Raw genomic sequence first — 72,089 nt, 5'->3', positions numbered from 1 at the left:
GTTCGCCAGTATGCGAACGGGTACGCATACTTTCGTACGTGACCAACTCAGTTTAATTCTCGGACTTGAACTTTTCTGCCGGTACGCGTACGAGTATGTATACTAAGTTCCCGGATTTCAACTATCAAACCAGTACGCATACGGGTATGCATACTATGGTTCCCGGACTTTGAATAACTTGCAAAAGTTATCATACAAGTACGCATATTGTGCTATATCCAATCAATGGTTAATCGTTCTAAACTCCACCTTAATTATTGAAACATTCTTGGAAGACGGGAATAGCTGTCTCACACAAACCATTAGCTTCAAAGCAATTTTCAAGTGATCAATAAATCAATATGAACATTCCAAGTTTACATCAAATGACTGTCTCACACAAATCATGTAAGATGTTACCAAGTGATTTTCACATGATCATCGTTTGACTTTCGTCAAGAATAAAGATGAACTTGGTTAAAGCGAAATCTTACCAATACATATTTCGAAAAATATGTAAGCGAGTTAAACTCAGCTCGAAATATCAAATGTTTATATTGTAAAGTCTATATAGCTATATGACTTTTGTCTCAATAGGAGATAGAATAGAAATAGACTTATGAGTGATAGATGAGTTCAAGTCTCCACATACGTTTTGTTGATGAAGTTCCACAAGCTCCCCTTAGTAGTTTTTCGTCTTCAATTGATGAACGTCGTGAAGTCTAATGCTCAACTACACATTCTATCCTATTCCGAGACATAACTATAAGTAGACTAGAAATCAAGACTTATAGTTTTTGCAACTAAACTTGACAAACAAGCTTGAGATAACAACACTTGCGAGTTCGACCGAGCAGTGCTCTAACAATCTCCCCCTTTGTGAGTTTTAGTAACAAAACTATCAATACATATGGATTACAAAATAAATAAACTTTGTAGCTTCTTATCCAAATGCTTGATTTCCTTGGTTCTTCAACATTACTAAAAATCTTCGTCACTTCCAAGTACTACAGTGATTCTAAACGTGTTCAATTCAGCACCATAGTTGTTGAAGATCTGTAGCCATAACGATAAGAAAACAATTGTTCTCAATTATTGTTATACAGTGTCATAGTATTATTACACAACATCAAATTCCAATTGTATCACAACTTTGAAAATAATACTACGGTGATATGTATCACTCCCCCTTAGTCAATACTTCATCTCACAATGAAAACCACTCCCCTTACATAATGATCCGTAAACCATATGTATTTTTAGTGTGAATTACACATTAATACTCCCCCTTTTTATCAATATAAATTGGCAAAGGTACGAAAACTAGTGGGATCATAATGAAATTATCATAGAGATACTTCATGTCTAAAAGAGAACATATCAACTTTGTTTCGATGATTTCACATAGTCGAAACTTAGTGTATTCATCAAGGAGTTTATAAAGATACAAGAAAACTCCTACAATATTCCACAACTGCACTCCCCACAAAGATTTGGCAATTAAGCACAAGTTCAATTAAGAACTCTCCCCCATAAAATGTCATTCCCGAAAGAACAACAAGAGCGACCTTACTTTCACAAGAAAAAAAAGATTTATTTGGACATTAACAAATCACATGAAACATGAATTTGTATCCATAAAACTCAATTAAATTAACCACAAGAGAACCTATGATTAATTTAATCGGAAATTGTCAACATAAGAGAACTTACGGAGCCATACAGTACTTTCACATAGAAGTGGATCAGGGAAAGATCAATACTGCAGAATATTCAAAGATTCATTCTATTTGTCATTAATATTTGCATAATGATATCATAGACTTAATCTTTGCAATCAAAAGTTCATCCTATCTTCCATCAATATTTGCATAATGACATAATAGGGTTAACTTTTGACATATATGGGACAATCATAGTTCACGGACGCAAACACACATATCCCATAACAATTTTTGCAATATATAAAACCAAAACAAATTAATACTTCAAAATCATCTTCCACATAAACTTTAGAATTTAAATAAATAAATCTAAAAACATTGCAAGATGAAAATCGTTGGCAAGAGCAATGTGTAATCACAATATAGGCTATTCCAAACCCTAGTTATCCTTCTTAAAATACAAGAATAAATTCTCATAAGAAGTTTCCTAGACATTGTAGAGCTTTCTCAGTGCATCTACTGAGAATTCCTTCTCATTATTGAAGAACTCATTGATTATGGGATCATTTAAATCCTCCGCATCTTCAGAAATATCAGCTAACTCACTAAGTTCTCTTTTTAGTTCACACAAGGTGTTCTTTGTCAGAGATAATATTTGTTCATAGTGAGCTATCCTTTCCAAAGAGAACATGATTTGAGATTTAAATCATTTCTTTTGCTAATGAAATCTTTCACCATAGCCCTAAAGTTATTATTATCTAGACAAATAGACAAAGAGAAGTTAGAGGAAGAACCTTTTTCGTCATTTGCATATTTCTCCTTTTTCTTTCTTGAGGATAGGATCCCTTCACAAAGATACACATTAACTGCTTATATTGCATCCCTTTTTGTGGTTCCTCTAGTTACAGGAGCCATGAAATTGTATCTTTCAAAGAGAAAGGAGTGAAGGGCATTTTGATCACAAATGAATATAAATAACATATCGTATAAGTAAACCCTACAAAAAAACTTTGACAAAGTCTTCATGGTTCACGATCCATTATCTATTTTTGATAAGAAAATATTCAATTGCAAGTCTTAACTTAAATAATCTTAAACTGCCAAGATAAGAAATTAACAACAATACAAGACTTGAGAAACCTTGATGCAATCCTCGTATTCTCAAATTAATAATGAGGATGCAAACATTACTATAGTTAAATAACAATGGAGTGAGCAGAATGCTCACATCTTGCGTCACCTGGTGACTTATCAAGGTTAGTTGCATAAACAACTTTCTTACCTCGTCTGACTCTGGTTCTCTTAGACTTCTTCTTGTCGTCAGGAGTTCCCTGTTGATTGCCCAAAACCAGATTCATCCTTTGCATGTCAATTCTGAAGTTTGGAAATTCGTTTGTTGTTCCTCTCGAATTTCCAACACTTACTCTGAACATCACTTGTATTTCCACAAAACATACACTTCATAGATGAATTTTCGTTTTGCAGATTTGGCTCCTGTTTATCACAACTTTTAATATCCACAATTCCAGAACCGGTCGGAACAAAGGAATTATTTGTGCTCACAGTCTTGATTTTGAAATCTAAACCATTTGTGTTTCCAAAAGACTTTTGACCGAATAACATTGCTGAAATCTTGTCAGATCTTCCAGATAACCTTTGCAGGTCACACTAGAGTATTAATCTCTTTTTCTTTTAAAGATAGGGTTCTGGCGAATTCGTCATTAAGACAGTCAATCTCAAGATTTTTCACCTGGAGTGATGATTCAAGTTTCTTCAAACTCATTTTTAGTTGAAGATTTTCTTGGTTAATTTCTTCATTTTTATCCAAGAATTTTAAAATCTCAGTGTCAGACTCGCATTCTGAATCAGAATTTGAGTTAGAGGAAGTTTCTGCTATGAAAGCTGAAATTTCCGTACAAACTTTGGAAGTATGTGGATTGACCAACTGAAATGATTTTCTTTGTATTGAATCATCTGAATCATTAAAGAGAGAAAGATGTCCCTCAGATCTTTTGATTCTTCTCACAATTTCCTTGATCTTTTGTAAAATCAATGACCTATAAAAATCAATATGATTTGAACAACATTCATCAGCCCAAGAAAAGCAAGGAGAACTACTTGAGTTGGTCACAACATTGAACGCGGATGTTCTGACTGTGTTCTGATCATGATCAAGAACTCTCAACTTTCCAATGAGTGAGTTTCTGGAAAGTGTTTCAAGGTTATTTCCTTCAACGGTGGCATATTTCTTAGAGTTGTATTTTGCTGGCAACGATCTGAGAATTTCCATCACAGTGTAATTTTCAGGAATAGTCTTACCCAATGCAAAAGATGCATTAACAATTTCAGACACTTTGTGATTAAACTCCTCAAAAGAATCTTCATCAGCCATACGAAGGTTTTCCCAATCAGAACTTAGGTTTTGAATCCTAGCTTCTTTATCAAAGGAATTTCATTCGAATACAATTTCTAAGATATCCCAGGCTTCTTTAGGCTTAGTGCATGTCGTCACATGGTGCTGAAGATCTGGGGTAATGGCATGTAACAGAGCATTTAAACAATCAGAATTTTCCTTCGCAACAAGAATCTCGTCAGGTTCATATCAACCAATATACTTTGGAACAGTTACATCTCCTTCTGTAACAACCGTAGGATCATGGCCATTAACAACACGAACCCATGTTTGAAAATCACGAGCTTGTACAAAAGCACGCACATCAATTTTCCACCATGAGTAATTCGATCCATCGAAGACCGGTGGTACGTTTCTAGAGATAACACTTCTGTCCATAGAGTCAGATTGCTACAAACACAGACTTATGAGGGCTTAAACGTGTTTACCTTCTCTGATACCAATTGAAAAACCGTGGGTCTAACAACCACACCCAATATTTCGTTTAGGCAATCTGTATGGACTAACTCCAATATATTTCCAAGAGAATCAACTGGACAGTCAGACTCAATCAAGGAAAATACATCCAAGAGTTATATCTCAATTTTTCAAATCAATCTGCAATCGAACAGATAGATATCTGTGAGCCGGATTAATATGAGAAATAACTTGGATGGTACCAAAGACCAATATCCAAGTGTCAATCAATTTATATCAACAACCAAAGATTGGATTATCTAATTGATTGAACTACGCACAACCTGTGATATTTCAATTATATAAAAATATAATGCGGAAAAGAAATAACACAGACACCAGAAATTTTGTTAACGAGGAAACCGCAAATGCAGAAAACCTCAGGACATAGTCCAGATTTGAACACCACATTGTATTAAGCCGCTACAGAATCTAGCCTACTACAAGTTAACTTCAGACTGGAATGTAGTTGAGCCCTAATCCCCTAACCAATCTCACACTAATTAAGGTACAATCGCGTTCCTTACGCCTCTTGAACCACGTCGAATTCTGCGCACTTGATTCCCTTAGCTGATCTCACTCACAACTAAGAGTTGCTACGACCCAAAGTCGAAGACTTGATAAACAAATCTGTCTCACATAGAAAAGTCTATTGAATAGATAAATTTGTCTCCCAAAGAAATACCTACGATTTTTTGTTCCGTCTTTTGATAAATCAAGGTGCACATGAACCAATTTATAAACCAGACTTATATTCCCGAAGAACAACCTAGTAATATCAATTACCTCACAATAATATTAATCTTATGGAACCGAAACAAGATATTTTGGAATCAGAAACGATGAGACAAAGATGTTTGTGACTAATTTTTATCTTACCTATCAGAGACTAAATCTCGAGAAAATCTTAGAAAAGATAGTACTCAACACGATATAACAAAGTAAGATCAGAACACGCAACTACAGAGAAAATAGTTGGGTCTTTCTTCAGAATCCCAATGAAGTCTTTAAGTCGTTAACCTATAATGGTTTTAGGAAAAACCTAGGTTAAAGGAGAATCGACTCTAGTCGCAACTAGTATCACACATGAGGTGTGGGGATTAGGTTTCCCAGTTCCTAGAGTTCTCCATTATATAGTATTCAAATCAGGGTTTGCAATCAATGCTACCTTGGTAACAAAGCATTCAATATTCACCGTTAGATGAAACCTGATTAGAGTCAACCTAATATCTTTCAATCGTTAGATTGAACTTATATTGTTATACACAAATTAATTGTGACTTCATTTAGATATGAGTAACCATACCCAGACGTGTGCACATAACTCAACAATAGTTAACCGAAGTTATCACTTTCATATCAACCTTATTCATATTAAACACCACTAGTTCAAATGACTCAAAATGAAACTAGTTATGGAGTTGTTCAATTGTTTATATTCTCACAGAAGTATACAAGTCACAATTGAAGGAAAATCGATTTTGATTCACTTGAATCAATTCATGAACATTATAGCCACGGTTAGCAAAAGATTGCATTCCTTAATATACAAACGTATTTGCTCATGAACAAACATATTTTAGAACTTAACCCACTCAAGTATGCAAACGGGTACACATACTTAGAGTTTCGGACTTGGTATGGTTTCGCCAGTATGCGAACGGGTACGCATACTGCGTAAGTGACCAAACTCAGTTGAATTCCCGGACTTGAACTTTTCTGCCGGTACGCATACGGGTATGCATACTAAGTTCCCGGACTTCAACTATCAAACCAGTACCATACGGGTATGCATACTATGGTTCCCGGACTTTGAATAACTTGCAACAGTTATCATGCAAGTGCGCATATTATGCTATATCCAATCAATAGTTAATCGTTCTAAACTCCTTCTTAATCATTGAAACATTCTTGGAAGACGGGAATAGCTGTCTCACACAAACTATCATCTTCAAAGCAATTTTCAAGTGATCAATAGATCAATACGAAATATTTCGAGTCTACATCAAATGATTGTCTCACACAAATCATGTAAGATGTTACCAGGCAATTTTCACATGATCATCTTTTGACTTTCATCAAGAATAAAGATGAACTTGGTTAAAGCGAAATCTTACCAACACATATTTCGATAAATATGTAAGCGAGTTAAACTCAGCTCGAAATATCAAATGTGTATAAAGTAAAATCTACATAGCTACGACTTTTGTCTCAATAAGTCTAATGCTCAACTACACATTCTCCACATACCTTTTGTTGATCAAGTTCCACAAGCTCCCTAAGTAGTTCTTCGTCTTCAATCGATGAACACCGTGAAGTCTAATGCTCAACTAAATATTTTATCCTAATCTGAGACATAGCTATAAGTAGACTAGAAATCAAGACTTATAACTTTGGCAAATAAACTTGAGATAGCAACGCTTGCGAGTTCGACCGAGCAGTGCTCTAACAAAGATATTTCCCACTAATTAACTAGTAATATAACGGTAGTAAGAGATCGTTTCCACAGAGAGCTGTGTAATTGATAGGTTATTTGATCAGAAAAATAAAGTAAATAACAAAGGGGGGTTTGGTTGTAAGATAAATAAAAAGACAATAAAGAAGAAAAGAGACTATTAAGGAATCCTTCGTTGTTATCAAGCGTTAATAGGATTAGAATACTTATTTATATTCTGTTAGAATCATTCATCACCAACCGTAGAATAACAGCTAGCTCGGTGCTATCCCCAAAACTCCTTGTACCACAGATACGGAAGCTCTCCAATATCAGATTCTATTCAACTGAACCACCAAGTAGTATCTTACTCAAGGTGTAATCCAATCAAACGCTTTAGGCTTTGTGAATTAGGTTAATCCCAGTAGTTAAACTCTTAGCTCAAGGTTTACTTGTTGGTGCTGTTTTCGCACACTATTCCTCCATAGAATCCCTCTATAAGGTCTCGCTTTTTCTACTTGTGTAGAGAGTTATTCGATGATTACTTATCTCCTAACTTCTACTAGCAATAGAACGATCAATAGATCAATCTAGCGTGCACTCCAAATCAATATAAGAATCACTCATAAACCCTAGATGTGGTAAAAAAAATGATGATGATAAAAACTCTCAATAGATTTGTATTAATAATAAAACCTCATGCTTAGAACATTGAATTCATCCTTAATCAACAAAGGATTTAGCTACTCATATTACAAAGAAGATGAATAATGGTGGTTTCCCCCTTTACCCTAGGTTTTGATGTTGAATAAACCCTAACTTGTGATATGAGATATGATGATATTATCTTTGGAATGCCTAATACCTTTTTATAGGTTTACATTGTTTGTCCTTCAAGTATCTTCGGTGGTTAAGGAACCCGACCCGAAATTACGAATGAAAGACCCTAACCGTGAATTTTGGCCTTCACAAGTATGCATACCCGATCTCATACTTAATATTGTAATAAAATCTAGGGAAATAAGTATGCATACCCGTTTGTATACTGAAAATCCGTTTGCGTACCCGTTTGTATACTTTTCCTGTCTTCGGTATTCGATAAAAAGCTTGTTTTGGCCATAACTTCTTCGTCCGAACTCGGAATGACCTCATTCTTTTTGCATTCTTTTTATCTTTCAATTCTATTCAACGGAAACGTTAACAGAATTATTTTTGCATTCTTTTTATTTGAGCCACGACTTTTGTGACAATAACATTTATCCCTGGAAAGGTTCTTATATTATAGTGAATGATCTTACGAATTCAACGAGCCAAGAATCACTCAATTCTGAGTTATAACGATGAAGTTATGACTGATTTATTAAAAGAACAGTTATAAGTGTTGCGGTAACTGTTGCAATTCGTTAGTAGGAAACCATCCACGAACTGTTGATAACGGTTCACGGACTTGAGCGCAAATACGTGACCAGAGGCCTTTTTTAGTCAAGTTTTCGATGTTTCCTTATATAGGCAAGATGGCTATTACTCCAAACATATTTGATTACCATATTAAAGTGTTTGTGATATTTTAGATTTCCTTCCTAAGTTAAATTATGATTTATTCACATAAATACAATATATGCTAAAGTAATTATTCGTTTAATTATTTATGTAAAATATATTGTAATTTAGGAAAGACTCCCAAAATTAGGAGAGTCTTGAGAAAGGAAACTTGCTTAGGATTCAAGATACATTTGCTTAGCTTTCAAGCTAACCTGTTCACTATAAATAAAGGGTTCGTGAATGCTAAACCTTTTTTTATCCCCTTTGGAAAATTGGTGTAAGCTTTATAAGGTTGTTTTCTTCTGTTTTTCGTGAACAAGAGTGAGATAATTAAGTCTTTGCTTTGGGGATCGCACAGCTGAGTTAGTAATAATTTTCGTGATAGTTACACAACTTGTAATCTAAGTTTTTCACCTCTTGTCTATTCTAAGGTCTTCTCTTCTGATATAAGACCATTCAAGAGTTGTTGATCAAAAACCTTAAGTTCTGATAGATTTCAGTTCTCGATCATATATCGACACTAGTTGGTCAGAATCCGAGCGTAAAAATGCATCCAAATCGTCCTCCTCTTTGTCCTCTTCCACAACATGTTCTACAACTCTAGCTTTTTTAACTCTTACACTGCCACCTTGAATTGGAGTCTTTTTACCTCCACCACGTCCACCTTGAGAACTTGTTCCAGCACGACCACCTTTTTCACCTCTACCACATACACCTTTTTTGCTTCCACCTCCACCTCGACCGCCTCAACCACCTTTTCCTTTCTTTGATTGAACATGCTCATTGGAGGGAGTATCCGATTCGTCGCTAGAAGAAGGAGACATATCCCTCTTACTTCTCCTTGGTCGGTCCTCTTTATAAGCATAGAGACCTCCTTTCTCATGGATTATTATGCTTTAACTGGATTCTGAAGTAATCTTTGTTCAGGGACCGTTAAATTCTCACCCGAATTAATGCTACGGGTCATGTCCTCGACCACCCAATTAACTTGTTCCATCTATTTTTTCATATCAAATACACAAACTGTAATTATTCATAGATAATAAAAAAAAATAAACATATACAAACATAAGTAGTGGTATATATACCACCATCTCCCTCGAATCACTTTCTTCATTCCTTGATGTCCTTGATTTTGAAATCTCAAGTGTTTATTTGCTTCCGGATCCAAATTTCCATATAAGGATGAGACCACTCTTGATATCATTCCATGTAATTCTCATACGCAACTGAAGTTCCATGAGAAGCTTCAATCGCTATTCTACTCATTTGGTTTACTTCTTCGGAACAAGCATTCCAATGGTCGATCGACGGTGATAGGTGAATTTGACATCTTTGTCCTTAAATTGGGAGTTGCCTATGCTAGTTTAAAACGAGAGTCTTCGGGTACTATTTTCTGAACAATACCAATTTGGCGAAGCGTTTTACGAGGATCTAAAATGACGAACCCAGTTGAATGAAGCAAAGGTCCTACGTAGGTCGTCACATCATAAAATACTCTATCACCAACTTCATCTTCTCCATCCTCATCAAGTTTCAAACAAGGATCAAAAACAACATCATCGATTGTCAAAGCATCCAATATTTTCCTCATGTCGACCATTTCCATCTCTTTAGCCTTGTGTTGGGTCCCTCGAAAGGGGTATCTTCCTCCTGTAGATTTCTATAGATCCCAATTTTTATCCCGAGAAGGCCTCAAGAATTTAAAATGGTCGTAAACCCATGCCCACTGGAAAGCAAAAAATATATAAATAAGATAGCAGACAAAATATATAAGTTTTCCAAATAATTTGTTATTTGGAAATAAAAAGAAACCTGGATAAGAACAACACATCTTGTAATTTGTGTTATGTTCCACCTAGAAGCTTTGCAAATATTTTCCATCACACTACTAAGGAGGGTGGTCCCCCGCGATTACCTAGGTACCTCATTTGTTTCTGGATCGAAACTAAGAGTTTTCAACCACTGCAAAATAACAAGCATTTACCTTATTTCCTAAGAAATCGGGAAAAAATATGGTTCCAAGAGAGTGCAACAAGTAATCTATATATGTATGTCTAGCTCTTGCTCTGTTCATCACCACCTGTCCACTACAAGTCTTGGGGCCATAATCCTCAAACTTCTCCCTCAGACGAACCATGTTAATCTTTCTTGTCATATTAACTGTTTCAGGATGTTCACCCGATACACTGAACTTTCTTATAACTCTAGGCACGGCTCCGCCACCTATCTCAAACTCTTCTTCCACTTCAAGTTTGTCCCATCAAAGACAGTCTTTTTCCAATAGAAAAAGATCTTCAAAAGTGAAAAACTGGGGGTATAACAACCACACCCAATATTTCGTTTAGGCAATCTGTATGGACTAACTCCGATATATTTCCAAGAGAATCAACTAGACAGTCAGACTCAATCAAGGAAAATACATCCAAGAGTTATATCTCAATTTATCAAATCAATCTGCAATCGAACAGACAAAAATCTGTGATCCGGATTAATATGAGAAATTAACTTGGATGGTACCAAAGACCAATATCCAAGCGTCAATCAATTTCAATAAACAACCAAAGGTTGGATTCACCAATTGATTGAACTACGCACAACATGTGATATTTCAATTATATAAAAATATAATGGGGAAAAGAAATAACACAGACACCAGATTTGAACACCACACTGTATTAAGCCGCTACAGACTCTAGCCTACTACAAGTTAACTTCGGACTGGAATGTAGTTGAGCCCTAAATAATCTCACACTGATTAAGGTACAGTCGCGTTCCTTACGCCTCTTGAATTATGCCGGATTCTGCGCACTTGATTCCCTTAGCTGATCTCACCCACAACTAAGAGTTGCTATGACCCAAAGTCGAAGACTTGATAAATAAATGTGTCTCACACAGAAAAGTCTATGGAATAGTGTCTCTCACGGAAATACCTACGAGTTTTTGTTCCGTCTTTTGATAAATCAAGGTGAACAGGAACCAATTGATACACGTTATATTCTTGAAGAAAAGCCTAGTAATATCAACCACCTCACAATAATCTTAACCGTATGGTAGCGAAACAAGATATTGTGGAATCACAAACGATGAGACGAAGATGTTTGTGACTACTTTTGATCTTACCTATCGGAGATTAAATCTCGAGCAAATCTTAGAGAAGATAGTACCCAATACGATAGAACAAAGTAAGACCAGAACGCGCAAGTACAAAGAAAATAGTTGGGTCTGGCTTCAGAATCCCAATGAAGTCTTTAAGTCGTTAACCTATAATGGTTTTAGGAAAAACTTAGGTTAAAGGAGAATCGACTCTAGTCGCAACTAGTATCACACAAGAGGTGTGGGGATTAGGTTTCCCAGTTGCTAGAGTTCTTCCTTATATAATCTTCAAATCAGGGTTTGCAATCAATGCTACCTTGGTAACAAAGCATTCAATATTCAACATTAGATGAAAACCTGATTAGATTCAAGCTAATATCTTTCAACCGTTAGATCGACCTTAGCTTGTTATACACCAATGAAATGTGACTTCATTTACATATGGGTAACTGTACCTAAACGTGTACACATAGTTGGCTCAACAATAGTTAACCGAAGTGAGCCATATAAACACTTTCATATCAACCTTGTTCATCTTAATCACAACTAGTTCAAATGACTCAAATGAAACTAGTTCTAGAGTTGTTGAATTGTTTATATTCTCATAGAAGTATACAAGACACAATTGAAGAAAAATCGATTTTGATTCACCTGAATAAATTCATGAACATTATAGTCATGGTTTGCAAAAGATTGCATTCCTTATTATATAAATGTATTTGTTCATGAACAAACCGATTTTAGAACTTAACCCATTCAAGTATGCAAACGGTATGCATACCTAAGTAGCCGTACTTGGTCTGGGTTCGCCAGTATGCGAACGGGTACGCATACTATCGCACATGACCAAACTCAGTTGAATTCCAGGACTTGAACTTACGCATACGGGTATGCACTACTAAGTTCTCAGACTTCAACTATCAAACCAGTACGCATACGGGTATGCATACTATGGTTCCCGGACTTGGAATAACTTGCAACAGTTAGCATACAAGTACGCATATTGTGTTATATCTAATCAATGGTCAATCATTTTAAACTCCATGTTAATCATTGAAACATTCTTGGAAGACGGGAATAGCTGTCTCACACAAACTATTAGCTTCAAAGCAATTTTCAAGTGATCAATAGATCAATACGAAACATTCCGAGTCTACATCAGATGACTGTCTCACACAAATCATGTAAGATGTTACCAGGCGATTTTCACATGATCATCTTTTGACTTTCGTCAAGAATAAAGATGAACTTGGCTAAAGCGAAAGCTTACCGACACATATTTCGAGAAATATGTAAGCGAGTTAAACTCAGCTCTAAATATCAAATGTATATAATGTAAAGTATATATAGCTATACGACTTTTGTCTCAATAGGAGATAGAATAGAAATAGACTTCTGAGTGATAGATGAGTTCAAGTCTCCACATACCTTTTGTTGATGAAGTTCCACAAGCTCCCCTTAGTATTTCTTCGTCTACAATCGATGAACGCCGTGAAGTCTAAAGCTCAACTACACATTCTATCTTAATCCGAGACATAGCTGTAAGTAGACTATAAATCAAAACTTATAGTTTTGGCAACTAAACTTGACAAACAAGCTTGAGATAACAACGCTTGCGAGTTCGACCGAGCAGTGCTATAACAAAAAGGAATAGAATAGTTGAAACCCTCAAACACCACTTTTCCTTCCAAAGCTAGATCGATAATTTGCTTTGCATCATCCTGAGTCATACTCATCTCGCTGAACGAGAGTAGAAAAGTCATGATTTCGGGCCAAAATCTTTCTCTAAAACCACATAGGTCTTCTGCAAAGCCTCGATTCCAGACCATATCCCTGAAGCTTTTACCAAAGTTACCACATATGGATGCTCTTTATTCAACGGCCAAAACTTTCCTTGTTGGTGCTTTAGTTTAGGGACCGCTTTATCGAAAAACTACAAAGAATACAAAATTTTGGTTGTTCAAATAAATATCCATAATAAAATGAAAACAACATATATTAAATTTGATTTATTACCTTTGCGGCATAGACCCTAGCAGCCCATGATGACGGGTAACCAAACAAGACGGATCTATCTTTTGGCTCACCCCAAGGTCTCCCGTTCTTCTTAAGAGGTAAAAACTCTATAACATCAATGATTTGTGTTGCCGAGTATTTTGGTGGATACTTCTTCTTCTCAATCACGCCTTTATCCTTATCATTTGCAGCACCAACAACACTTGTTTCGGCCAAGTTTCCTTCTACAATCTCTAAATTTGGTTGTTCAACAACTACATTTGCACTTCCTCCACAAGTAGAAACTCCACATTCATTTCCTCCATCACAGGCAATACCACCTTCACTTCCTCCACCCATGACAACTCCACCTTCATTTCCTCCATCAGAGGCAACACCACCTTCATTTTCTTCACCTTTACTTCCTCCACCCATGAAAACTCCACCTTCATTCCCTCCACCTTCACTTCCTCCACCCATGACAACTCCACCTTCATTTCCTCCATCAGTGCCAACACCACCTTCACTTCCTCCATCAGTGGAAACACCACTTGCATTTCTTGCATTTGCACCCAATGGTTTTGTTTGACGAGGTTGCGGAGTCGGGACATTACAAGGCGTTACTTCTTGTGTTCTTATCTTCCTCCTTTCATTTTCTATGTTCAAAGACAAACAAGACCAAAAAAACAAAACCAAATGAGTAAATACGGTTGGTATATCTAATCATAACCAAGTCGTGACACAAAACAAGGCTAGGAAAAATTGACAGTCCCAGACGTAACCAAATTTACGGATGAGATATTTAATAATCGACCAAGACGTAAAACAAATAATGGCTAGGAAACATAGTTTGGGGCTTGGTTACCAAACTACGGATATGAATAACCTATCCGTCAATACTACCGCATGATTGATTTTCAACACAATAGAAGATACGGCTAGGAATAACCTAGTTATTAAATATACAGATGGGACTTTGAGTTATCGACCAAGCCGTAACATACGAAACGGCTAGGAAAATATATTTACGGTTAGGAACTAAAGTTGCGGATTGGAAAAACCTAGACGTATACGCTATCGCTGAATTAAATTTTGAACACAGAAGAAGTTAGGCTAGGAATAACCTAACCGTAAACAAATTATTGCGGTTAGGGTTCAGCAGTTCTCGTCTGCATCACCTGTATTACGGCTGGGAGTTGTTAGTGATCCCAACCGTAAGCCTTATATACGGCTAGGAAAATAAGAACTCCTAGCAGTAAACTGTTACTGAAACTGTTTTTCAGACCTAATTTTTTCAAAATCAACTCAATAATCATTCAAACGCTTAACTAAAGAGTGGGTTTTTCAATTCATACCTTACTGCAGTCATATCAGGAGTTTTGGCGGCTGGTTCATCTCCTTCAATCACTTGTTGATTTACAGTTTCATCTTTATTTGATGAAGTTGATTTCTCTGGTTCAAGAGGAGGTGGATTTGACGCGATTTCCATGGTTTTTCCTTTCTCTTCATGATTTTATACAATGGATTTAATCGATGATGAAATTTTTTTATCGACGATTAATCGTCCTACAAAAAAAAAGAGAAAAAGAGAATAAGGAGAGGAAGTGAGGAAACGGTTTTGATGTTGATTTCTTTTTTTTTTAGTAACATTAGTTAGTTAATGGAAGGCAAAGAAGAATAAGTTAAATACATGGACGGCGTTTTTGAACTTTTACATAGATTAGATCCCCTCATATCCACGGTTTGGTTTTGATTATCATTTTAAGCCTCCAAAAACTCGGTCCCCCACCCCCACACCCAATAATACGATTCTTAACAAAACCCAAACTTTTTTATGATCACATTTATCGTTTTTACACAATTACGTCCGTTATTAACTTATAAACATGTAATCAAGGTTTGAAAAACGGGTCACATCTCAGGTCTCGGTCACTGGGCATGACCGTTATACCACGCTTTGTCGGGTGTGAACACGTTTCGGACAAAAAACATGTTATTTAGAAAAAAACGCGTATTTTATATGTTATTTTAAAATAACGGGCGTTATAATAGTTAAATAGAAAATAAAAAAGAATTATGATCTGAAATTCCTACCTAACCGTTATGACGTACGTGAAAACAGTTATAACGGGTTTAATAACGCTGTTACGACATTTTTTATATATTGATATTTTATTTTTTTATTTTCAAAAATTTAATTGTAACTTTTTAATTTTTAATTTAAAAAATAAAATATTGCAAAAAATATTTTTAAATTCTTTTTTCTATAAAAACGGTTATAACTGGCATGAAAACGGAAAGGATGGTCTAAAAAACTTGCTTTAAAATGTTATTTAGAAGCAAAAAACGTAATATTCAATTTTAGAAAAACAGTTATAACGTGTGTGAAAACGGAAAAACAGTCCTAAAAAACTGTCGTTATTTCCTATTTATCGGCTTTATATAGACACGAGATTCGTGAATCCTCACGGCCACTGTATATGGATACGACGGTTAATTATAACGGTCGTTTTTTCAGAAAAAATGGGAGTTTTTCAAACCTTGCATGTAATACCTTTTTAACAAAACAAAAATAAAGTTCATTTTTGCCAATACTCTAAATCTAAAAGCATCATTCGCGTGCATAAAATAAATGATTAAGATCTTAGTATAACATCGTTCGCAGCAGTCAACAAAATATTGCTCATCATTTCTCCGTTTGTATCGAGAAAAGAGGAAGAAGAAGCTGGTCGGTCTAACTGCAGGTTTTCTCTGATGTCTTTCAGATTCCTTGATCACAATGCAAGGAATTCCATCACAAAACCCTAATTCTAACTCTACACTGAATCCTCAAAATCAATTTCAAATGCCAACTATTTATCCCCATTATTACCCTCCTCCTCATCAAGACCCACTTACTCAAATCCCTAATCCTAATTATACAATCCCCTCTTCATCATCATCGCAATTACCAGTATATGCATCTTGTATACAACCACCTGGAGTTGAATCATCTAATTTTATAAATACATATCAACTTCCACCTCCTTCACGTTCTTGTTATGAAGCTGCTCAAGCTGCTGCTGCTGCAGCTTATCAACAACAAATCCAGGAGTGGCAAGCAGCTCATCTTCATCACAACCCACATGCTGCTGCTGTTTCCCTGACTACGACTGCGGTAGAAATTTATCTATCTATTTTTATTTTTTGGAAATTTGAGCTCTTTTTTTGCATTAAGTTGTATTTAGCTAAAATGTACTAATTTGGGTGCAAAATAGGTGAATCTAGTTATATGATAGTTTTTAGAATTGAAGATTTTATGTTTAGGGTATGTACTTGATTAGTAAATGGACCGTGTTTTCTCTGGATTTCCTTTACCAGTGATTGTTGTGGTAGTTCTTCCATTTTTGTTCATTATGATGTTTATGGATTGAGCCAGTTTTGGGGTGTGTCCGTTCAAGGAGATGGTTTTCTTCGTTTTCTCCCTTGTACCACTCAATGGCCAATTGTTGCTTATGCAAATTTCGTACAACAATCATTTTTTCTTATTCATTCTCGTGCTTAATTACATATTGAAATTGAAATGTGTCTATTCAGATTTAGTATAAGGTTATTGTCATGGGGAGAAGTGTCCCAAAAATTTCAAAGGCTTCTAGTCTCCCTGCTTTTCCTGTGGTAAGAGCATATAAGTGGTTTCGGAGAATATAGCATGTCCGAAGGGTTGACCTATGAAATAACCAGCTTCACCTTGTCTTGCATAAACTTGGTTGTGTGTTGATAGATATTTAATTTTATCCACATTTCCACCACAAGAATTTCACACCTAAATCTTCTCTTTGGGTGCTTGCTCTCCTTTTTTTTAGCTTGTTTGAACTGCAATAATCGCGTGACTATTAGCTACCTGAATCCTAGAACAGGAGAGATTTTCCATCTAAGTCCAAGCATAGAAATGTGGTAGTTTCTCCATCACTATAATAATCTGGTCAGTCAGAGAATCCCAGAACTCCAACTGCCTTCATTTAGAAAATGATTGAAAAAGAAGTTATTCTAATGAAAGTACTGTTTTTGATAGGGCATGACTATGATAAGGCCACGTTAATCCTTCTGTAGAGAAATGGCGTATGAATGTAGGATCACTATGGTAAACCTGTGCCATTCTCATAAAAATCCTAGTGAAGGTAGAGTTTCACTATAGTAAAACCGTGTTATTCTCATACAAAATGACTGAAGCGTATATGCTGTGGGTGGACGTTCTCAGCCTATGAAACTCTACCCCTGGTTCCTTTCCTTCTGTTATTAATCCTACTCTGCCATTATTTATGACAAGTAATGTGGCGAGTCTGGTGACTGAGAGCAGTTGTTGGATTTTCTCATGTTCTTTATATTATATGCTGTAAAAAAAACATATTATCAACATAGCTTTAGTATTTGTTTTGTTATTCACGATTATTTTTCACTTTAAATGTTGTTCTTGCTCCTGCAACAAGTCCCACATCAATGAACAAGTGGTAAATATATGAACTGTATCTTAATGCCTTAAAGTTTTAGGTAGGACTTGTTTATATATTTCTCAAGATCAAATTCATTACGATATTCCTTGCAGGCTACATCGATGGGTACATCAGTGCCAGCAGTTGCTCCAACTCTTAACACGTCCGCTCAATGGACCTACCCGGCGGTTCAACCTTGTGTGAACAGTACTGCTCTTAACAAGGGGTTAAAGAAAAACAAGAAAACCAAGGTCGTACAATCTGCATACTGTGAAGTCTGCAAGATTGATTGTACCAGCAGGGATACACTTGCAAATCACAGATCAGGAAAGAAACACAAGAAAAACCTGGAGAAAATCAAAGAAGCTAAGCGAATTGCAGTTCAACCTCCTCAGGTTATCGTCCCCCCTCCAATCGTACCTTCACCAACACCTCTTCATGTTATTGTCCCCCCTCCAATCGTTCCTTCACCAGCACCTCCTCCTCCAAATGTGGTTACAGCTCCTGTTGTTGGTCCACAAGGGAAGTCATCAAAAAAGAAGAAAGCAGCATTGTCATCAAAAGAGAGCTTGGACACTAAGAGAAGGAAGCTTTTGGAAGGCGGTACAGCAGTTGAAGCTGTTAGGATTTGCAAGGTATGCGATGTTATATGTAATAGTCAAACTGTTTTCCATTATCATCTTGCTGGGCAGAAACATGCTACCATGGTTAAGAAACTTACAGCAGCAGGAACAATTGTAACTTAAAGTCGGATCAATAATATTTATCTTGTTATGTTTATCTTCTTATGTAGTGGTGTATTTTCTGTCCATAATGTCATTTCAGTGTAAAACTTTCTGGTGATATCATTGAAACAGAAACTGAAGATTCGAACTATGATTTTGGGCATACCAAAATCTTCCAAAGCATATTGAATGAAGATAACAAAGGTTGTGAAATAGCAAAATCAGATAACCCCTTAACCCATTTTTTAATGGCAAATATGCCCTTTACGTATTAGTGTTAATAATCTTGATTAGTGATTAAATATTTTGTTTAGTGATTAAAATAATTTTCAGAATTATAAGAGTTATTTAGATGAAAATTTGAGGAAAAGAAAATCAAAGTTTTGGTTTGGTTAAGAAGGAGAGAAAGAGAAGGAGAAAGTGAGAAAATTCTAATTCTTGATTCAATGGAGGATGAGGAGAGTCATCATTCATCTAAAAAACCTAGGAAAATACATATCAATTACAACAATGATCCAGAAATTGCTGATTTCTTAGATTATGAGAATGATTTTACACAAACTCAAACACAAGCTCAAACTCAAACACAAACTCAAGATGATGATTTTTATGAGCCAAATCCAGATGATGAAGACATTGATGACGAACCCAATGCTTCTAATACACAGGTACACTTATATCCTATACTTAATCTCACTTCTATAGCTCTCAATTATCAAAAGTTAGGTTTTTTGAATCATGATTCGGCGAAACAGGTTGAGGTTCGGCTCACATCTATGAGCCGAATCTACCAATTGATGAACGGTTCGGCTTACTGAATCTGTTTACTGCATGCGCCGAACCTATAATTTCCAATTCCAACCCTTTTGCTAGACACTAGTTCAGCTTATATGAAAGTTTCATAGTAAGCCGAACAACATCCTGAATAGCCCGGAATAGAATCATTACTAATTCGGCTTATATATCCAAAATTGTATGTGCCGAACATAATTTTTTAATTTCTGGGTTGAAATATTGTTACTGGTTCGACACATATGGAGAATATCGTATCAGCCGAAACCTCTTATGTTCAAGGTTCGACATATAATATGATTATCGTCTGAGCCGAACATGAATTTGTTAATTTTTGGGTTAAAATATTGTTTGTGGTTCGGCACATATTGAGGATATCGTATAAGCCGAAACCTGTAAATGTTTATAGTTCAGCACATAATGTGATTATCGAATGCGCCGAACCTTGTTATTATATTCTCTTTCTAGTGTTTAACCTTGTGTTTTTCGTTGTAGATCGTGCTTGGACCCATGGAAAATCAACCTGATCCAGTAGACATAATTCACGAGGATACCAAGGATCACTTCCAAAATGATTTGGTATGTAAGAACCTTTTGTTTACCTTAATGTTGTCGGAATATTCCAAAGTTTTTCTTACAAATTACTTGTTTTGGAATGAACGTAGATATGGAAAACTAAACCAGAAGTTATGGATTGTCTTGAGGAACACGCGATGAAGATAAATTGTGTACTAGTTAAAGGACAACACAGCCGATGGGATCGGTTTGAAATGATTTGTGAGCGTAGTGGAACCGGCGCTAGCAAGGTTAAAAAGGGTACTGTATACGTTGGGAAGACAGGGAGAAAGAATAGGACGAAGACGAAGAAAAGAAATTTCCCTTTCAAGATCGTTTTCAACCTCAAGAATAAGACCATGAACAAAGAAGATCAATATTGGATAACGAATAAAGATATGGATTGTCGTCATAACCACCCACGTCCCAAAGACCTTCATGGACATGCGAAAGTAGAGCGACTCAAACCCGACGAGATGCTAGAAGTGGATAAAATGACACGAGCACGTTTGCCACCTTCTAGGATTCTTAGCAAATTGAAGGCGGACAACAAGAATAACAAGTCGACTATGCAAACTATCTACAATGCAAGACAAAAGATTAGAAGACTCAATTTGCAAGGTAGGATGGTGATGCAACAAGTAATGTGGTTAGGGATTACGTCATCTTCATCAGGAATGTGTAAACCAGTGATCCGTCGATCATCATCGTCCTTCTCTTTCTCGGGTTCTGCCACCTTCTTACCTTTCTTGTCTTTCTTGGGTTTTCCTTGGGGTTGTGTTTCTTGATGAACTTCTTGATTATCATCAACTTCTTCATCTTCATCTATTCCTTCTTCTTGTCTTTCAATTCTTACTTGTTCAGCTTCTTCTTCTAAAATTCCTCCTCTACCTCCCGCTTCCAATTTTTTCTTACCTCCTCCTCTAGGATCAGGAGTTTTAGAAGTAGAAGGTGTTACCTCCATCTTCTTTCTCTTTGTAGCTGCATTGGTCCTGACACAAGTATGAAAGTTATAAGACTAATTCGAACAACAAAGAGATTTGGAAAGCCAAAAAATTGTAAGAAAATAAGAAGGCTCGGCTTACCCGAAATAACACATATGAGCGGAATCATGTCTTGAAATTTTTATTAGCTTATACAGAGAGTGGATCGGCTCATACCACAAAAAATTATAAGCCGATCCTATATATTCGGCTCACAACCGATACTGTCGAATAAGCCGAATCTATGATTATGAACTCAAACATGTATTCGGCGCAACATGATATCATATAAATAAGCCAATCCTATACACTTGTAAAATTTATGGAATTTTAACAATGATATTCGGCGCAACCCTAATACTATCGAATAAGCCGAATCTAGACTTATGAATTGAAATATTTATTCAGCGCAAAATGGTGTCATATAAATAAGCCGATCCTACACATAAAGAATTCATGAATTTCAAACAACATTAATCGGCGCAAAACTAATACAACCACACAAGCCGATCCTAAGCACATGCAAAAATTCTGAAATTCAAATAACATTTATTCGGCACAAAACTAATACTACCATACAAGCCGATCCTACGCACATGCAAAATTTCTGAAATTCACAAAACATATTCGGCACAAAACTAACACCATCGAATAAGCCGATCCTAAATATAAGTCTCTGTGTCACTAAGTTCGGCTCAAAACGGATTTCAGATTTACGCCGAGCCGTTCATATGCACTTTCAGGGTTCAGTTTCAAGAACAGCTCGGCGCACATCTAAGATTTGTTTTGCTCCGAACTATACACTGTCACCGCCGCAGAAACATGATTTTGACGAATTAAATCGACCAAACCAATCTAAAACATCAAATACGAGATGGGTTTGTAGAACTAACCTTCTTATTCTCATTTCCGGAGTTGGTTCTTCTTCAATCTCTTCTTCCGGTTGATTTTGTGGTTGATTTTGAGTTTGTTCTTCACTCTCTAAATCTTCTTCTTCTTCAATAGGTTGTTCAGTCGATAGATTTGAACGAGATACTGGCTTACGACGACCCATTATATAAATGAGTTTAATCGTCGACTAAATTTTCACGAATCGACGATTAAATTTCCGCGATGATACGATGAAAAAAAAGGAAGAAGAAGAAGAAGGGTTCGGCTGTTGTGGAGGAGGAAGAAGAAGGGGTTAGGGATATGAAACTGATTTTGGTTATAAAACTGATTTTAGGTTTATTGATTATAGGTTTTTGTATTAGGGTTAGGGATATATTAGTAATTTAAAGGATTTAAGGGCATATAGGTAATTGAACCACCCCATAGGGTACCCCTTATAAGGTCACACAAGTTAGGGCTAGTGCTTTGTATGCCTAGGAAGATTTTGGTATGCCCAAAATCAGGGTTCGAAGATTCTACCTTGCTGGGCTCTTCTTAGTCATTCTCTTTGTTGGGCTCTTCTTAGTCATTCATCGCGTTATACATCTTCTCCTCCTTCTCCTTAGAAACCTATTTTGAGGCATACTATATTTTTTTGAGGCATACTAGATAATGCCAAAATAGGGTCACTAAATAAAAAACAACATCACCCCTCATCCATCATTTTTGATAATGGCATAACTACCCTTATATAATTAGTATAAATGATTATGATTAGAATTGATTAATTATGAATTTTAAGGATTGATTAAACATTAAATTATTAGTGGTGAATTAGTAGAAAAATCAAATTTATGTGAGAGAGTTGGGATTTTTGAGAGGAAGAAGAAGAAGTGAAAAAAAAAAGCTTGGGTTTTGACTTTTGAGATTTTAGTGACTAGAAGTGACTAAAATGTGTGATTCAAATCAGAGGTAAACTTTTATCGAGGTTTAATTTCCTTTTATAAGTTGAATCTGCCAAAAAATTGAATTTTTAAAACCCAGATCTGCTGACCAGATGAACAGTTCGGCTGATAACTTTTGAGCCGAACCTCTGTTTTTTTTTTTGAAATTATACCTAAGTTCGGATGATAACTTGTCAGCCGAACCTAGGTATAATTTCAAAAAAACAGAGGTTCGACTCAAAAGTTATCAGCCGAACTTCACTCAGAAACTGAATCATCCACTAGGTTCGGCTTGAAAAATTGAGGTTCGGCTGGAAAATTGAGGTTCGGCTGAAAATATTGTAAAGTCGCATTAGCCGAACATAGTGTTTCTCTAAATCATACACTAAGTTCGGCTCAAAATTGATACTACAAGATCAGCCGAACTGATCTTCTGAAAACCCTAATTTCATCTTTGAAATCATATTCTACCGATCAAACAAAATAAAATCAATCAAAAACAAGATGGGTTTTTTACGCATACATTCTAAAATACATCTAAGAGCAATTGAGATTTGGATTTCGCATTCCAACATCGCTCACTTCGATTCGTGTTTCCTTTGTTTGATTAATTTCTTTATTGAATTGGAGTCCTAGATGTTTAAGTTTAAAGTTTATTTTGATTTTTAATTTTAGGTTTTTGAGGATAAGGAAACTATGACAAATTGAAATTATTTAGGGATATATAGGTAATTACACTACCTTTAGACACCCCTTATAAACCCACCCTAGATAATATAATGGATGGGTATGCCTCAAAAAAGATGAGTATGCCTCAAAATAGGTTTCTCTCCTTATGTCAATAGTGATCTCTTACCCGTTTCTACCATCCTTCCAAACGGAATACAATGCGGAGTTCTTTTAATTTAGCCATCAATGCGTCATTTTCCCCTGAATGAGTTCTCCAAACTGGTTCAAGGAGAAAACTCCATCTCTTGCGGCAGGATAAGTAAAGAGTCGGGTTATTACTACGTAGAGTTTAGGGCTATACATGGATTAGTTTTCAATCGGATTATTAGTTCTCACTGTAGCGGTGGGCGTGGAGGTTATCACTTTGACACTTTGCCAGCCCGGAAATTTTAAGTCTTCCCAGAGTGAGTGTGAATTCGTGCACATTTCTTAACGAGCGTGTATTTCACATTTTAATGTCTATCCTTAATTTAATTTAGAGAGTTATGTAACGAGTGTCGTGATTCTAGATATGAAGGATAATGGGGCCATCAATTAAATAATCAACTAATTAAAAAAATATTTGAAATATACACTGGTTAGAGGAGGGTGAACAGATTTGGACTGCCCAGAGTGCCTAAACACCCCTAAACATTTCCACCAATCAATTTATCTCCTTTAGAACAAAAATAGTTGTGCTGCCAGCTCAATTTTCACGTGCACATAATCACGTTATTCAGGAACAGGATACACTTAAGTGGTGCCCCTCCAGGATTATAAACTTTAGATTCAAAACTTTTCTCTGTTTACACAGCTTCCGTCATTTCTGATGTGTCCGACCAAACTCTAATCCTTTTTTTTCTTGTCTGAATAAAACTTTCAAAAACTAGCGCTGAAATCTGAAGACAAATTCTCTTTGCTCTCCCTAATCCCTATCTGTCCGTTCGAGGTATCAAGAAAGAGATTCAGAATTACATGTATTGAGAAGCAATTTATTCATCCGTAAGTGGGTATTTTTTCTTTTATTATCTGCTTCAAACACTCAATTCACAGGTTTTGCCGTATTTTAGCTCAAATTCAAGCAAATTTCTCCTTGTTTTCAATCAAATATTTCATTTTTATGTAATTCTCAATTCTGGGTATCTTATGAAAATGCTATATTTTTTATGTTAGAAATTCAAATATCTGCCCAAACCCAAAAAGCTTCCAATGCACATAGTTGGAGATATTGTAAAAGCATTGTAGAAATCAGCACCAATTGGCCCTTGCTATTTTTTTGCTAAAGTTAATTTGATTATGTTGTTGGCATGTTCGAACTACTAGTCTATTTGTGTATGTTTTGTATTCTGTTTCGATTAATATCGGCTAGGATAGTCTCCTATTTGTGCTTTGACTGTTTACTAAATTCGCATAATTTAGCGACCAAGACTGCTGCTTTGTGGTATCCTTAGTAGGACCATAGCGGCAGTGAATTGGCTTCTTTGTGATATCCTTACTTTTGTTCTTGCAGATGTCTAGTAACTTCAAAATTGGTCACAATTATTCTTTCGATGCTGATGAACTCTTACATATGGGAGCAACGCGTTCGGAGGTATAGATTTCTCTTTGTCTCTCTCTATTCCCCGTAACAATGGGCACATATGTTTTTAAAGAAGGCTCAAAGCAAATTATTTGCTAATTGTGGCCATAACAAGAAACTGATAGAAACATTACTCTTCTCTGCATCACCTGTCCCTTGCAAAGTCCACTTCTACAAACATGTTGGTCTTTGATATAGTTCCAGGATTACAAACTTCTGTTTAATTTTTGGTTGATTAGTTTGAGAACACTCCAACATTTGGTACATAATGATGGTATGATGACGGTCTTCAGTTATAATTAGAAATCTGTTAAAGCGTTTGTTTTTTCTTTATTCCTTTTGACATTTGTGATCTTATTATCTTCATAGCAGTTGAGGAAAGAAAGAGACGTGCTTAAAGAATCACAGTCCAAAAGCGATGAGGAGATCACAGTAAGTTTTAGCATTCAGAAGGTTTTTTAAAAAAATTGGTTCTTATATGTATCTGCAATTCTATGAAACTCTTTGAAGATTTTACCAGTGATAAGATAAGAAACTGTTGTCTAATATTTCGGAATATGTGTATTTGGTTTGGAATCCTGCGCTTTCACTAGAACAAGTGAAACTGGTTTTGGAGGGCATAAATTGTTCCTCTACAGCAGATGAACTTTGCAAGTATAATCTTGTAGAGGTATAATGTTTTAATTTGGTAAAAAGTATCTCATTCATTTCCAAGATATGTTCAATGCAGAAACTAGAACTGGATTTACAGTCATTATCCGAAGCTCATGCAGCAGATAGGAAACACATTCAGGAGTTGCAAAGAGAACTGAGTAACTGCTCTCAAGAATTAGGTACTTATTCTTGCATGCATTTTTGTTATTTCCACTGTAATTGTTTATAGAAACCAGTGGACCTGCACAACTAGTTGCAGGAATAACTTTTTGGGGTGTAGCATCAAGTGCATGCGTATCTGATATCAAAAAAATAAAAAATAAATAAAGTGCAGAATACTAGTATTAGATTTGCAGCAAAAATGTGTCGCCTGAGAATCGAATTCAGTTTCTTGCATATAAACTTATCCAACGTTTCTTTACAGCATACCTTCAGGACCAATTAAATTTGAGGAACATAGAAGCAAACTGTTTGGGTGAGCATGTACATAGCCTTGAACTAAAGCTGGTGGAAGGAGGAAAATTACGTCAAAATGTTAGCGAACTGAAGGAGGAGTTATCTAAAGCCAATTCCGATCGTTTTTTCTTGATGCGCGAATTGGAAAACAAGGAAGTTGAACTACAAAATTCCTCATTATTTATTGAGAAACTGGAGGACACAATATCATCTGTTGCATTGGATTCGGAATGTGAAATTGAGAGCTTAAAGCTAGATATAGCAGCCTTGGAAAATAGTTCCCTTGAGGCTAAAAAGTCTCAGGAAGAAGCTGTTCAAGAAAAAGATAGGTTTGAGTTCCTATATCATGATGCCAAAAAGATGATCAAGCGCTTGGAGAGAGAGAATACAGAATTGAGGAAGAATATAAGAGATTCAGAGGGGAATTCAGGAATGTATTGTCAAAAGGTTGGGGAGCACCTAAAAGTCGAGATTTCAGCATCAGATGTAGTCGGGTATGTTTCATTAACTTCTTATTTACTATGAAATGACAATATATCACCTATGTATTTACTTCAGTCAAGGAGAATAAGAACCTCTTTCGGTGTATGATGTCCTTGGTAGGCTTAAAGTCTCCTTCTGGTCGAGCGTTCTTTTTGATAATCTTTGGGATTCCTTTTGAAAGTTTGTGCGTATACATATTAAGACCTGACGTGCATCAAAGTTCAAGAATTTTATCTTAACGCTCTTAATTTATTTTATAGCACTGCTGAGGAACTTCTTAGCCCACTACTATCAAGATTGGCTGTTGCAGCAGAGTCGGATAAAACATTAAAGGATGACATAGAAAAGATGTCCCATCAGATTTTCGAATACGAGCGTCTTGTGAAACAGCTAAAGGTTTGAGTTGTTTGACCAAATTGTATATTTTCTTGGGAACAATTAGTTAAGGAAGTTATTAATGCATGGAGGTTTTGGTCCTCAACTTGATAAAGTTATACCCTCAGCTTGATTAGGTCCAGTTTCAAATGCTGCTAAAATTGTGATGACACCTGTATAACTTGACCTAGCACTTGAAAACTGTCATGAATCAGTATCTAGTTGTCAATCAGTTTGGGTTGGGTGCTTTTCAGTTTGTCTTGATCACTAGATCCTTTTCTGTGAGTTAATTTTGAAGGAGTCTTTCTTAGAGTAACATTGTGTACTTTTACTAGGAGGATCTGAGAGAAGAAAAGTCAAAAGCAAAGGATGAAGCAGAGGACCTAACTCAAGAAATGGCAGAATTAAGGTACCAAATCACGGGCATGCTCGAACAAGAGTGCAAACGCCGTGCTTCTGTTGAACAAGTATCCTTACAAAGAATAGCGGAGTTAGAGACACAGGTATTATTATTATTATTTGCTTTTTTCTACTTGAATGCAGTGTTGTCCAGACGTATTAACTCTCTTACTGTACGCATTGCCCTCCAGGTTCGGACAGAACAGAGAAAGGCCTCTTTGGTTAACAGGAATTTTCGCGAGGCACAGATCCTAGCTGATACCAGATCCTTGGAGATCCTCCATTTGAAAAACGTCTTAAAGGTAATTTCTCTAAATAGCCACGATAGATTAGTGCATCACCTGACAGAGTAGCTGTTTTGGAGAACAACTTAAATAGAAAACTGAAAAGCTAAAGATGGTAAAAATGGTCTTCAAAGCTCCAAGAATCACTTTCAGGTATTTCTTAGTTTAATTTGCATTTGCTTAGAATTGTGATTTCTGCAAATATCTTTTTCAGGGGATACAATCAAATATACATAGAAATGATATGTGCAGTTGTGGCCAGTGTAAATTAATGGTAATCTAATCGGAGATTGCTTTGACAAAAAACCTTTAGAAGCTGAACCTTCAAAAACAGTGGGTTCCATTGAGGATGATGAGATAGTATCTGAAGAATTGAGAATAGCATGGAATCTAGAGGAAACTTAAAAGTTAAAACATCCAACTATTTTAAGTCGTTGACACTTGGTGGTGAGAAAACAAGAAATTTCAGCACCTAAAAAGGCCTAGACAGATAAAGCTCTCATGTTGAACGGTGATGGAACCCTCGCCTCCTATCAGACGAAATATGTTGTTGTTTTTTTTTTGTGGGTCGTCAAAATTCGATTGGTGTAAGTATTTAAAAATAAAGAAAACTCAGAAACTCAATCTCCAATTGGCAGTTATGATTAAGAAATATTACACTTCTTTTAAACTCAATTTTCTTTACCAAGTTTATCAAGCCTTGCAAATTCTAAAGTGCAGTTCAACCCAGTATTTTGTGCCTCAAGCAGCAAGCATCCGCAAGCATGGAACAATAGTTTGTACATAGAACAATGGGCACTTTGTCCGATTAGGACTTAAATTCTCTCCCTCTCTAACAAGATTGTGACTAATCTTAACAGAGTCTTTATGATTTAGGAATAGTCATTTCTTATTTCTAATACTTTTTTTTAAACTAAAAATAACCACAACATAAAAATGCACATAGTATCCACTTGCTATACACATTCTAGAAAGGAAAGAAAAGAAAATGATGAATACAAAGACTGGACTGATCATGATACTAAGACACAAATTTTTAATGGTAACAAACCTCTGAGATAGAAGACAAGTAATTTAAATAAATACTAACGTAGTGACCACGTACGGCGATTATGATGAGTCAATGATGAGAACGATGTTATAAATGTATGTGTTCTTTTCTTCATCGATATCGACAAGAAGCTCGATTGTGATGATACCAGCAGCAGCACTGATGGTGATTAATCCTACCTGTTAGAGATGGGATTTGGACCACTTGGGACTTCATGGTCACTTGCTTCAAACTGTTTGGATGAACGCTTTGGATGATTGTCATCATGAGACGTGGGTGTAGATGTAGTTGTAGTAGTCGTCAATGAAGTTGTAGATGGTTGAGATAAAAATCTCCTTGTAATCAGCGATGAAGTATCCATGGGTATCATCATCTTCGATTCGTCTGTACCCATAACCCATGTTGGATTAGAAAGATGAGTAAAGAAGATAAAGCTTATAAAGAATAAGAAAACAAGTAATGTTTTTGAAATTTTCCTTTTGATGATGGTTTGATCATGAGCTGATGAAGATGTAGAAGAAGAAGAAGAAGAAGATGATGATGTTATTGTAATTGTTTCCATGCAACCAGGACTACCAGTAATACACCACCCCCCAAGAGCCAACAAGAAATCAATATCCATGAACTAGGTAGAACCACCAAGGGCTGGGGTAGCAAATTCAGAGTAAGAATAAAACAACAAGCTTCAAACAAAAGTAGCTAAACAGAATAGAGAGAAGATAAAGATGGGAAAGAAAGAAAGGAAAAAAGAAAAAGAAAGTAAAGGCTAGTTTTGATATTTGAACCACATTCGTTCTTTTTGTTAATACACTTTTTTTTTACGACGATTGTCCAGCATGACATGCCGGAGCAGTAAAAAAAGAGGATGCTGCATGGATGCCAAAAGTAACAGCGGCGGATTACACCACAATATGTAAAATAGCAGATTCTAGATGAGTTCAAATAGTTGTTTTGTTTTACCTCTAAGCATTGAGTTCAAATAATGGATGACATTTAATTTGACGGTAAAATAAGATAACACCAAAAAAATTGCATTGACATTTGATGCATCAAATGCCAAATATTGGAGTTACTAGTCAGTAGACTCAGTACACACCGATCTCCTTGCCTGTATATATGGAAATCAAACAGTCGAATCCACATGTCTCTGCTCTCTCTCGTCTCTAAGGGTACCCTAAAATCCTATAAAAGGTCTACTGCCGTCAGCTATTACTGCTCAAGTCTGGTCTTCTTTGGGCTGCAGGGTTTTTCTTCTTTTTCTTGTTTTGATCAATAAGGCCGCAGGTTTCTTCTCATATACTTACTTTTTTTTCTAGTTATCTAATAGAGGTCGTTGCTTTCAATGTCATATTTCAACGTTTTTTTTTCTTTTTTACTTTGACCCATTTGTTTGTGCTTTTTCCTTTATGGATGTTCTCTTTGCATTTTCACGGCATTTCTTCGTGGTTCTAATGGAGATGTTTCGTGGACATTGTTCAAGAATGGTGATCTAAATTCAAAACTTTGGACATATTGTTCTCTTTAATGAAATTATCTCTTTTGTTGGAAAAAAATTTCTATCAAAATGGTTGGATAGATAGTGATGGATTCCTTCAATTTTTGGATTGCTCGGTACTCTTGTTGGAATTTTGTTACTTCTCTTCGTGGAATACTCGATGTTTATACCTTTTGCTTGTAATTGAACTTTGATCATGATGTTCTTGGAGTCCATATAATCTATATTTTATCATGAATGAAATTATATGCGATGTTATCAAAAAATAAATAATTCCACATGTCTTCTCTAGCAGCAACAAACATATTTCCATGTTTTGACTTCAATAAAGCGGATTCCACATCCATGACATGTCATAGCTCATCAGTAATCCAAAACCGTAATGCAACAAGATAAAACATGTGTACATGATATTTATAAGAGGTAGGATAATAGTTTATGAGCACTTTATGTGTGTGTTAATGGTGGTTTTTAGCTTAGGGTTAAAATCGTAAAACTGTACATCTGACATGACGTCACTATGACCATTAACACATTTATTGAATCAATCAGCATGCCTAAGTAAGAATTACCGGGGTACCTTTTTTTACATGGGTCATGTTCCACGGCAGAACCCTTAACACTGACTGACATCATCTATGCCAAACCCTAATTCTCATGCTACCGCGCCAAGGCATGCCGACCATGCCAGCCGCACCACTGTGCCAATGGCAAACCATGCCGGCCACATCTTCGCGCCAAGGCATGCCGACCATGCCAGCGGCACCACTGTGCCAATGGCAAACCATGCCAGCCACATCTCCGCGCCAAGGCATGCCGACCATGCCAGCCACACCACTGTGCCGATGGCAAACCATGCCAGCCACATCTCCGCGCCAAGGAATGCCGACCATGCCAGCCGCACCACTGTGCCGATGGAAAACCATGCCAGCCACATCTCCGCGCCAAGGCATGCCGACCATGCCAGCCGCACCACTGTGCCGATGGAAAACCATGCCAGCCACATCTCCGCGCCAAGGCATGCCCACCATGCAAGCCGCACCACTGTGCCGATGGCAAACCATGCCAGCCATCTCCTCCTAAGGCATGCCAAACATGCCAGCCGCACCACTGTGCCAATGGCAAACATGCCAGCCACGTCTACCGCGCCAAGACATGCCAACCATGCTAGCCGCACCATGAGCCAATGGCATGCCAAACCCTTGGCCCCACCATGCCAAGCCAACCACACCTTGCCTTGGCCCCAACCATGCTAGCCGCACCATGCGCCAGTGGCATGCCAAACCCTTGGCCCCACCATGCCAAGCCAACCGCACCTTGCCTTGGCCCCACCATGCCAAGCCGTCTGTGCCAAACTCTTGGTCCCACTATGCCAAGCCGTCCGCGCCATTTTGCCTTGGCCCCACCATGCCAAGCCAACCGTACCTTACCTTGGCCCCACCATGCCAAGCCAACCGCACCTTGCCTTGGCCCCAACCATGCTAGCCGCACCATGCGCCAATGGCATGCCAAACCCTTGGCCCCACCATGCCAAGCCAACCACACCTTATCTTGGCCCCACCATGCCAAGCCGTCCGTGCCAAACCCTTGGCCCCACTATGCCAAGCCTTCCGCGCCATTTTTCCTTAGCCCCACCATGCCAAGCCAACCGTACCTTGCTTGGCCCCACTATGCCAAGCCGTCCGCGCCATTTTCTTTGGCCCCACCATGCCGGCCTTCCCTATGCGGCTACCAAAAACGAAGGCGTGCAATGATCGACGACCACCCTTCAATCCTAGATGCAAATCCTAGCCGTCCAAGATCGCCAAACAACGCATGGTAACCTTTGGCCCAAAACCCTAGTTTTGGCCACGCCAAACCGCGCCAAGGCATGCCATGCCACATGTTCCAATGGCATGCCCACCACCTTGCCGCGCCATACCATGCCGGCCTTCCCTATGCGGCTACCAAAACGAACGCATGCGACGATCAATGGTCATCCTTCAATCCTAGATGTAAATCCTAGCCGTCCAAGGTCAACAAACAAGCATGGTAACCTTTGGCCCAAAACCCTAGTTTTGGCCATGCCAAACTGCGCCAATGCATGTCATGCAACATGTGTCAATGGCATGCCAACCACCTTGCCGCGTTATACCATGACGGCCTTCCCTATGCGGCTACCAAAAACGAAGGCGTGCGACGATCAACGACCACCCTTACATCCTAGATGTGAATCCTAGCCATACAAGGTTGCCAAACAATGCATGGTAACCTTTGGCCCCAAACCCTAGTTTTGGCCACGCCAAACCGCGCCAAGGCATGCCATGCCACATGTGCCAATGGCATGCCAACCACCTCGCCGCACCACGCCACGCCATACCGGCCTTCCCTATGCGGCTACAAAAACGAAGGTCTGCAACAATCAACGACCACTTTTTCATCTAAGGTGTAGATCTTAGCCGTCCAAGGTTACCAGCTAACGCATGGCAACCTTTGGCCCTAGTTTGGTCGCGCTTAAACAAAGCTAAAACCCTAACTTTTGGCCGCGCCTAAACTAGGCCATATTAAAGCCATACTGATCATGATTTCATGCCACTGGATACCAAACGAAGTGTTTCAATAATCAACAACTACCTTTCCTCTTAAGATGCAAAATCTCGACCGTCGAAGGTCACTACCGAGTCGGCAAGTCTCCCAAGCTCAACTTGCTAGACAACAACAACGTGACACATGTTTTCCATGAAAAAACTCGAGACATCAACGCATGTCACAAACTGGGGGATGCTCATTGTGTACTGGTTTGGCGGTTTACAGCGTGCGGCGTACACTACGCCCGTTATAAGAAAGTGTCATAAGGATGAGGCGGTTAGTAAATACAGGGAGTAATGGTGAAACACTTTCTTTTATGGAACATCAATTCCAGGCGTTACCGGTTACCACCTCCTCCCATTTACTCACCCGTTTTCCATTTCTTAATGAGACCAGAGTACGTTTCACTTCGACTTGTATAAATAGGCACTACCTATTTCCACCGAACAACAAGTTCAGGTCAGGAGCATACAACACTCAGAAAACATTTGCTAGCTTTCCATCTGTCAGCTTCCCACTTTCTGATACAAGTCGTAGAAAACAACTACTCTTCCAGAATTAATTATTCTGGTCTCAACACTTTCTTCGCTTCCCTCCCCATAACCAACCCTTCTCCTTCACTTTGTGACCGAAGCAAGTCTGGAACGACCATTTCTTGGTTTAGGCCGGATTTGTACAGATTGATCTCTTTAATCTAAAGTACTCCCTTGCAGTATATTGTTTAGGGTTTAAATTCGTTTCTCACCCACACATCCGAAATTACCAAAATCAGCAGAAACCGTTTTCACCCTCAAACAATTGGCGACCACAGTGGGAGATTGATCTTTCGGTCACGATGTCGGTTTTCAATCCTCGATCTCATACCTCGACCCAGACGTCAGGACAGTAGAATCAAACGATCCGCTCGGGAATCAACGTCTCAGCTACCAGGCGGCTCGATTACCAGTCATAACACGACAAGGGACGACTGGGGACTCCCGATGGGTTAGAAGCAAACGATACGACCAGGGATTGGAGACACGACAAGGAATGACTGGGGACTTTCCACAGTCACAGCGATGTTTCCCACAAAACTCGGTCTTACATCCGGGAGATTCCTTTTCACCAGAAGATCTGAAAAACCGAGTAAGTCTTGCCAGGAAAAATACATGGTCTACTACCTCAAGTCTTCACAGGAGAAATGAAAACCAATAGCCATATTTTCCCGTGCTTCATGCTTTCTACTATCGCACAACATTCAAAATTCCATGACTCTCCTGGGGTACTCATGACGCTTATGTTCATAACCAAAACATCATTATTCTAAAGCGATTCATTCTAAATAATAATTCAAAACCCTCAGGGTAACATCTGTCTACCAACCCAAAAATTCTGGAAATCAAAACCATAAACTAGGCGTTTCATTTGCCTTTCAAAAAAAAAAACAACCTAAAATAAGAAGTTCAGAAGACAGAAATGCGTTCAAGGAAAGTTTTTCAACAATGGCTTGCTCTTCTTGGAGAAATCCTCCTTCGTGCTTTGGAGAGCCTCCCTCTTCAACTTCAACTTCCTGGACAACTTTTCGACTTCCGCTTCCTGCTTCTTCACCATATCCGCAGAAGGACTTTCGACTGTTTCGGCCAGCAAATTTTCAACCTCAGAGAGACCTTCAACGAACCAAGGAACATTAAACTCGAAGTTTACACACACGTCGCGATGGAACCTCCAGCTCGAGACTACATCCTCAGAAACAGTATGACCTATCACGTTGCACATGTCGTCAATCGAAGAAAAAGCTTCCTCCACACGCTTAACCAATGCAAATCGACTAGTAATTTTCTTGGTCGTGGAGATATGTCCGTAGCTTTCCCATATCTTAGTGTATAGCGCCGCATGTTTGGCTGGCACGCTAAATCCCCCGATCAACACATGATCCGGATGAGGAACCAGGTATGGAGGATTGAAAGTGGCGCCCGCGACTGCATCAACGACAAGCAAGGGATTTTTAAGGACAATTGCACCTGCGTCCAATGGAATACTCTCCATTGTATGAGTCACAACGACGTTTTCATCTCGATCAACATCCATTTCAAGGTCACCCGGTGCAGCTGCCACAGTTGGAGACAAAGCTGTATCTTCGCCAGTCTCCATCTCAGGGACATCTTCAGAAATGGCTTCCCCCTATGATATCACAGATTAAATATTTTCTAAAGATAAAGGTAGAGAGGAAAGAAGAAAAAAACATGCGGGAGACTCATTGCTTCGCTTTCAGACCGACTAGAGGAAGATTCAACACTGCTGTCGGAAGAACTACTCTCGCCATCACTGGACTCTGAATTTTCATCCTTCTCGGGTTCCCCATCACCATGGATAGGCTCAGCACCGCCACCCTCCGTCTTGGGAAGCGATGTTTTCTGACTACTTGCAAGTTTGGTAAAGGCGTTAACGCTGCTGAGACCCTAGGAAAGATACAAAGACGGATACTCAGAAAAGAAACAAGGATATACACGATCCAACTAAAGTCAAGAGGAAAATCATACGTACCCGCATATTGGATGAACTGAAAGTCGGTAGGGCTGTCGAAACTGACTGGGAAACATATGCACGGCTTTTAGATCTTCGCTCCTTCACTTGGGGACTATTTGCATTCGGGCTAACGGATTTTTGCTTGGGCGAAGAAGGATCCCTCAGCAGTGGATGCTCCGCTAAAACCGCAGGAGAAGGCTTACCGCGACGGTTTTCTACCACATCATTCACGAATCCATGGAAAATTAGAAACTCATCCTGCCAAAATATGTTATATTTGGAGGTTGTTGATGGATTTCGTTCCGCAAGCAGGAAAGGGAGATTTTTACCCGACACAAGAACAGTAGCATCCAGAACAGTTGGCAACGAGACTTCTGGAACAACCGGCTGACGAACAAGTGGGACCCCTTGGTCAAAAACCATATGTTGAGCCGCCCTATCGATATTGTAAGAGACTGCTTTGCAAGATCCTCGAAAGAAAGACGACACATGACCGGGCGTGCAGCTTCGCATGAACACCATCTCTCCAACACTCATATCCTCTTTATCAGAAGACAAAGACATGCTCGGAGCAGGAACAAAGGTACTGATCTGAGTTATGGACGCATGCACCGGAGCCCATGGACGAAAATTGACCGTGTGCGAGTTGTCAAGGAATCCAACCAGTTTCGAACCAATCTTTGGGCGCCTATTCGACCAACGCAGTATTCTAAAGCCACCCCAAGACTCGGGAAGTACGGACAACGATTTTGGAGCATACCTTTCGAAGTGCTCCCACAGCCACGCTTGGATAAAAGCGGCATGAATATACGAATCCACTTTCATGTAACCATTTGAAGCGCACATATTCGCGACCAGCTGATCCAAGTGTGTGTACAGAGAACCAAGAAACAAGCCGCCAATAGGGATAACGCCACCTTTTTCCAATTTTATGACAAACTTGATAAGTTCATATCTTATCTCCTTCTTACCCGATCTGTCATCGAAAACATCTCTGGATAACCAAAGAGCCAAGAACGCCGCGACATGAAGCGTACTATTCTTATGATTCGGCTCCAACTCATCGAGAAACCACTGAGACACCCACAAGCCATAGAAGCACCTCGTATCGTTTTCTTTCCGAACAAATCCTTTTGATTTCGCAGCCAGAGCGGCGCGCATTTCTTCTTCATCTGCAGACAATTTGACATCGAGGTTTCCTATTACGGGAAGGTTCAGCAACACGGCCACGCTCTCTAAGGAGATAGTCATTTCACCCCACCTGCATATGGCCGTGTGAGTGTCTGGACACCATCTGGAAATAAAAGCAACCAAGCCTGGAATATCTTTCCTAATTTGAAGCACTGCGGAAGCCGCGACATCATCAATGATCCGCGCCTTGGTCAAACTGGCTTTTACACATTCCTGGCTCATCATGAATCACATCCATTTCTCAAAGGGACGCAACGGACTCACAGAGATTTTAAATCCAATAGGAGAAGCATGATACTCTTTCCTCTGAAGACAAAACCTTATTACACCTCCTGGCCGAACCGACCGGGCCTCTCCTTCACTTTCCGGACCAGTCAGAAGAATCGACACATACTTGGGATGATTTTTCCTAATCGTGGCGGATGTTGTAAAGAACTCATCATCTATGTTTGGCTTGGAATTGCCAACATCTTTCGGTACGGCAGAACTTTTCTCAAATGACATCTTAACGAGAATTCTCTCACGCTACTTCCACCTTCGAAATAACTACAATGGAACAATACGAAGAGAAATCATTACGGAAAGCGCATGGAAATTGTTTTATCAGACACAGGAGATCCATCCTGGACGCAAGCCAATTTGTTTCAAAGTCATAATGCGCATAGGCAAAGAAATGGGGACTGACATACCCTGCATCACCACCTCATCCCAAGGCCGTACCCTGCAGCAGGAAATTTGCGCCCGGCCGAGGAGGCGCGCCCCACCACGGGAACCATACACACGGCCACACCAGGAAAAAAAGAGTAAACCCCTAGAGGCTAGGTTTTCACGGGAAGGGAATAAAAATTACCAGCTCATGCATGCCTACTTTGCACGATAATTGAGGCGGACAACATCACTACAGTACCTAAATGTTACTACAAGTTCGTCCAAAGCATACCTACGGCTAGGATTCATACCAACGCAGAAGGAAAATATTTCTACAAGTTCATGAAAAGGTACGCCTACAGCTAGGGTTTGCACTAACACAAAAAAAAAACAACAAGAAAAGCAAGTTAAAGAGGAAGTGTTGGGAGACATACCTGGAATTCGCTCGTCCGCTTTACTGCTACCACACGACCAGAATAAAAAAAATATAGGTGTGAAATAAAAGGAGAGGCCGACCCTCCTTTTATAGGCGTGATACTTGGGAGTTTGAATAAGGAAAGGACTTCCTATTTAAGTCAAGTAAGGAAAAGAGGCAATCGGGCCCGCAAAGACAAATCACCACCATGCCAAGTCGTCCACGCATGCCTTGCCTCGCCAGAACCGTGCCATGTATTGACCCCACCACGCCAAGCCGTCCGCTCATGATTTGCCGTGCTAACACCAGCAATTCACCAAGCCAGCGTCATGATGTTCCCTAACCCATCCAAGGTGATGTATGGCCATACTAAGCCGACAATCTTCATCTCACCACTTCACGGTCTACACCACGAATAGAATCTATGCAAAGCCGCCAAACACGAGGATCATGGACTCTCCTTACTAGGGCTGTCAATGGAAGAATATCCGTCGGATATCTGGATATCCGATATCCGACAGGTTAAGAACTATCGGATATTCGATATCCGAGAATATCCTATAGGATATCAAAATCAGATATCGATATCCGATAGGTTAAGCTATCGGATAACGGATATTTATCCGATAATATCCGTTAGTAACAAAAAAATCTGTAAAGGTGAAATTATTCTCATACTGTCATACATAAAACTTGGAAACAGTACTCATAAGATGGCATCTGAATTGTCTTCATCTGAATGTAAGTCTCTTACTCACACACATACATGAAAAGAAGCACAAGCAAATGCTAAAGAAAGTAAAAACTTAACAGATATTCAAACAGGGTCTCTCTTGTCTTCATTCGTCTTCGGTTTCCAAAATTTCCATATCTGCATTATAACAATTAACAAGTCAACATTCAGATAGAATAAGATACACAACAATTGTCTAAGTAGTAATAATAGGAACTATGCACTGAGTTTAAGAAGAAAAAAATGTTTACCTTCATCACAAATGAAATCTGGCAACCAATCGCTTAAGTAGAAGTAAAAGCTACTAAGCTAGATTTCTGTATCCAGTTTCACTAATTTAATTTGAGCAGGAATCATACAAAGAGGGAAACTAAGACACATGAAACTCTCAAGCATCAATGCTACAGAGCACTAATAATACCAGCTTAAAGAAAAGACACTGAAAGCTTAGTCTTTGTTCCCCAGTCCCTAGTTCATCCAATACTATCATGTGTATGATACAACATTACCAAATCATTTTCAAGAACAGTGGTCACATAATCACATTCCCCTAATTATTCTAAAAATCTCTATGATGCATTTGCTGAACCCCTAATTCACTTTTCTCAAATCAAAAAAGAAAAGGGAAAATCATACAATAATCGATCTAAACTACTAAAAACCCTATATCCATCCAACATCTAAAATTCAAAAACCAAAAATTAGAAGAAAACTCACATCAAAAGATATTCATCAGTTTCCCTATTTCCATAAAACTTTCATAAACTTTCATAATCTCAGATTGTTAGGCCTCATATTCTTATTTAAGAATAAACCCATCTCAAATCTTTCTCTAATTTCATCATACCCTAAATTTTTTTGCAAGACAGAAACCACAAATCCCTAATTTCATGAAAATCGAACACAAAAATCGAATATGGAAATAGAAGTACCTGATTGAGCGGGTGAGTGATTGTCTGATTGATAAGCAAAGCAACTGAGTGAGTGATTGATCGGGAGAGACAGAGAGTGATCGATTGAGAACTGAGAAGAGAAGAGAAGGAAAAAAAGAAAACGAAAAAAATGACTCGGTTCTCGACTGAATCCACTCAATCCAGGCAGTGATAATCGATTAATAGATGAAATTATAATTATACCCCTAATTCTATCGGATATCGGATGTTAACCAAACGGATATAGCCTAATCCGATATAGATAGGTTAAGGAAGAAATATCCGATAATTTTTTTTATCCGATATCCGATATCCGATAAAACGGATAAAATCCTATAGGATCTCGAATAATCGGAAACGGATTCCGGATATCAGACATATATTGACAGGCCTACTCCTTACCTCTCGAAAAAGGTTAGTCGGACCTTCCTGACCATCTTTTCACGACTTGTTGTTTCGATTTTTGTCCTCGCCTGTCACCATCTTATGCTTACCTCGCAACAATGCTCCTTTTCCGAGCTAAGCAGGGGACTTAATGTTGATGGTGGTTTTTAGCATAGGGTTAAAATCGTAAAACCGTACATCTGACATGACGTCACTATGACCATTAGCACATTTATTGAATCGATCAGCATGCCTACGTAAGAATTACCGGGGTACCTTTTTTTACATGGGTCATGTTCCACGGCAGAACCCTTAACACTGACTGACATCATCTATGCCAAACCCTAATTCTCATGCTACCGCGCCAAGGCATGCCATCCACACCACTGTGCCGAAGGCAAACCATGCCAGCCACATCTTTGCGCCAAGGCATGCCGACCATGCCAGCCGCACCACTGTGCCAATGGAAAACCATGCCAGCCGCACCACTGTGCCAATGGCAAACCATGCCAGCCACATCTCCGCGCCAAGGCATGCCGACCATGCCAGCCGCACCACTGTTCCAATGGAAAACCATGCCAGCCACATCTCCGCGCCAAGGCATGCCGACCATGCCAGCCGCACCACTGTGCCGATGGCAAACCATGCCAGCCACATCTCCGCGCCAAGGCATGCCAACCATGCCAGACGCATCACTGTGCCGATGGCAAACCATGCCAGCCACATCTCCGCGCCAAGGCATGCCGACCATGCCATCCGCACCACTGTGCCAATGGCAAACCATGCCAGCCACGTCTACCGCGCCAAGACATGCCAACCATGCTAGCCGCACCATGCGCCAATGGCATGCCAAACCCTTGGACCCACCATGCCAAGCCAACCGAACCTTGCCTTGGCCCCAACCATGCCAGCCACATCTCCGCGCCAAGGCATGCCAAACATGCCAGCCGCACCACTGTGCCGATGACAAACCATGCCAGCCACGTCTACCACGCCAAGGTATGCCAACCATGCTAGCCGCACCATGCGCCAATGGCATGCCAAACCCTTGGACCCACCATGCCAATCCAACTGCACCTTGCCTTGTCCCCAACCATGTAGCCGCACCATGCGCCAATTGCATGCCAAACCCTTGTCCCCACCATGCCAAGCCAACCACACCTTGCCTTGTCCCCAACCATGCAAGTCGCACCATGCGCCAATGGTATGCCAAACCCTTGGCCCCACCATGCCAAGCCAACCGCACCTTGCCTTGGCCCCACCATGCCAAGCCGTCCGTGCCAAACCCTTGGCCCCACAATGCCAAGCTGTCCGCGCCATTCACCTTGGACCCACCATGCCGGCCTTCCCTATGCGGCTACCAAAACGAAGGCGTGCGATGATCAACGACCACCCTTCAATCCTAGATGCAAATCCTAGCCGTCCAAGGTCTCCAAACAACGCATGGAAACCTTTGCCCCAAAACCCTAGTTTTGGCCACGCCAAACCGCACCAACGCATGCCATGCCACATGTGCCAATGGCATGCCAACCACCTCGCCGCGCCATGCCATGCCGGCCTTCCCTATGCGTCTACTAAAACGAAGGCGTGCGACGATCAACGTCCACCCTTCAATCCTAGATGCAAATCCTCGCCATCCAAGGTCGCCAAACAACGCATGGTAACCTTTGGCCCAAAACCCTAGTTTTGGCCACGCCAAGGCATGCCATGACATATGTGCCAATGGAATGCCAACCACCTAGCCGCGCTATACTAATCCGTCCTTTCCTATGTGGCTACCAAAACGAAGGCCTGCAACAATCAACAACCACTCTTTCATCTATGGTGCAGATCTTAGCCGTCCAAGGTTACCAGCTAACGTATGGAAACCTTTGGCCCTAGTTTGGTCGCGCCTAAACAAAGCCAAAACCCTAAATTTTGGTCGCGCCTAAACTAGGTTATAGTAAAGCCATACTGATCATGCTTTCATGTCACAGACTACCAAACGAAGGGTTGCAATAATCAACGACTACCTTTCCGCTTAAGATGCAAAATCTCGATCGTCGAAGGTCACCACCGAGCCGGCAAGTCTCCCAATCTCAACTTGCCAGACAACAACAACGTGCTACATGTTTTCCATGAAAACAATCGAGACATCAACGCATGTCACAAACTGGGGGATGCTCATTGGGTATTGGTTTGGCGGTTTACAGCGTGCGGCGTACACTACGCCCTTTATAAGAAAGTGTCATAAGGATGAGGCGGTTAGTAAATACAGGGAGTAATGGTGAAACAATTTCTTTTATGGAACATCAATTCCAGGCGTTACCGGTTACCACCTCCTCCCATTTACTCACCCGTTTTCCATTTCTTAATGAGACCAGAGTACGTTTCACTTCGACTTGTATAAATAGGCATTACCTATTTCTACCGAACAACAAGTTCAGGTCAGGAGCATACAACACTCAGAAAACATTTGCTAGCTTTCCAGCTTTCAGCTTCCCACTTTCTGATACAAGTCGTAGAAAACAACTACTCCTCCAGAATCAACTATTCTGGTCTCAACACTTTCTTCGCTTCCCTCCCCAAAACCAACCCTTCTCCTTCACTTTTTGACCGAAGCAAGTATGGAACGGCCATTTCTTGGTTTAGGCGGATTTGTACAGATTGATCTCTCGAATCTAAAGTACTCCCTTGCAGTACATTGTTTAGGGTTTAAATTAGTTTCTCACCCACACATCCGAAATTACCAAAATCAGCAGAAACAGTTTTCACCCTCAAACAATTGGCGACCACAGTGGGAGATCAATCTCTCGGTTGCAATATCGATTTCCAAATTTCCGATATCACCTTTCACTTCCAACTCCAACATGGTAGAACTCAGATCCGGATCAGCTGCCGAGAACACCAACGCAGAATCTGTCCCTGGTTTTAACGCTACTTCCAACAGCATCATTACGCCACCTACTGACCCCAGTAACACCGAAAGCACTCCTTCAGGTGTAACACCACCGATCACCAGGGCCAGAGCCGCTGCCGCCTCTAATGTCCCCGCGCAACTTACTAATCCTGGCAGTACTGAAAGTGCTCCTTCAGACGTTACGCCACCAGTCACCAGGGCCAGAGCTGCCGCTACTTCTCCTAACGCTTCGTCAAGCATGGCGCCTCCAACTGCCACTAAGACTTCAACTACACCACCAACGGAGTGAGAAGCCGGAGGAAGCCGACCCTATATCACCATCGCTGATTTGATGGAACGTGATAAGAACTTAATAGTTCTTACCCACGGCCAGCAGAGTAGACTTTAGAAGAACACAAAAACTTAAAACAAACTTATAATTCTCATTGATAATCAAACTAATAACACTAGACCTTCTTATATAGGCCACTGAACTATAAAATTAAGGAAAGGTAACCTAGAAAGGAAATTACTTTTATAACTAGGAATGTAAAATAAAATTCTTAAAACAGAACAATTTCCAAAAATAAACTAATGCCTAAAACAAGAGAATTTAGGGATTTCTAACCCTAGTTTTAATTAAGAACTCTAAGTAATTGAGGATTTCTTATCATTCCCTCCCCCTTAAGATTTTCCTTGACCTCAAGGATCAGTTCAACCATGGAGATTACTGGATCAACCTCATCTTCTTCTTCTGGTAGATTATCCCCAACAGTTGTGTTAGGAAACAAAGCCTTCTTCAGAAACGATACATGAAATACCGAATGTATCTTTGACTCCTTAGGCAAGTCCAATCGATAAGACACAGGTCCTATACGCTCTAAAATCTTATAAGGTCCAAAATATCGTGGAGATAATTTTTGGTTCTTCCTTTGCACATTAGAATTTTGCCGATATGGCTGCAACTTCAGATACACATAATCCCCAACTTGATATACAACGTCCCGACGTCCTTCATCTGCCCTTAGCTTCATTTTATTCTGCACCACTTGAAGTTGATCCTTAAGCATTGGTAAAACTTCATTCCTCTTGGTTATTGCCTCATCCAATTTTGTGGTTTTCGCTTCTCCTGGTAAATAAGTTGCTAATACCGGAGGAGGAATGCCATACAAAGCCTCAAACGGTGTAGTATTAGTTGAAGTATGATAGGATGTATTATACCAATACGCTTCCCATGGTAACCAAGATGACCATCCTTTTGGTTTATTTCCAGCGAAACACCGTAAGTAACCTTCCAAACATCTGTTAACCACTTCAGTTTGACCGTCGGTTTGCGGATGATAGGAGGAACTCATCCTTAATTGATTTCCATGCAGGCGAAACAACTCTTGCCAAAAATTACTTGTAAATACAGCATCCCTATCAGAAACTATATATTGAGGAAATCCATGAAGTTTGATGATTGTTTCTAAAAACTTCTGGGCTACCGATGTGGCTGTATATGGATGTTTTAATGCAAGAAAATGGGCATATTTAGTTAGTTGATCCACCACTACAAGAATCACAGTTTTCCCTTTAGACTTTGGAAACCCTTCAACAAAATCCATGGATATATCTGTCCATACTGTAGTAGGAATCGACAATGGTTGAAGATATCCTGCTGGAGAAAGAGTACTATATTTATTGCTTTGGCAAACATCAAAGAAAGAAATGTAGTCTCTCACCTCTTTATGCATTCTAGACCAATAGAACAACTTAGATAAACGTTTTACTGTCTTCAAATATCTGGCATGACCAGCAATTGGAGAGTCATGAAACTCATCTAGTAGTAGTGCCTTCCACCTTGAAGTAGGACTTATCACTAGTTGATGTTGTTTATAGTAAACTAAACCATCTCGTACGGTAAAGTTATTCTTGCCGAAAGAAGGCTGACTCACTTTAAAGATGAAATCTGTGATCCACAGATCTATTTTTAGTTCAGCCAATAGGTCTTCCATCCAAGCACAACTAACATAATTACGGAAAAAATTTCACCGTTTTCAAATTTGCGAGAAAGTGCATCAGCAACCTTGTTAGACGATCCCTTCTTGTACTCAATCGCGTAGTCATAGCCTAATAATTTTGTTAACCATTTTTGTCGTTCCGGTGTTACATCTCTAGCATCCAAAAAATACTTCAAACTTTGTTGGTCTGCCCGAATAAGAAATCTTCTCCCAATTAGATAAGGTCGCCATTTAGTAACCTCATGAACTACTGCTAACAACTCTTTCTCATAAGTTGACAAACCCATATGACGAGGTCCAAGTGGCTTACTTGTGAAAGCAATTGGCCTACCTTCTTGCATCAAAACCGCACCTATTCCTACTCCACAAGCATCACTTTCAATAATGAAGGTCTTTGTAAAGTCAGGTAATGCTAGCACGGGTGTGGATGTCATTACACTTTTAAATTTAACAAATGCGTTTGTTGCTTCATCTGTCCACAAAAAACCGTCTTTTTTTAGCAATTTTGTAAGTGGTGCTGCAATATTAGCATAACCTTGTACAAATTTCCTATAATATCCTGTCAAACCTAGGAATCCTCGTAATGCCTTGACAGTTCTTGGTAACGGCCAGTCCAACATATCCCGTATCTTGCTAGGATCATCTTCCACTCCTCCTCTTGAGATGATTGACCCAAATACTCAACCCTCTCAGTACCAAAAGAACATTTACTTAATTTGACCTTAACTTGATGGCTTTCTAATATCAGGAATACTTCACGAAGGTGCAATAAATGTGCTTCCCAGGTAGGACTATAGTCAGAATATCATCAAAGAAAACCAAGACAGATTTTCTTAATTGATTTCTGAACACATCATTCATAAGATGTTGAAATGTAGATGGAGCATTAGTTAATCCAAACGGCATCACTAGGAATTCATAATGTCCGTCATGGGTTCGAAAAGTTGTTTTGTAGATATCTTGTTCATACATCTTAATTTGATGATAACCCGATCTTAAATCTAGCTTCGAAAAGAATAAAGCTCCATGTATTTCATCTAATAACTCATCAATGACTGGAATAAGAAACTTATCCTTGACAGTATCCTGGTTTAAAGCTCTATAATCAACACACATACGCCAAGTGCCATCTTTTTTCTTAACTAACAAAACAGGAGAAGAGAAAGGACTTGTGCTTGGCCTAACTAATTGATGAGTGCTAAAAAGTACATATTTCTATATATTTTTTCTTGGCATTTAACTCATCTTTTGTGCATTAATTCTACATTTTATCCCATATTCTGTATTTTCGTTGTTTTCAAGAATAAATACTTTTCTTAATTAATTTTGCATTTTTAGGTACTAAATAAAGCCTGGTTAACTCACGGAGCGAAAAGAGCAAAGGAACGGCAAAGACTCTCGCTAGGAGGAAGCGAAGAATGATGTTTGCAAGAGCCGGATCAACGAGAAGTGGGCTTGAAGAGGAAGAATTGTTCTTAAAGAAGATATGGGCTTGGCATACCCAAGGCCCAAAACCCTTACCCAAATCCATTTCCATTATCCATACCCATTTCCATGAGAGCCGTCATATTGGATCCATCTCATCATCCAACGGTCGCCTCATCACTGTGCATCAAACTCCGAAGCTCCCGTCAAACACTATAGTACCTAACTCCATCTGAAGCCGTCAGTTTTGTTGTATCTCATTATCCAACGGTCGCTTCTATCGCGTCGTTGGATCATTCCATCACCTTTTCATCCTACACTTTCACTTTGCTGAGCATCAACCTTTGATACACCCGCCTCACACCCTAGCATCAGAACCCTATACCCCTAACCAAACGGACCCTTCTTCTCCATCGAGTTCTTCTTCTCATCTTCCCCAAAATGCAGAGAGCTGCTCCACAGTTCTGCAACTCCATCACCTCCACCAGCTACACCTTCTTCTCGAACCACACAACCACCGACAACACCACGACATCTCTCCCTAGCCTAGACTTCTTTCCAAATTCACATCTCTGAACCCTAGGTGTGGGTTTGACAAGAAAGCTCGAGCTAGGGTTTCACCAACAGCGAGGAGAAGACAAAATTGAGGGCAGGAAAAGCTTCAGAAGAGCAGAGGGGACATACCCAAAGCATGGGTCGAGCTCAATTCAGGAAATTGGTGAGAGAATTTGATTTTCCCCAAAAAATTAGGGTTTCGAATTAGGGTTTTGTATTTTTGAAAAACTATAAAAGGGAAGCTGTAGAGAATGCAAAAGGGGTTCTTGGGTCATCCTAGTTCCCCCTAATTGGGTTAATTTCATTTTTCAATCCAATGCATATCTTCTTCTTATCCACTGTTAATGTTTGTTGTGTGAATGTTCAATTGTTTGTTGTCTTGTGAATCTTCTAATATTAGTCATGTAATTCCCTTGTTTACTTATATGTTCTTGTTTTGAGTCTTAATGCTTGACAACATGAAAGCTCCTAACTCCAGCATGTTCTAATCCATCACTAGGGTGAGAAGACCCTTGAGCCAAATGGTTAGCCATTTGAGTTAGTCCCTGTTGAGCTCAAAACAGTTAGATTAGTGACATTCCAAAGGTTCACTGGCTTGTGATTAGTGGTGCTTTAAACAGACCATTAATGCTAGGAGTTAGTGATAATCTAAGGGATTCACAAAGCCATATTAGTTAGAGACCTAGACCCTAAATCACTTGTGATTGCCTATGCTTTAATCATATAGGCAATGCTAGGGGTTATCCAAGGACTTTAGGTAGTTAACTAGCCACATGACAGGGATGTAACCAAGGTGAACTAGATAGGTGAAGGAGAATTCTCATCCATCTTCATACACTTCCATCTTCAACTGTTTTGCTTGTTTTCTGTTTTCTTTCATTTTTTTTACCTTCATTGCTCACTGTTTGATTTCCCCTCATGCTCACAGTGGTGTCTTAGCACCACAATCTTTACTTGTTTCACTCACTGTTTACTGCCCTCATTCAGCTCTCATACATCAGTCCATGTTAGCTTAGGAAGCAGCTAGAGAAGCTAGAAAACAACATTTGCTCCCCCTTGTCCCTGTGGACTTTCCCTTTCTTCCTATTCTAGCTACAATTGACCCTGTATACTTGCAGGTCAATTTGTAGGTTGTTTATAAAACCCATCACTAATCCTGAGTCTACCAAATCTTTAACAATCTTTTCGATCTCACCTTTCTGGTAATGTGCGTACCTGTAAGGTCGTACATTGATTGGAGCACTCCCAGGTTGTAACATTATGCGGTGATCATGGCTTCTCACAGGTGGAAGCATTGTGGGTACCGAGAACACCTCACCAAACTATTCAATTAATTCTTGTATCTCCCCTGGTGTTTCTTGACTAATTTGTGCTTCTGAACATTGGTTGATTTTGCAAAAGAACCCAGTTGATCCCTTATTTAAGAGTTTCTGGATGCTATTGATGTTGGCTAAATTTACTTTATTTTTCTTATCTCCTTCTAGTCGAATACGTTCACCATCCCTCTTAAAATCCATGGTTAAATGTTTGAAATCCCAAGTTATGGGACCCAACGTTTCTAACCATTGGACTCCCAGAACCACATCGCATCCCCCAAGTGGCAATACATAAAAAAGTTCCTTTGAACCCGTATTTATTTAACTTATAATCCAGATCCAAGAATCTTCCTTCACAAGTCATTCTAGCACCATTAGCTACCAACATCTTAAAAGTCTCATCTTTAATTATCTTAATTCCCATTCTTCTAGGTATCGCAGAATCAACAAAATTATGGATACTTCCAGAATCGATAAGTATGGTAACTTTAGCCTTCTTAATTTCTCCTTGTACCCGTATGGTTTGTGGAGCTAATGATCCATCCAGTGCATGCATAGAAATCTCGACGGCTTCTTTTTAAGATTCTTCATATATAACAACTTCATCTGTACCTTTATCTTCATCCTGATTGTCATATCTATCAATTAAGAACAATGTCTAAGTTTTACAGCGATGACCTCGGTGCCACTTTTCATCACAGTTATAACATAGTTGTTGCTTTCTTCTTTCTTCAGCTTCATCCTGAGTTAATCTTCTAACAACTGGAGTTTCTGTCATGGGTTTTGAAGATGATATATGTGCTCTAGAATTAAAAGGTCTACTAGTATTAACAACACTAGGTGTCTTTGGTGCTATTCTATATGATTGTTTTCGCAATGTTACCTTCTCATATTGTAACCTTCCAATTGCCATTGCATCATGTAAATTAATAGGAGTGTGGGATCAAGTTTCTAGTCTTACCTCGTCTTTTAATCCACTTAGAAAACAGCTCACTAAAAATTCTTCAGGTAAATTATCCACCAAATTTGATAATCATTCAAATTCTTCACAATATTCTACATATGAACCTGACTGCTTAATTTTAGCGAGTTTTGCTCTTGTATCTTCATATGAAGTAATACCGAAACGGCTAATAATGGATTTCTCAAATTATCCCCAAGTAACTACAGGTTTAGTTCTCTTCAACCACCTATACCATTGTAAAGCTTTACCATCTAAATTACATGTTGCCAACTTGATTTTCTGATTCGCAGGTGTTTCATAATACTCAAAATATTGTGCAGCCTTAAAGAGCCAACCTTCTACATCAGATCCATCAAACTTGGAAAAATATAATCGCTCACCTCCTCTTTTTGATTGGTTTTGTCCCTCATTATACCCAACTGCTTTGCTTTCCACAAGCTGGACGATCCTCTCAACTAACAAAGCTTGATTTGATGTCATCTCAGCCATCTTCTCCGTTAGCTCACCTAATTGCTTCTCCATAATTACTTGTTTTTGTTTTCGAGTTTTGGTCATAAACAGGATACGCCGGCTCTGATACCAATTGATAAGAACTTAATAGTTCTTACCTACGGCCAGCAGAGTAGACTTTAAAAGAACATAGAAACTTAGAACAAACTTATAGTTCTCATCGATAATCAAACTAATAACACTAGACCTTCTTATATAGGCCACTGAACTATAAAATTAAGGAAAGGTAACCTAGAAGGGAAACTACTTCTATAACTAGGAATCTAAAATAAAATTCTTAAAACAGAACAATTTCCAAAAATAAACTAATGCCTAAAACAAGAGAATTTAGGGATTTCTAACCTTAACCCTAGTTTTAATTAAGAATTCTAAGTAATTGGGGATTTCTTATCAGAACGACGGGAGGTTCTCGCTAGAGCCCAGACGTATATGGTTTCGACACAGAAAGAAGTACTCGTCTTTCTTAAAGCCCTGACAGAATGACTGCCGCGTGAGTCACGCCCTCCATAGCCGATTAGAAACACCTTCAACACCCCCAACGCTAGTACCTCGGCGGAACGCGTCTCCGCGGACAAGGAGATTTGTGCCAGAACCCCATTGTAAAGAAGTCAGCCGTCCAATTTTGTCACACGAGAGGATCTGGAGCAACTTCTCCGGAATTGAATCAAGAATGATGAAATAGACATGCATAAGCATCAACCTCCTTACCCACCTGAAATATAAAGAATTCCTCTTCCAAGAGGATACTCCTCTCCTCAATTCACCCTGTACGATGGCACCAGAAATGTACGTGAGCATGTCTCTCGCTTCTTAGAGTCCCTAGGCAAACATGAATACAATCACGTTCTTCGTCTGAGGGAGTTTTCGAAATCGCTTACCGGAAGAGCGTACACATGGTACAACAGCATCGCGCCAAACAGCATCCCCAACTGGGGTGGCATGGTTACCGCATTTTACAAGAAGTACTTCTTTGTGTCTGAAAAAGTTACCTTCTCGGACCTAGGAAGGATGTACCAACGGGACAACGAACATCCAATTGATTTTGTGAAGAGATTCAGGGTTCAAGCACTAGACTGTCATGACCCAAACGTGACTGAGCAATAGCTGGTGAATTCATGTATCAATGGTATGGCTCCCATTTACCGCGCCTTGCTAGAGAACCTGTGTTTCCAGACATTCTCTGAGCTCCATGAAGCTGTCAGACGATCAACAACGACAGCACCAGCATTATTAGAAAGATCTAGACCAACCAGAGCCGAAGACGTACGCGAAACTCGCGGGAATAGACGTCTCATCAACAAGCAGTACAACACTGGTCCCTCCTCTGTGAGCATAGTAAACGAGGGAGGAAAAAGGAAGGCCCCAGCTGCAGACCAGCATCCTAAACGCGAAGTACCAGCACGACGAGCAACTCTGCCACGGAAGGCCGCCGCTAAAGCTCCCATGCGTCATCATGAAGCTGAAGGAAATACCCTGGATTTCCCGTTTCCCATTGAGGAGGTGATCGATCTCTTAGAAGCATGGATTCAAGATGATGTTATCAGACTACCATCTCCCAGATGCCCACCGACTGAGGCCGAGATGGCAAACCCCAAATACTGCCACTACCACAGATTTGTTCACCACCCAACCAGTGATTGCAACAGACTGAAGCATATCTTCAAAGAAAATATAGAAGCATGGGAACTTCAACTAGGAAACGAGGGAGTACATCAAGACCCACTTCCGGTGAGGAATTGTGGAGTCTCTGGGGACTCTGTGCACGAGACTGTGCGATCCATGATGCAGCACGTATGCGAAATTCTCTACCTTTCCAAGGTGCAGCGCCAAGATATCTTCACGGCTCTCAATCGTGTCGTATCGGGCAAACGGATTTTTCCCTCCACGGAAGCCACGCCAAGAGCCCACGCTCTCTCAGCAAGCGGAATCGAAAAGGACAACTGGGGAATGTTGACCACGTCCTATTTAATAGGTATTGAATTCGACAACACGCTAATCGACACGGCATATGACTTCAACATTGTTACTTTCAAGACTCTGAAAGCTGCGGGATTTACGAAACAAGAGGCTACCCATTCCCCATACGTGATTAAGAACCCGGGAGGGAAATCCTTGAACGCGTATGGCTACATTAACCTCGAGATCAAGATGGGAGACGCTATAACGCATAGCAAATTCCTCATTGCCAAAGAACTGGGATACAACATGATATTGGGGAACTTGTGGGTACTCGACAACCAGGAGAAATCGGGAACATCCCCTCTACCGATGTCGACGCCCGAAAGAATCTCCAACAAACCGTCCCACTTGCTGCCGCATCGACGAGTTACCGATGGAACCCGAACACCTGGAGATGACCTGTTGGCGTTAACTCATAGATTCCAAATGCAAGTAAGTTTGGCCGAACGATCTTCTCTACAACCAGTCATTTCTTCCCCTATTCCGTCATGGGGACTCAGCGCGATTACTGGTGTGGACGCTGTCAAGATATGTGAGTGGGGCGCTGGGACATTCAAAAGCTTTGCAAAGAATTTGGAAGCTGCCATCGAAACTGACGAGACCAAGATTCAAAAGGTTATACAACACCCGAACTCGTTTCAAATCGGAGATATGGTGGTCAAAGTGAACTCGTTCAAGTCGGGAAGATGACGGTAAAGATAGTTGTTCGGACCGATTCACCCAAGGAAAAAGAAGACGAGCCATATCTGGTGGCAGACGTTCTTTTGGGAGGTTACTGCAAGCTCATCAACACAGACAAGATGGGAGGTGTGATAGTTCACTCACGATGGCTCAAGCTTTTCAATCCCTAAAACGCTATACTACCCTCTTCCATCACTCTCCCTTTAGTATTTTCTTCAGCAATTTCTCCTTCCGTTTGATATTTGTATTTCCCTAAGATGAATGCACCGTTTGTATTCTTCTTTAGGGTTTCGTTTTTATTCAAAAGGCATACATTTATTTCTGAATGAGTTTTCCAAATATCGGAAACATATACCAAATAAATCCCAAATCATTGAGAAGTCATTAACCATCCAATCATAACCAGAAACACCAACCCATTCTAGGAGAAGACTTGGGTCTTTCAAAAATGAGAAGTTTTATTCAAAGACAGAAGCCGCAAGCGGGATGCTAATTGAAGAAACCCTAACTTCGCCGCGAATACAAGGAAGGTAAAAAAAAGTGTCTGCAAAACATCAGGACAACTAAGCGACGAATAGGAACAATGAAGAAGAAGAAGAAGCTAGTCATAGAAAGCCAATGTGTGAATTTCCAATGCCTCGACCAGAGATTTTTCAAACACTTTCCCCCAATAATCTTTCGGGCAGCAAAGATTCCATCCGGAAACCACATCAGCAATAGCAGCCTCAACATCCCACCCGGAAGTCGTCTCAGCAGCAACATCATCCGTCTTTTTACCGACATACGCCTCGACAACCAACCTAGCATATGCCACCACGACTCCTCTAATGCCACCGACAACAGTTACGCCGTCTTCTCCAAAAGTTGTTTCAGTTTCATCAACCGCAACATCATCATCTTCCTCGGGAGTCTTCTCAGCGACCTTTCGAGGAGAATTTCCCGATTCATCAGAATCAAGGGTTATGACACCGTCCTGGACAGGGGATCTACGTTTATTTTCCCCTAAAAGTTCCACAAGCTCGGTCTTCCGCCATTTCAACTGAGAAGCAAACTGTCCCTCCCTAACAGTGGGTCGTGAAGAGGTTTTGTTGCACCAAATCCTCCCAACGCACTGGGATGCTTCGCCGCCTTCCCGTTCTTCCTCCAAAGGTATGTCCCGAATGGTTTCGCCAGCTTCACGAAACAGAGATTCAATTCTATCCAACGCCTCCTCATGATAAGAAGACTGGTTTTCGTCGATTCCAAAGTTTCTCCCCGAAAAATTGGAGACATTTCTGTCATTGGAAGATCCCATTATGCGCTACAAAACCAGATAAAGGATAGAGGATAGACATGATTTCAGAACGACCTGTACAAATGAAGAATTCAAGATCACCTCTTATAACCAGCAGAGCGATGAGGTCCCGAAAAGGAAAGCCTTCTACTAGTCGCGGATTGAGGCGTGATATCAGATTCTACTGAAACCGTTTTCTACTAGCAAACATAAGGGAATGCCTGGCCGCGTGAGCACCGAGACTTGGAGAAAACAAGACCGACAAGGTGACATGAGGAGAAGGAATAACGCCCCCTTTCTACGGGCATAACACTTGCGGGGTTTTGAATAAGGAAAGAACTTCCTATGTGAGTCACGTAAGGAAAAGAGACAACCATGCCAGCAAAGACAAGCCACTACTGGGCCAAGCCGTCCGCGCATGATTTGCCTCACCAAACCGCGCCATGCTAGCCTCGCCAGAACCATGCCATGCCTTGGCTCCGCCACGCCAAGCCGTCCGCGCATGCTTAGACTCACCAAACCGTGTCATGCCTTGCACCGCCATCCGCGCATGCTTTGCCTCGCCAGAACCACGCCATACTTTGGCCCCGCCCCGCCAAGCCGTCCGCGCATGCTTTGCCTCACCAAACCGTGTCATTCCTTGCACCGCCATCCGCGCATGCTTTTCCTCACCAAACCGTGTCATGCCTTGCACCGCCATCCGCGCATGCTTTGCCTCACCAAATCGTGTCATGCCTTGCACCATCGTGCCGCGCCATGACATGTCGCGCCAACACCAACAACTCGCCAAGCCAGCGTCAGGATGTTCCCTAACCCATCCAAGGTGATGCATAGCTAGACTAAGACGACGATCTTCATCTCACCACTTCACGGTCTACACCACGAATAAAATCTATACAAGGCCGCCAAACACGAGGATCATGGACTCTCCTTACCTCTCGAAAAAGGTTAGTCATACCTTCCTGACCATCTTTCCACGACTTGTCGTTTCGATTTTTGTCCTTAACCATCACCATCTTATGCTTACCTCGCAACAATGATCCTGTTCCGAGCTAAGCAAGGGACTTAATGTTGATGGTGGTTTTTATCTTAGGGTTAAAATCGTAAAACCGTACACCAGACATAACGTCACTATGACCATTATCACAATTATTGAATCAATCAACATGCCTACGTAAGAATTACCGGGGTACCTTTTTTTTATGGGTCATGTTCCACGGCAGAACCCTTAACATCGACTGGCATCATCTATGCCAAACCCTAATTCTCATGCTACCGCGCCAAGGCATGCCAACCATGCCAGCCGCACCACTGTGCCAATGGCAAACCATGCCAACCACGTCTACCGCGCCAAGCCACGCCAACCATGCCAGCCGCACCACTGTGCCAATGGTAAACCATGCCAGCCACATCTCCGCGCCAAGGCATGCCGACCATGCCAGTCGCACCACTGTGCCAATGGCAAACCATGTCAGCCACATCTCCGCGCCAAGGCATGCCAACCGTGCCATCCGCACCACTGTGCCGATGGCAAACCATGCCAGCCACATCTCCGCGCCAAGGCATGCCAAACATGGAAGCTGCACCACTGTCCCAATGGAAAACCATGCCAGCCACGTCTACCGCGCCAAGGCATGCCAACCACACCATGCGCCAATGGCATGCCAAACCCTTGGCCCCACCATGCCAAGCCAACCGCACCTTGCCTTGGCCCCAACCATGATAGCGGCACCATGCGCCAACGACATGCCAAACCCTTGGCCCCACCATGCCAAACCAACCGCACCTTGCCTTGGCCCCAACCATGCTAGCCGCACCATGCACCAATGGCATGCCAAACCCTTGGCCCCACCATGCCAAGACAACGGCACCTTGCCTTGGCCCCACCATGCCAACCCAACAACACCTTTCCTTGGCCCCACCATGCCAAGCCGTCCGTGCCAAACCCTTGGCCCCACTATGCCAAGCTGTCCGCGCCATTTGCCTTGGCCCCACCATGCCGACCTTCCCTATGCGGCTACCAAAACGATGGCGTGCGACGATCAGCGGCCACCCTTCAATCCTAGATGCAAATCCTAGCCGTCCAAGGTCGCCAAACAACGCATGGTAACCTTTGGCCAAAACCCCAGTTTTGGCCACGCCAAACCGCGCCAAGGCATGCCATGCCACATGTGCCAATGGCATGCCAACCACCTTGCCACGTCATACCATGCCGACCTTCCCTATGCGGCTATCAAAACGAAGGCGTGCGACGATCAACGGCCACTATTCAATCCTAGATGCAGATCCTAGCCGTCCAAGGTCGCCAAACAACGCATGGTAACCTTTGGCCCAAAACCCTAGTTTTGGCCATGCCAAACCGCGCCAAGGCATGCCATGCCACATGTGCCAATGGCATGCCAACCACTTTGTCGTGCCATACCATGTCGGCCTTCCCTATGCGGCTACCAAAACGAAGGCGTGCGATGATCAATGACCACCCTTCAATCCTAGATGCAAATCCTAGCCGTCCAAGGTCGCCACACAACGCATGGTAACCTTTGGCCCAAAACCCTAGTTTTGGCCACGCCAAACCGCGCCAAGGCATGCCATGCCACATGTGCCAATGGCATGCCAACCACCTTGCCGCGTCATACCATGCCGGCCTTCCCTATGCGGCTACCAAAACGAAGGCGTTCGACGATCAACGGTCACCCTTCAATCCTAGATGCAAATCCTATCCGTCCAAGGTCGCCAAACAACGCATGGTAACCTTTGGCCCAAAACCCTAGTTTTGGCCACGCCAAACCGCGCCAAGGCATGCCATGCCACATGTTCCAATGGCATGCCAACCACCTTGCCGCGCCATACTATTCTGGCCTTCCCTCTGCGGCTACCAAAACGAAGGCCTGCAAAAATCAACGACCACTCTTTCATCTAAGGTGCAGATCTTAGCCGTCCAAGGTTAACAGCTAACGCATGGCAACCTTTGGCCCTAGTTTGGTCGCGCCTAAACAAAGCCAAAACCCTAACTTTTGGCCGCGCCTAAACTAGGCCATATTAAAGCCATACTGATCATGCTTTTATATCACTGACTTCCAAACGAAGGGTTGCATAATAAACGGCTACCTTTCCTCTTAAGATACAAAATCTCGACCGTCGAAGGTCACCACCGAGTCGGCAAGTCTCCCAAGCTCAACTTGCCAGAAAATAATAACGTGCTACATGTTTTCCATGAAAACACTCGAGACATCAACGCATGTCACAAACTGGGGGATGCTCATTGGGTATTAGTTTGGCGGTTTACAGCGTGCGGCGTACACTACGCCCGTTGTAAGAAACTGTCATAAGGTTGAGGCGGTTAGTAAATACAGGTAGTAATGGTGAAACGCTTTCTTTTATGGAACATCAATTCCAGGCGTTACCGGTTACCACCTCCTCCCATTTACTCATCCGTTTTCCATTTCTTAATGAGACCAGGGTACGTTTCACTTCGACTTGTATAAATAGGCATTACCTATTTCCACCGAACAACAAGTTCAGGTCGGGAGCATACAACACTCAGAAAACATTTGCTAGCTTTCCATTTGTCATCTTCCTACTTTCTGATACAAGTCGTAGAAAATAACTACTCTTCCAGAATCAATTATTCTGGTCTCAACACTTTCTTCGCTTCCCTCCCCAAAACCAACCCTTATCCTTCACTTTGTGACCGAAGCGAGTCTGGAACGGCCATTTCTGGGTTTAGACCGGATTTGTACAGATTGATCTCTCGAATCTAAAGTACTCCCTTGTAGTACTTTGTTTAGGGTTTAAATTCGTTTCTCACCCACACATCTGAAATTACCAAAATCAGCAGAAACCGTTTTCACCCTCAAACAACTGCAAACATCATCTTCCAAATCAACTTTAGAATTTATATAAATAAATCTAAAAAAATTGCAAGATGAAAACGTTGGACATAGCTATGTGTACTCACAATAATGGCTATTCCAAACCCTAGTTATCCTTCTTAAACAAAACAAGAATAAAAATTCTCTTAAGAAGTTTCCTAGACAATAAACATAAACAAAGTCTTCTAGAAAAACTGAACATAAGTTGCGTCAAAGTTCACGTTCGGCAGCTTCACGGGTTTCGAGACCTTTGAGCTTGTGATTCATATCATCAACTGCATCTTCAGAGAAGATATCCTCGTTGAGAAGTCCTTTAACATATGAATTTATGAGACCAAGGTCAGTAGTAACCTTTTTCAACTCAGTTCTAATCACATCTAGATCTTTCATAGTATCAACAAGTTGTAGCTTTGCTTTCTCAAAATATTTAAGAAAGTCACGAACCACTTCAGCAGAGACCATATCCCCATTTTCAACATCTTGATGTGAGTATGCATAGTAGCATGAGGCATTGGGTGCACCGTCTTCTAGCAGAGTTCTTTTCTTCCTCCCTTTTGATTCGAAACCGAAACCTTTCTCAAGAAATCCCTTTGCAAAATCACCATAGTGAGATGAAGAAGAAGACATTATTGGCAACCCAAACCTAGAGTATGCGTACGTGACTTACTTAACTCAATAGGTTGAGTACTTAAAGGTTTCTTAGGGAATGAGTTTTTAGGGTTTCCTTAATTGATTCGTGCCAGACATACGGTAGCCCGTACGAGATCAATCTTGACCCAAACGAAAGACAAGAGTCGTTTGCACACGACCTTGCAGAAAACTCTTTGCACAAGAAGAAATCATAAAGACTCCAAAAAAAATGTCTCATAAGAGAAGCAATTTTAGAGTACAAGAGTAACACAAAGTTTAACCAAAAACTGATCACCGCATAAACAAATAGTTGTGCAAGCATTTACACAAGGATACTCATGCTAAAGATGATAAGAAAATAGCTTGAGAAGTCGAAAATACTATTGCCAACAAGTATACCTGAGCATATCTCTCAACCAGGATTTTTGTGTGAGAGATTTCAACCTTGTGATTAAGTAGCAAAAGTATGAGCTTTTAGCTCATCAAATGAATATTGTTTTTGGTTAGATTTCTTCCTTCTGTACTTTGGAGGAAGACTGTCATGATGTGAAAAATTATCGTAAAATTTACTATCATCATAATACTACGCATAGTAGGGATTTTTACCTGAAGAGTGTTGCCTAGATGGGGCAGTCATCCTGTTGATGATTTCCTTATATCCTTCAATAATCAATTTAAGGTTGTCATCCATCTTCTCATATCTGCATTCTTCACTTGATACATGTTTCACATCAAGGTTATCATTATCTCCATTTCTGATAGGAGAGAGAACATGAGTTCTTCTTGGACGATATTTGTCAAAAGGTCTATCACACTTTTGTGCATTTGAGGAACTCATTGAACTGACTTTCCTGGTAAGAAACACAGGACTTGTACTAAAACCAATTGGTTTAGACATATGAATGTCAGTTACACCGTTAAGAATCAAATCTAAGGTGTGTTGAAGTTGAACCAACGATTTTTTCAACTTGGGTTTTCTTTTTTTCACTTTATGCCCTTTTGATTCACAAAAGAGACACACTTTCTGATCACGGAAGTGATTAGAGATTGCAGACCTAACATTATCATTTGGAGATTTGTTTCTTCCAACTGATGTGTGAATCCCCAGTTTGAGTGGGAAGAGAATCTGAAGTTACTTCTGAAACTGGAGCTCTTTCAGTTTGTATAGAAGTAGATGGTATAGAAGACTTTTCTGAACATCCTAGAATGGAGAGTTTACCCAAGTGATGTTCAATTTCTAAGGCATCCTTTTTATGTTTTGCCTCAAGTAAGATACGAGTAGATCGAACTTCAGGATTTTCCTTGTAAGAAGCCTTTTCTATCGAGTCACGGTCTTTAACTACACCACGAAGAACATTGACATGTCTTTTCAACTGTTTGAATCTATCAGCTTGAATTCTAACGATATTTAGAATCAGTTTACTCTCACTAGATGTTGCCTCTTGAATAAAAGAGTTAGATTCATCATGATAACACATGTCAGTGTTGGTCTATTTCTTTTGAACACTAGGTTCGCATATACCAGAGATTGAAGAATCTTTCTCTTTAATAGACCTATTAGAAACAGAGTCTTTATTTCTGGTGACGCGTTTATCAGAGATAGTAGCTCTGTCCATAGAGTCAGATTGCTACAAACACAAACTTTTGAGGTCTTGAACGTGTTTCCTGCTCTGATACCAATTGAAAAAGCGGGGGTCTAACAACCTCACCCAATATTTCGATTAACAATCTGTATGGACTAACTCTAATATCCTTTTAAGAGAATAAACTAGATAGTCGGAGTTAATATCTCGATCTCTCGATTTGATATATACTCAAGCAAATGGAATCTGCGAGTCTTTTATCAAATAGTAGATAGATAACTTGGATGGTACCAAATACCAATATCCAAGTGTCAATCAATTTAAATCAACAACCAAAGGTTGAATATTCTAATTTATTGATCTTAACGCACAACCTGTGATATTTCAATTATATAACAAAATATAATGTGGAACAGAAATAACACAAACACCATAAATTTTGTTAACGAGGAAACCGCAAATGCAGAAAAACCTCGGGACCTAGTCCAGATTGAACACCACACTATATTAAGCCGCTACAGACACTAGCCTACTACAAACTAACTTCGGTCTGGACTGTAATTGAACCCTAATCAATCTCACACTGATTCAAGGTACAGTTGCACTCCTTACGTCTCTGATCCCAGCAGGATACTACGCACTTGATTCCCTTAGCTGATCTCACCCACAACCAAGAGTTGCTACGACCCAAAGTCGAAGACTTTAATAAACAAATATGTATCACACAGAAAAGTCTACGATAATAGATAAATCTGTCTCCCACATATAAACCTAAGAGTTTGTTCCGTCAGGAACTAATTGATAACCCGGACTTATATTCCCGAAGAACAGCCTAGTATTATCAATCACCTCACAATAATCTTAATCGTATGGTAGCGAAACAAGATATTTTGGAATCACAAACGATGAGACGAAGATGTTTGTGATTTCTTTTTATCTTGCCCTATCGGAGATATAATCTCAAGTCAATTATTCAATTGAACATGTACGATAGAAAATGGCAAGATCAGATCGCTGATTAAGATTTTTGATTGTGGTTGTTGTAGTAGTAAAGATTCGAACTCTAAGACTTGTTAAGATTAATTTTAAAGGAATAAAATAGAGAGTTACTGGGTCTAGGATTCGGCCAAAATCATATCAATAGGTTCAATTATTCATTCTCAAACAATTATCGCTCGAGAAATAAAACAACATCGACTCTTATTCTTGCCAAGGTAGATTCTCCAAACATTAATTATAAATCGTAAGCATGGGACATCAAACATCTAAGCAAGCATGACCCATCTAATAAAATAATAACTAATTTTTTCAAATCATAATTCTATTTTAATTAAGTGCAAAAGTCAAATAGAAAATAAAACAAATTCACCCAAGTATGAAGTTCAGCTTCCTCCGTCGACCCAGTGTTGGGGTTTAGCTCCACATGGTGAAAACACTCTCAAAATAATATTTCACTGCTAAAAAAGGTGTTTACAAGGAGAAAAGGTATAAAAACAGGGCTTTTGTAACAGTTATAATTGTTACAGATACAACAATAAACTGTTACTGACGATGTAGCTTCTACGACTGTCACTATGTGTCGCAACCACTGTAGATATACGACCCACGGCTAAGTGTCTTTGTCACTGTTGGAAAACGACTATCTTTGCAAGCATGTTCTTCGTTCTTCACTGTTTTTCTGCTGCTGATGCAGATTTCTCTGCAGCAATTCTCTCGACTCTGTAGCCTCCCCAATCACTCGATGCCCTTTTTCACTGCCCCATAAGACTATTTATGCCCGACAGCCTCTAAATAATCAACAATAACTCCAAAATCTTCCGCAATCACTCTCTCCATTTTTTCGAGATATTATTCCCTTATATTTTTCTTCTCTCCATTCTCACGCCTCTGCTCGTGGTTTTCATACTCCAAACTTGTTTCCAACACGTACCGGATAGATTCAAACATTCTTTCACCTCATGCAACTCCCAAAAACAGCTCAATTATCTCGTGGAGAAATAACAGACAACCCGAGATATTTGTTTCCATTACGCGTCTTCTTTTTTGCTCGAAAATCTTTCCAAACTCTTCTAATCAACTCAGAATATACTCCCACGACAAATATCCTCCAAATCAGCACGTATCTTCTAAGATAACACAAACAAAGTCTATGTATATCTTCAAACTATGTTTTGTAAAATCCACGTACACGCCCATTATTTCCCATATTAACGCACCCACCAATCCTGTTTAAGTGTAACAGGATATTTCCAAACAAATCTCAGAGAATCTTCACGACAAAATCTCTCAAATCACTGCCAGAATATCGAGTATCTCTCGAGCATTTAACACTTTCCCTGTTTATCAAATCATGAAAAAATCCTTCCTTTTTTACGTGCATGGAACATATACCTCCCCTGTTTAACTCTAACTGTCTCAAATCTATCCAAACACGGCAACAAATCCGAGCAAATCTCTACAGGCATCAATCCAAAATAATACGCAGGTGAGAGTTATACTTTCCCGCCAAAACTGTTCTTCCCTGTTTACATCAATCCGTGATTATCCAGCCCAACTTAACTGATTCAGAGCACATTACCATCCCTGTTTAGGTTCTAGGAGCAAACCCATTTGATTTCAGCTATTTAGTCTCAACCAAACACCTCTAAAATTGAAACCTTAATTCTGTTGCCACTTTCCCGCCAAATTTCAAAGATTCAAAAGGTTGAAGATGACCTCCCCTTATCCAGTTTCGGTGTCCCTTTAGAAATAGGTGCTGAATAGTAAAGAAGGTTCCCCTTAGTAATTGAGGTGCCCCTTAGTAATTGAGGTGCCGCTTATCCAATAGTGAGAGTCTGAATAACACGTGTCCTCTGGGGTGTAAAAACCACTTTTCGAGCAACTTTCTCCATAAGAGCTTATTTCCTTGAAAAGACTTAAAACAAGTTTATTAGAGAAATAATGAGTCCTAGCCAATGTATTTATGGTTAAAATGCGTCGCACTTTCGTGCTTATCAATCGCTCAACTACAAGAGAAGTAGTTTCGTCTGGCTTCACAATCCCAATGAAGTCTTTAAGTCGTTAACCTACAGGGTCTCGAGAAGAAACCTAAGTTTAAAGGAGAACCGACTCTAGCAAAACCAACTAGTATCACACAGGAGATGTGGGGATTAGTTTTTCCAGTTGCGAGATGTCTCCTTTATATAGTTTCCAAATCAGGGTTTGCAATCCAAGTTACCTTGGTAACAAAGCATTCAATATTCACCGTTAGATGGAAACCTGATTAGATACAAGCTAATATATTTCAACCGTTAGATCGAAACTTAGCTTGTCACACACAAATGAAATGTATTTCATTTAGGTTTGAGTAACCGTACTTAAACGTGTACACTTAGTTGGTTCACAAATAGTTAACGAATGGTTAGCCATATGAGCACTTTCATATTAATCGTATTCATCTTTCTCATAACTAGTTCAAATGACTCATAAGAACTAGTTGAAGAGTTGTTCAATTGCTTAGGTCTTTATTCATAGACACAATTGAAACAAAATCGGTTTGATTCACTTGAATCAATTCATGAACAATATAGCCACGGTTTGCAAAGATTGCATTCCTTATTGATTTATTGTTTAAGTTCATGAACTTACGATTTGAGAAATATAACCTGCTTGGGTACGCGTATGTGTACGTGTACCTTAGCTACCGGATTTGAGTTTACAAACTCAGCAGAAATTTTCGGTTCGAAAACTTTCGTGGGTACGCGTACGGGTATGCGTACCTAAGGTGACTGGTTTAACGGTTTGCAAACTTACAAACTCAACAGAAATTTTCGGTTCGAAAACTTCCGCTGGTACGCGTACTCAACCTGTCTCCTTTACCAATACCGTATGCACACATATGCACACACTTGGTTTCCGGCACATGGATTTATACACTAATTTGCGAACACACTATCTATGCTTATATCCATAATTGGTTACGTAATCTCAACTCTACATTTCAATCATTGAAACATTCTTCTATAATGTTATAACAGTCGTTATTCACAACTATCTTCATCAAATCTATTTTCAAGATTGAAACGTCATCATGACTTTCGTCACGGGTTAAGATGAAAAATGGTTAAAGCGAAAGCTTACCAACACATATTTCGAGAAAAAGAAAGGCGAGTAAACTCGGCTCGAAATAGCAAATGTGTATGTATGAAAACTATCATACTTATACGACTTTGTCTCAAGAGTAGGAGATAGAGTAGATAGACTTTCGAGTGATAGATAAGTTCAATTCTCCACATACCTTTTAGTCGGATGAAGTTCCACTGGTTCCTTGAGTAGTTATTCGTCTTCGTAAGATGATCGCCATGGAGTCTGGAGATCAACTACACTTAACTATCCTTGTCCAAGACTTAGCTATAAGTAGACTAGAAATTAAGACATATAGTTTTGACAACTAAACTTGACAAACATGCTTGAGATAGCAACGGATGCGAGTTCTACCGAGCAATTCTCTAACACTACCTTTTTTTCATAAATCTCTTGCCCGCTTTTTCATCAATCTCAGGATTTGTTACAGAAACAACATCCTAAAGAATCAGGAAAAACACATTCCCTTAAAAAACAAGAACAACAAGTAAACAACATTTTAACACACATATGAACAGAAACTAAACAAAGTAATGTACCTTAGCTTGAGAGGTCTCGACAACTTCAGGAATCTTCAATTTTTCCTGAATTAAAAAGATTTAACAACATTTCATGCCTCGGCAAAAAAAAAAAAAAAAAAAAACATTCTCCAACAAGAAAACAACAGTTAAATACATACATATGTAGAAGGTTAACAAGTAATATACCCTAGAATTTGCATTCACAAATCCTTGTTCGAGCTGTGAAGCTCAGCAAGTGTTTTTCTGTTCCATAATCTGTTTGAGGAATGAACTGAAAAGATAAGCTATAAAATAGAGGGAAGGAATCTTGATATCTTTAGAAACGTCAGATTGAGATGAAAAACACAAGACCATTTTAACCTTGGACGAAGAAGTCCCATGAATCAGAGTCAAAGGAATCTTAACATCTTTTCTATACTCAAGATGAGCCTTCTCGGCCAATGTTTTTTCAAGTAAAACATCATATGAACATGATATTTTCAATTGTTCTGATGTAACATCATCATCATCAGTTTGTTTCAGTTGGTTAAATAATGTGCCTGATTGGATTAGCATTTTCATCCAACAGGATAAAAACAATAAGTAAGCAATGCTTATCAATGCAATTTTATTAAAAAAAAAAATTATTCATAAATGACATTAGTAATTAATTTTTACACATTACACAATTTGTTCATGATTTTTTAAAGCCTTATATGCGCAAGGTATTCCATCTGCGTATATATAAAATACAAGAAAGCACGCCATAAATATCATATATATAAACTAAAATTTAGTATACTGTTTTTTTGTCCAAACATTTGATAAACAATATCAAAAAATATGTATCAAATTTAGGATTTCACAAATCCTAATGCGAAAATTAGTGAATCCCTTTCAAAATGTGTATAAGTGTTAATTAAAAAAACTTTAATCAGTAAGGAGGATAATGCGATTTTAACATCAAATTTTGTGAACGACGAATAACATGAACATTATATTTTAATCTTTGATGTTACATATTATAGATGATTTTTCAAAGAAAAAAAAGTAATGTTATAATTTTTACATCATCCATCAAAAGCTAAAACATTTAGGGGGAAAGCTGACTTTTAGTCAATGAGAGATGACTTAGTGTCAATTATGGGGTAAACAGAAAAACAGTATGTGAAGAGATCTTCTCCTTCTCAACTGTAACGAGACAACCATCGTCCAGACTCCAGACAAGCAATGACATCTTTCCTCTAAAGATTAGCTATATCCATTTGACACGGAAAAAAACGAGTTTTGTTCCAAGTAAAACAAATTGATCAAGTATTTTTATTAAAAAAATTCATTTTCAATTGTATATTGATTTGATCAATCTCATTTATGATTTAAACAATCCAACTACTTCTGTTTATTGTTTCTCTAATTTTTCGTGCAGACTACATTGTTTTTTTCGCGAAGCCTTTTTGAGAGCATATTCTACTGTCTAACCTTGAAAAATCATCCTTTCTGATTGGATTTCTAGCCTATTCTATCATTTTATTGAATAATTTGATCAGAAGTATCAAAAGAATCATTAATTTATGTTAATGAAAACTCAGTAGTATTATCAAAATAATCTCTTCATACTTTCATAGCACCAACGTGTATCATTCATGGTTAGTGTTTTCTCCACTATTCTTCTTTTGATGGTGTATATTAATTTGATCAATAATACTATTAACTTCGAATCAAAGATGACTCAGTTTATAATTAACAATTGTGAATTCTAGTAATATGTCAAGAACTCTAAAATAAAAAGATTATGTCAAAAATTAGGTCAGTTTTATTTCGAACATTATGTTGTTATTCCAGTCATGGAGAACGAAAAGGTAAAAAAGCTAAACGAAGATTGAAAAGGTAAACGATTATCGAGAATTGGAGATATAAGAGGAGTCTTTGTTTCCACCCATCTTAATCCTTTGTCAATTTTATTTGACCAAAAGTCAGCTTTCCCCAATACGTTTTAGCTTTCCCTATAACAAAAATCCAAACATATTATGTTTATGTATCATTTATGTGCCAGGTTAGAGGCTTGTATAAATAATAGTTAGAAAGAATAAAAACTTCCATAAGATTATTAGAACATATACAGATTAAACATGACAATGTAAGATGAAGGTAACATATTCGATTTGTATCAATCACAATTCTTGTTAAAGGGTAATCTGTTATCTTTTTTTTTGAACAACATAAATAATAACAAGGCAAGGCAAAGCAAAGTTCTACGTATAGTCATATGGCTCCACAAAACTGTGGTATTTTTACATTTTTGGAGTCGCTAGTGTATCCATTTTATGCTTACACTTCCTTTATAAGTATTATACTATGTACAATTTGAAAATGAGAGGGTAACTAGTACATCACCGACTTTTTCGTTCGGGAAACCTATACAAACAATCATTATACAATCTATACATTCAGTTATGAAACTCTATATAAGATTGTTTGAACAAGGTATACCTAGTATATACACGGATCGACATCCAACAAGAACAAGTCTTTTAATTATATTTCAAGACACGAATTCAACAAGAACGAGTCTTGTAGGTTCTTTATAGTTAAGTTGATACTTTCTATGTTCAAAAAGTTACAACCTGTGATATTTCAATTATAAAGATAAAATAATATAATGCGGGAAAAAAATAACATAGCCACTAGAAAATTTTGTTAACGAGGAAGCTACAATCTTGCATAAAAACCCTATGACCTAGTCCAGATTGAACACACGCTAATTTAAGATGTTACAACAATTACCTACTACTATATTTCAAAGTAGATATAATATACTTGTTTCTTTTGTATTCATGCACTTGTAACACTCCTAGCAGAAAACTGATTCTCTTTAGGAATTGCTCTTGTAAATCTTCTAGCAGAACGCAAATTCTCTTTAGAAGATATTCTAGAAAAAATCTTCTCACACAACATTAATTCTCTTTAGAATATGCTCCTCAAAAATTTAGTTCTTCCTCACAAGATCACCTAGAAATAATCTAGATATATCTTGATCTATCAAATTTAGGGTTTGTTAGAGCACTACTCGGTCGAAATCGCAAGCGTTGCTATCTCAAGCTTGCTTCCAAGTTTAGTTGCCAAAACTATAAGTCTTGATGAAAAAGTGGGGGTACAACAACCACACCCAATATTTCGATTAGCAATCTGTATGGACTAACTCCAATATACTTTCAAGAGAATCAACTAGACTCGATCTTAATAAAGTATATCAAAGAGTTATATCTCTCTTTCTCGATTCAATACTTACTCAAGCAAATAGAAATTTGCGAGTCTAATTGAATACAAGTGAAATCACTTGAACGGTACCAAAGACCAATGTTCAAGTATCAATCAATTTAAATCAACAACCAAATGTTGGATTTCCCAATTGATTGATTCAAACGCACAACCTGTGATATTTCAATTATAGAGATGAACAATATAATGCGAAAAAGAAATAACACAAACACCAGAAGTTTTGTTAACGAGGAAGCCACAAATGCAGAAAAACCCAGGGACCTAGTCCAGATTGAACACACACTGTATTAAGCCGCTACAGACACTAGCCTACTACAAACTAACTTCGTTGTGGAATGTAGTTGAACCCCAATCAATCTCACACTGATCCAAGATACAGTTATGCTCCCACGTCTCTGATCCCAGCAGGATATTACGCACTTGATTCCCTTAGCTGATCTCACCCACAACTAAGAGTTTCTACGGCCCAAAGTCAAAACCTTTAATAAACAAATCTGTATCACACAGAAAAATCTACAGCAATAGATAAATCTTTCTCCCACAGAAATACCTACGAGTTTTGTTTCGTCTTTTGATAAATCAAGGTGAACAGAAACCATTTGATAACCTGGACTTATATTCCCGAAGAATAACCTAGAATTATCAATCACCTCACAATAAACTTAATCGACTAGCGAAACAAGTTATTGTGGAATCACAAATAATGAGACGAAGATGTTTGTGATTACTTTTATATCTTGCCTATCGGAGATATCAATCTCAAGCCAATCTTACGATTGTACTCAATACGATAGAAACAACAAGATCAGATCATACAACTACAAGAAAGTAATATCGTTCTGGCTTCACAATCCCAATGAAGTCTTCAAGTCGTTAACCTACAGGGTCTCAATAGAAACCTAAGGTTAAAGGAGAATCGACTCTAGCTTGTACAACTAGTATCACATAGGAGGTGTGGGGATTAGGTTTCGCGGTTGCTAGAGTTCTCCTTTATATATTCTTTCAAATCAGGGTTTGCAATCAATGTTAGCTTAGTAACAAAGCATTTAATATTCACCGTTAGATGAAAACCTGTTTAGATTCAAGCTAGTATATTTCAACCATTAGATCGAATACTTAACTTGTTACACATAAATGAAATGCACGTTTTAGGTTTGTGTAACCGTATCCAAACATGTACATTTGTTGTTTCAACAGTAGTTAACCAAATGGTTAGCCATATGAGCACTTTCATATCAACCATATTCTTCTTCACCATAACTAGTTCAAATGACTCAAATGAACTAGTTAGAGAGTTGTTCAATTGCTTAGATCTTATAGAAGTATACAAGACACAATCGAAGCAAAAACGATTTGATTCACTCGAATCGATTCATGAACTTTATAGCCACGGTTTGCAAACTTGCATTCCTTAGTCAATCTAAGTATAAGTTCATGAATAATCGTTTTGAGAATATAACCAACCTAAGTACGCGGAACAGGTACTTGGACTTAAGTACCCGGAATAAGTTTGTAAAAAGTTCACAAACTCTAGCATATTTTCTCGGGAAGAGAACCTCCGACAGTACGCGGACTGGGTTCGCGGACTCTGTTCCGGTTTCCTGAGCAGCAAAGTACACAGACTCTGGTTCAAGGAATAAGGACTTATACATGTATGTGTTACTACACAATGCTTATATCCAACATTGGTTATATAATCTAAACTCTCATTTCAATCATTGAAACATTCTTAGAGGACGTTATATAGTTGTTATTCACAAACCATTTTTCGTCAAAGCCATTTTCAAGTGATTGAAACATAACATGACTTTCTTCACTAGGTAAAGATGAACTTGGCCAAAGCGAAAGCTTACTAACACATATTTCGAGAAATAGATAAGCGAGATAAACTCGGCTCGAAATAGCAAATGTGTATAATCAAAGTCTATATAGCAACACGACTTTTATCCCAAGATAGGAGATAGAGTAGATAAACTTTTGAGTAATAGATAAGTTCAAGTCTCCACATACATTTTAGTCGATGAAGTTCCACCAGTTCCTTGAGTAGTTCTTCGTCTTGTATGATGATCGGCATGGAGTTCTTGAGCTCAACTACACTTTCTATCCTAGTCTAAGACTTAGCTATAGTAGACTAGAAATCGAGACTTATAGTTTTGATCACTAACATTGACAAACATGCTTGAGATAGCAACGCATGCGAGTTCGACCGAGCAGTGCTCTAACAATCTTCCCCTTTGTCAATTTTAGTGACAAAACTATCAATACATATGGAATACAAAAATAGATAAGTAAACTTTTGTAGCTCTTCTTCCACATGCCTAATCTTCATCATTACTCGAAATCGTCGTCACTTCCAAGTACTCCAATGATTCCAAAGATTGTAAGTTTAGCATCATCGTTGTTGAAAATCCGTAGCTATAACAATGAGAAAACAAGAATTCTCAATCATTGTTATACAGTGTCATAGTATTATTATACAACATTAAAGTTCAATTGTATCACAACTTCGACAACAATACTATGGTGATATGTATCACTCCCCCTTAGTCAATACTCCATCTCACATGGAAACTACTCCACCTTACATAATGATCCGAAAACCATATATATTTGTAGTGTGAACTACACATTAATTCTCCCCCTTTTTGTCAATAAAATTGGCAAAGGTACGAAAATGGGATCCTAATGAAAATTTCCATAGAGACATTTCATGACCAAAAGAAAGCACATATCAACTTGTTTAGATGCAATCATATAGCTGAAGCTAAATGCTTTCATCAAGGAGTTTATAAAGATACAAGATAACTCCTATAATATTCCACAACCGCACTCCCCACAAAGATTCGGCAATTAAGCACAAGTTCAATTAAGAACTCTCCCCCACATAATGTCATTCCCGAAAGAACAACAAGAGCGACCTTAATTTCATAAGAAAAGAAGGATTTCTTTGGACATAACAAATCACATACGAATATGAATTTGAATCCAAAAATACTCAATTAGATTAATCACAAGAGAACCCGTAATTAATCTAATCGGAAATGCTCAACATAAGAGAAATTACGGAGCCTCACAGTATATACATAAAATATGGATCAGGAAAGATCAATACTGCGGAATATACAAGGATTCATTCTATTTTCCATCACTATTTGCACAATGACATACAATAGATATAATCCTCGTAAATGATGTAGTTTTGAAAGTGGTAGTAAAGTTCGTTCAACTCGGATTGTGTAAAGGTTTGATTTAAGAACTAAGAATAAAAATACTAAAAATATATTCACAAGGTTGTCACGAATATCGAGAGGTACTGAGACTTAGGATTTCACCACTAATCACATTCAATTGGTTCATATGATGACTCATAACAATTCTAGCTCTTTTGTTGACTCTTTTCTTTGCCAAAAGTAGATTTTATAAAGCATTAGATGTAAATCACAAGCATGACGCATCAAAAGTTCCTAAAACCCAGCATGCGACATCAAACAAAATCACAACTAATCAAGAAAAATCATAAATCGATTAAAACAAGTGCAAGAGTCATAAAGAATCAATTATAGTTACCAAGTGATTGTGAAATAGGGCTTCCTCCATCATCCCAGTGTTGGGGTTTAGCTCCTCATGTCAAAAAAACGCTCAAAATATTTAATCATGGCTCAAATAGGTGTTTTTATTGAAAAAGTGAATCTGTAACATATATAGTTGTTACAGAATCCACTGTTACTGAAGCTGCCCTTACAAATAAATTCTAACAGGAATAGTTGTTGCAAAGGTATTGGATTTGAAAGATTAGGTAACGGTTTCTTGCTAAGTTGCGAAGTGTTCTACGACGTTGTTCTTCAGCAGCAGAAACGTCTTCTCTGCAACTCTTGATTTTCACCTCTGCAGCTTCACCAAGCCCTCAGCTCGGTCCCCCAAAGTCTCGACTCCCTTCTATGAACTCCCAACAACTTATATATAGCCAACAGAGCGATTTAATCTCCCCAAAACTTCTCGAAATCTCTTCTTTTCTTTTCTTGGCAGTTACGACAATAATCTCTTCCCAAAATTGTTTCACGCGTTTCTGAGCTTTCCAACTTATCTCAAACTCTTCCTTACATACATATGTATCTTTGGAAAGATTTTTAGGTCTTTAGTCTCTCTAGAACTTCTAAAAATAATCTCAATAGGGTCCGTGTAAAAACACTTTCCCTGTTTAGCTCCAACTCGGTTTCTAGCCCAATTCGATCCAAACAAACGACTATACCAGGCTTGTTTAGTTGAATCACGTCCAGCCCAATCAATTCTGGCGATTGAATCTCACTAAAACACCTTCGAAATCAATCCCCAACTCTGTCAGTTGCATGCACAAAATTTCCCGCCAATTTCAGTTTTTAAAACGATGAAGATGACCTCCCCCTATCCTGTGCTGGTCTCCCTTTAGCAGTTGCCTGGAAATGGATGCCCCTTAGTAATTAGTCACCCCTTATCCATTTGAGGTTTCCGAATAGCAAGTGTCCTCCGGGGGTGCCCCACGCAACTTTTCGAGCCGATTTTTCCAAAAATGTTTATTGGCCAAAAATACCTACACACACTTAAAACACCATAATAAGTACAAAAATGAGCACTATCAATATATAAAATCGAGACAAATTAGACACAAATATGTGTCTATCAAATACCCCCAAACTTATTATTTGCTCGTCCTCGAGTTAATTAAATAAAATAAAAATCCTAACTCACCGACGCAGGCATCGTCGATTGCATTTAGCGTATGCAA

The 72,089-nt window shown here is 39.2% G+C and overlaps 2 protein-coding genes and 1 long non-coding RNA gene across 4 annotated transcripts; 2 read left to right on the top strand and 1 right to left on the bottom strand.

Annotated features, from left to right (window-relative positions):
* Window positions 1-16,179: 16,179 nt before the first annotated feature.
* On the top strand, window positions 16,180-18,828 carry LOC113281778 (zinc finger protein 385A-like). The gene is made up of 2 exons (XM_026530621.1): window positions 16,180-16,736; window positions 18,162-18,828. Exons 1-2 carry the CDS (start codon window positions 16,359-16,361, stop codon window positions 18,792-18,794), a joined length of 1,011 nt encoding a protein of 336 aa, XP_026386406.1. The 5' UTR covers window positions 16,180-16,358; the 3' UTR covers window positions 18,795-18,828.
* Window positions 18,829-24,450: 5,622 nt separating this feature from the next.
* LOC113281777 (myosin-9-like) lies at window positions 24,451-28,530 on the top strand. 2 transcript variants are annotated; one of them, XM_026530620.1, is made up of 9 exons: window positions 24,451-24,627; window positions 25,136-25,216; window positions 25,577-25,636; window positions 25,935-26,037; window positions 26,283-26,808; window positions 27,058-27,193; window positions 27,508-27,675; window positions 27,763-27,873; window positions 28,070-28,530. In XM_026530620.1, exons 2-9 carry the CDS (start codon window positions 25,136-25,138, stop codon window positions 28,136-28,138), a joined length of 1,254 nt encoding a protein of 417 aa, XP_026386405.1. In that variant the 5' UTR covers window positions 24,451-24,627; the 3' UTR covers window positions 28,139-28,530. The 2 variants fall into 2 exon arrangements, with proteins under 2 accessions (XP_026386405.1, XP_026386404.1); XM_026530619.1 differs by having other exon boundaries at window positions 25,574-25,636.
* A 9,838-nt stretch (window positions 28,531-38,368) lies between these two features.
* LOC113278641 lies at window positions 38,369-38,749 on the bottom strand. Its single transcript, XR_003325596.1, has 2 exons — window positions 38,713-38,749; window positions 38,369-38,599 (listed from the first exon to the last, which is right to left on the bottom strand). It is a non-coding gene; the product is annotated as an uncharacterized LOC113278641 (long non-coding RNA).
* Window positions 38,750-72,089: the final 33,340 nt, after the last annotated feature.

The sequence above is a fragment of the Papaver somniferum genome, chromosome 5, assembly GCF_003573695.1.
Source record: "Papaver somniferum cultivar HN1 chromosome 5, ASM357369v1, whole genome shotgun sequence".
Taxonomy (NCBI): domain Eukaryota; kingdom Viridiplantae; phylum Streptophyta; class Magnoliopsida; order Ranunculales; family Papaveraceae; genus Papaver; species Papaver somniferum.
This window is presented reverse-complemented; position numbering and strand designations above follow the sequence as displayed.

Excerpts from the sequence above, each read along its gene's own strand:
- LOC113281777 (XM_026530619.1), top strand. The coding sequence starts at position 25,136 with ATGTCTAGTAACTTCAAAATTGGTCACAATTATTCTTTCGATGCTGAT. Across the intron at positions 27,676-27,762 it reads TAGCGGAGTTAGAGACACAG|GTTCGGACAGAACAGAGAAA; the intron begins GTATTATTATTA and ends ATTGCCCTCCAG. Across the intron at positions 27,874-28,069 it reads ATTTGAAAAACGTCTTAAAG|GGGATACAATCAAATATACA; the intron begins GTAATTTCTCTA and ends TATCTTTTTCAG.
- LOC113281778 (XM_026530621.1), top strand. The coding sequence starts at position 16,359 with ATGCAAGGAATTCCATCACAAAACCCTAATTCTAACTCTACACTGAAT. Across the intron at positions 16,737-18,161 it reads TTTCCCTGACTACGACTGCG|GCTACATCGATGGGTACATC; the intron begins GTAGAAATTTAT and ends TATTCCTTGCAG.